Source organism: Podarcis muralis, chromosome 3 (genome assembly GCF_964188315.1).
Source record: "Podarcis muralis chromosome 3, rPodMur119.hap1.1, whole genome shotgun sequence".
In the NCBI taxonomy this organism is placed as follows: Eukaryota; Metazoa; Chordata; class Lepidosauria; order Squamata; family Lacertidae; genus Podarcis; species Podarcis muralis.
The window spans coordinates 6,326,330-6,397,768 of NC_135657.1; the positions used below are offsets into that span (position 1 = coordinate 6,326,330).

General features: G+C 47.1%; 2 protein-coding genes across 3 annotated transcripts in view; both read right to left on the minus strand.

Annotated features, from left to right (window-relative positions):
- Window positions 1-622: 622 nt before the first annotated feature.
- On the minus strand, window positions 623-33,295 carry CTSB (cathepsin B). 2 transcript variants are annotated; one of them, XM_028725180.2, is made up of 10 exons: window positions 33,137-33,294; window positions 16,725-16,866; window positions 13,975-14,060; window positions 11,440-11,554; window positions 9,496-9,614; window positions 7,650-7,735; window positions 6,195-6,341; window positions 4,896-5,012; window positions 2,789-2,917; window positions 623-1,861 (listed from the first exon to the last, which is right to left on the minus strand). In XM_028725180.2, exons 2-10 carry the CDS (start codon window positions 16,848-16,850, stop codon window positions 1,764-1,766), a joined length of 1,023 nt encoding a protein of 340 aa, XP_028581013.2. In that variant the 5' UTR covers window positions 16,851-16,866; window positions 33,137-33,294; the 3' UTR covers window positions 623-1,763. The 2 variants fall into 2 exon arrangements, with proteins under 2 accessions (XP_028581013.2, XP_077781544.1); XM_077925418.1 differs by lacking the exon at window positions 623-1,861 and adding an exon at window positions 2,550-2,571 and having other exon boundaries at window positions 2,686-2,917; window positions 33,137-33,295.
- A 32,306-nt stretch (window positions 33,296-65,601) lies between these two features.
- LOC144327190 (uncharacterized) overlaps window positions 65,602-71,439 on the minus strand; it is an 11,209-nt gene continuing 5,371 nt past the window's right edge. Inside the window, exon 3 of the mRNA XM_077925419.1 lies at window positions 65,602-65,881. Coding sequence (XP_077781545.1) covers window positions 65,757-65,881 — 125 coding nt within the window. The 3' untranslated portion in view covers window positions 65,602-65,756. The remainder of the gene's footprint in view (window positions 65,882-71,439) is intronic.

The window sequence follows — 71,439 nt, forward strand, 5'->3', positions numbered from 1 at the left end:
TTATCTACTTGCACCCAAAGGTGCTTTCGAACTGCTAGGTTGGCAGGCGCTGGGACCGAGCAATGGGAGCGCACCCCGCCGCGGGGATTCGAACCGCCGACCATGCGATCGGCAAGTCCTAGGCGCTGAGGTTTTACCCACAGCGCCACACCGCATCCCCAAAAGCTGGCCTAGTTCATACCAAATAGACTCCACCCTTCCAAGTGCAATGTGGTTCAAAAGCCTGGACATGTATGCAGCCTCCCCCTCCCAAAATAGCAGCTCTAATATTCAGGCGCAACCCTGAAGCACGTTCTTACCCTCAAAGAATTCTGGGCACTGTAGTTCGGCTCCTACAGAGCTACAGTCCCCAGCTACCTGCAATGAACTACAACGCCCAGAATTCCTTGAGGGAATGAATGTGCTTTAAAAGTACAGCATTTTGTATATGGAGCTCTATAGTAAGGTTGGGGTTTATCATCACGCCAGTTTCTCCACCAGCAGCAGCTAAGCAGGCAGGCATGCACACAAGACCATGAAGCCTAAAACGTTTACCCCAGTACTGCTGCAGGATACATACCGCTTCCCAGGAAAACACAAAACCATTTCTGGCCACCAGGGGGAAGAAGAAGAACTTACTATATAGCCAGGTAATGAGGCCTTTATTGTAGAGAGAAGAGACAAATTGACAGATCCTGTGATTGCAACAGCAGCCAATTGTATTACATGGTTCTTGTCAAATGCAAAAAAAAAGGGGGTGAGGTGGTATTTCGAGTTGGAAGCTAGTGAAATTAGGAAGATGTGTGTATCGGTCTTATTCCCAACTGCTGGCTGCATGCTTTAAGTTCATTTTCGTAAAAACACAACTTGGTAATTTGAAATAGCAAAAATAGGTTTGTTCTTTACGTAACTACCAGCTGCTCACGCACAAGCCCAGCTCTCCTAACAGAATAGGTGATTTTAAAAAAAATTGAGTGTCATCACTTAACATCTTAATTTAAAAACAAAACAAAGGCAGAGTCAGTCCCTCCTGCCGCTGTTAAATGCAATTATAATTGCAAGCTGGCTTTCAGGCACCAGCGAACATGATGGCGTGGCAATCCGATAAGGCCAGATTAAAATAAATCAAACAACATTTCATATGGAGATTGCAACAGAGGAGGAGGAGCGCTTGGCTGTCTGTCACATTTTGGGGGCTGGGTCGGTTCAGAAATAAGGCCATGGGGCCTCTGAAACCTCCTCACTGTTCCTCCTACCCAATTTAGGGGCATGTTGAGATGGAGGAAGCTGGGGAAATATACCCCTTTAACCTCTTGGCACTGGGACACTGCAGCCAAGGCTGTTGGATCAACTGTATTGGCTCTGCAGCAACTCAAGAGAAATTCCGGAGGATTGTTGCAATTAAGGCTTGGAAGAAGAAGTTTCAGATTATCATCACTGAGGTGGTGAAAGAATGAATGGGGGTTGCATTCACTTCCACCTGTGCTGGAAGACTCCGCAAATTCAGCTCTGCAAATTGTCTGTCGCTGGCAGCCCGGGAAGGCTTTGTGTCGAACCCAAGCTACGTGCCTCTCGGCTCCAAGGCAGACTTTGCCAGAGGGAGCAGCGCAACACAATTAAAAACCAAAAATTATCCGAAAGCTTTAATAATAAAAATAAAAAAAGCCAAAGTCTAAAATGTCTTGCATGAAACTTTCGCAACCCCGTCCGCTTATTTTCTCCACAGGTACGATCAACTGATTATTTGCAGAAGGGCTAACTGGCTGGATTCAAGAAAAGCGGTTTTACAGCTGCTTCCAGTACTGGCTAGTCCGAGGGATGCCAGCGACGATCTCAGATTCGATTCCACAGTGGTCCTCCCCGCGGAGAATTCTGAAGAAGCCTAGGAGGAACGCAGAGGAATGCCTTAGTGAAGTGTCTCCAAGCCTGAGAGTTCTCAGCTAGGCAACGAGAAGCAACCTTTTAAACCCTGGAGCGTTTTTGTGCAAGCGAGATGGGACACAGAAGCTGCCTTTTAACAATTCCTGACTGCTATGATTTGCATAAGTCAGGCATGTCCAAAGTCTGTTTCGGGGGCCTAAACCGGCCCGCTGGTCGGTTTAATCTGGCCCCTGTGGCAGTTTATTTCTCTCATATATATCTATGTTTTTTAACATGACATTTTCAACAATTATTAAACATACTTTTATATCTTATACAATGTTTTTTTGACTTCCATCAATCACATCTGAAAATTTTCCAATCTTTTCACTTAATTCACATTTCTGACTTTCACTGTTACATTTAAATATCATAACTAATGTCTATCTTCTTTGCGATATTTCTCCTTACAAAACTTCTTGTAGTCCTACTAGCGTAAATTGTTGATTACAGTCGCTCTTCAGTGGCAGTTTATTTCTATTTCCTGGCGTAAAATCCTAAAAAAAAAAACCCCCAACAACTTCAATCTTAAAAAAAGGTCAACAACTTCGGTCGGCCCTCATGGCCCTTCATTTCATCAAATCTGGCCCTCTTTGAAAAAAGTTTGGACACCCCTGGCATAAGACAAGGAATAGCTCATTGATTGGGTCTTGTTCCAGATACTCTCATTGACTTATGCAAATCACTACAGGTATTAGGTATTGTTTTTAATAATAAAAAAACACAAGCTACTCTTTGAAATCAAGCTGAGTGTCAGATGTTTTCACGACAGCCTTGGCACCGAACAGTATACAAAGAAATGAAAGACGCTTTTTCTCCTGCAAAGACACAGCCCAGCCACTCAGCAAGTTATCACCTGAACAAGCCAGGGCCCCGTAAGGCCACCTACCATTTTCACCCCAGTCGGTGTTCCAGGAGTTTGCAGCCAGCCAGTAGGGAGTGCCGTTGTCAACGCCCCAGCCGAGGATTCGGATCGCGTGGCCGCCAACTTGCTCTCCAGAGACATGCTGATATACGCCTGCAATAATGGAAGAAAGTGACTGCGTGATGGCCTGGGATTCGGACTCGGATGCTGAACCTGAGGGATCCCAGCCTGCACAGTATTCCCAGCCTCCAGAGCCAGCTGAGCCGGGGATGGGGCATGAGCCTGAAGGGTCCTCTCACCTGTGCTGGATCCTCAGGTGCAGGCACCAGCCGAGTCTGCTCTGGCTCCTGAGGTGATGGAGGACCCATTGCCTGCAGGTGCTCCACTCTCAGCCCCGTCAGAGGAAGCTGAGGCTGCCTCTGGGTCCGGTAACCCTCCAGCCTCTCCTGAGCTGCAGAGGCTCAGGGCAGAGAGGCGGAGGAAACTAAGTTCCTGCAGGAGGAGTGCTCGCCTCCAGGCCAGGAGAGGCAAGTCACCTGAGGATCGGGGCCGCCCTATGCCTCGGGGCAGATAAAAGCCGGCCAGCCGCAGTCCCAAGTTGCGGGAGCAACATTGTTGGTTGCTAGTTCCTGCCTGAACCCTGTCCTGCTTTCCTGCCTGAGCTCCTGACCGGCCCTGGCTCCCTGCTTGCAAGCCTGTTCCTGACTTCACCCAACTCCCTGCCCTGCACCCAGCTTCAGCTTCTACAGACTGCCTCCATGTTGCACCTTTGTCCACGGACCGGACATGGACCTTGCCTCTCGGGTAACCCACGGGACCAGCATAGACTGTAACTACCGTATTTTTCGCTCTATATGACGCACTTTTTCCCCTTCAAAAATGAAGGGGAAATGTGTGTGCGTCCTATGGAGCAAAGACGCCATAGCCCTGCGACCCTCTCCCAGCTGGAGAGGTGACGCGCGCCTATGGCAGGAGCCTCCATAGGCGCGCGTCACCTCTCCAGCCGGGAGAGCGCGCGCGGGGCTAAAGAAGCCATAGCCCCGCGACCCTCTCCCAGCTGGAGAAGTGACGCGTGACTATGGCAGCAGCCTCTCTGCTGCGCCTTTCCGCTGCTCCCTGACCTGCTCTTTGGGGCTGGTGGTGGGCTTCCCCCCGCCAGCCCCAAAGAGTAGGTCGAAAGGAACCTGAAGCCTGGAGAGCGAGAGGGGTCGGTGCGCACCGACCCCTCTCGCTCTCCAGGCTTCCAAGGTAGCCGCCTGAAGCCGTCTGAACACACCTTAAACGCACCTTGTTTTAGAGCGGGAAAACATGAGGGGGAAAATTCTCCCACTCTCTGCGCAGCGCCTCCTGCCGCTTCACTGGACGGGCGCTGGGCAGAGCGCGGAAGAATTTTTTCCCCTTGTTCTCCCCCCTCTAAAACAAGGTGCGTCCTATTGTCCGGTGCGTCCTATGGTGCGAAAAATACAGTACATCTAAAAACCAAAATGAGCAAGGGGCGTGGGATGGAGCAGCTCCACAGATGTTGATGTTGGCATCAGTCCGTCTCAAAAGACAATGGGGTGTGCTTTCGAACATGGGTGAAGTCAAACTGCTGGGTTAGGAGCACCCTGGGGTGCAAGCCTGGGCAGTGTGTATGGAGGTCCTGGGCTAGCCAGACAACAAGACCCACCCGCTCGGCCTCGCTGATGTGGTACACAGGAAAGCAAAGAAATACATCTGGCACCAGTTTGGTTCATAGCTGTCAACTTTCAGGTTTGAAAATAAGGGATCAGCAGCCTCACCTGTCCCGGGGACAGTCTATGGGATATCTAACAATCCGGGATAGCAGCGTGAATCAGCGGGAAATGGCGCGGGAATAAGGGAATTTCCCGCAAAAAAAGGGAAGGTTGGTTCCAGGAGTTTCCAGAAGGAGGTGTGCAAGGCACCATCCAACCAACTTAAGGACGCCACTCCATATTTGTGGAGAGTTTACTCCTTCACCTTTTCTTCTAGGGAAGAGGTGTGGCCCGAACAGACTCCCAGGGGCCAGGCAGTGAGGTCCGAAGGGCCACATCTAGTGACTACCCCTGCTGTAGGAGTTAAAGAGCCAGGCAATTTATTCAGAAATAATTTAAAAAAAAAACAGTCTTACCCGACTTGTACATGAGGAAGTCTGCGTAAACAACGAATGCTCCTTCCACCGGCCCGTTCTTGTAAATTTCAGCCTTTATCATATCCTCGTTGGGGGGCACGCCGTAGGAAGTTATACCTGTGGAGAGAAGAGGAGGCAACCTCCAAATCAGCAAGAATTCAAAGCATTTTTAAAAAATCAAAATCAGATTTGTAGAGTTCCCACCTTCCCTTTGCTTGACTCGAGGTGCCCAGCTAGGATTCGAGTCACAGTAGCTGTGGTTTCCTGAGGAGGCATCCTCAGGCCTTGTTTAAATCACAGGGACTAGAAACACACTTTGAAGAACAGGACACAACGCCAAGCCTATAACCTCCCCTGCTTGTCACTCCTAACCAGCATAGCCAATGATGCCAGGGATGGTGAAGTCACACCCCTGGTCTATGAACCGCCTTTAGGAATAGCTGCTCTCCATTGCAGACGCGGGTGGCGCTGTGGTCTAAACCACAGAGCCTAGGGCTTGCCGATCGGAAGGTCGGCGGTTCGAATCCCCGCGACGGGGTGAGCTCCCGTAGCTCAGTCCCTGCTCCTGCCAACCTAGCAGTTCGAAAGCATGTCAAAGTGCAAGTAGATAAAGAGCCTAGGGGGAAAGTAAACGGCGTTTCCGTGCGCTGCTCTGGTTCGCCAGAAGCGGCTTAGTCATGCTGGCCACATGACCCGGAAGCTGTACGCCGGCTCCCTCGGCCAATAAAATGAGATGAGCGCCGCAACCCCAGAGACGTCCGCGACTGGACCCAACGGTCAGGGATCCCTTTACCTTTACGGCCCAAAGGGGACATATCTTAAGCACTAGATTAAATGTCAAGTCCTAGGACCGCAGGCTCTGTCATAATTAAAAACCTGTCCACATTAAACAGACTGCTTTTCTAGGGCTGCTATTTCAAACAGGCTGCCCTGAGTGTCTGTACTGGATTGTAAAACAAGACACAAAGTTAAATTGCAGCCCTTTAAAGCTTGCAGCCCTGAGCATGCAATGCAAACAGCCTTTTAAAGATTCCATCAGGCTGCGCACCAAAGAGAAGCAAGGCTGCTTTGCTGCCTCTGCTGAAACACAAGCACTTTTAATTTGCTCTTCCTTTAATTTGTTCTATTCCACCAACAAGAACTCTTGTTAACCACAAACGAGTGGTGCCTGACCTTCGTGTTCCTTTCTCTACCCTCCACATCCCTTTTTCCTTCTGTGCCGTGTCTTTTATATTTCAAACCTAGGGACAAAGAACTGCATCGTTATTGCTGGCCTTTGCCAAGAAGCAATGCTGTTACCGTAGTGCTTGTCTTCTTTGTAGGATGGAGAATAGCCATCTTCGCATTTTTTCGTGCACTCTGGGGTTTCGCCCCCTTCCCCGGTGCAGGGGGGTCGAGTTCCGTTGGTGTGGTGCTCACAAGGAGGGATAGAGTATGGCCTGCAGCCTGTTGGGACAGGAGCAAAAATACAAAATTCAAATTCCATCCAGGGGGTCATAGAGCCAGAGACCCTGTGGCTGGGACACCAACATGCCCTCCAGTCAAAAATAAAATATGTACATCTGCATAATTTTGTTCCTGCTCCACAATTCAGGCCCCAATTTGACTTTTTGACTATTTGCTTTAAGGCATGCCTTCCTGATTTGATTTTTTTTAAAGTAGCCAATTGCAAATTAAAAGAGAAATGAAACCATGGCCATTTCCACCCCATACATTTAAATCACTCTTATACCAGCGGAACAGTTTTCACACAAGGCTGTGAAAACTCTTATACCAGCGGAACAGTTTTCACAAAGCCACGGATGTCTCCAAAATCCATCCAGAACAGGAATGTTTTAGCAGCCGGGCAGAAAGCCACAAGAGGGCAGATGCTCTGTTTTATAATCTGCTTCTAGTTTATTGCTGACTTTTATCTTCTGAAAGTTTCTTAAAGGCTTCTTTCTACCGATGACACAATATAATCCCATTCTCTTTGTCAACAGCTTTGAGTTGCAGCTGTTTTTTATTACAAGCAAGCCATGTTTAACTTTTCAGAAATAAATAAGTCAATAAGCATAATCTTCCAAAAACATCCTTCACAATCTCTTCCACGAAGAAGTGTGTGTGCACACGAAAAGCTCATACCTATAACAAACTTAGTTGGTCTCCAAGATGCTTACTGGAAGGAATTTTTTTAATTTTGTTCCACATACAAAGCTCTCAAACATCCCCCCAACGCAGGGAATCCTAAGCCAACCATCTACAGTGGTGCCCCGCAAGACGAATGCCTCGCTAGACGAAAAACTCGCTAGACGAAAGCGTTTTCAGTTTTTTGAGTCGTTCCGCAAGACGAATTTCCCTATGGGCTTGCTTCGCAAGACGAAACGTCTTGCGAGTTCTTGCGAGTTTGTTTCCTTTTTCTTAAAGCCGCTAAGCCACTAAGCCATTAATAGCCACTAAGCCGCTAATAGCCGTGCGTCGCAAGACGAAAAAACCGCAAGACGAAGAGACTCGCGGAACGGATTAATTTCGTCTTGCGAGGCACCACTCTACTGCAAATTGAACTTCTGGTGCACTGTAAACTCCCTGGCAGCACTAAACCCAGTTTACTGCTTCCAGTGGATGGAGGCAGCGTGCCTCTGATTCACAAGTGGGCATGTGTGTGTGTGCCTACATAGGTGTGTGTGTCCTACATAGGTGTAGGACAAAGATAAAATCACTAGGTAGGGTGGAGGGCTGATGCAGTTTCTGTTTTGCTACGGGAGACAAACTCACCCACGTGGGAGTCGTAAAGGCCGCCAGACACCAGGCCCTTCTCCGTCCAATATTTCCAGGCGGCTGAAGGATACCCTCCGTTACACCTGCAAGGAAGCAACGATTTATGCAATGCCATCGCGAAGATCCGTGGGGGAAATAAAGGGAGGGGTGGTTTTAACTGGAGGCCTGCAAGAAGATTTGCAGAGCAAACCAACGTCGGTGGGCCAACATCCTTTCAAAGGACTGCAAGACCAGGTTGGTGGATAACAGAGTCTTTTGCAGCAGCCATTGACTGCACGTCAGTTCCCATTGCATGTTAGCATTTCACTCCTCCGTCGCTGATGTGTGACTGTTCCATCACATGTCTGTGATTACTTTCTAGGCTTGGAAGGCCTGAGAACGGAAGCTAGCCTTATCTCTTCCGCTCTGTTATGTTTTTGTACTTTTTTACTTTCTGTTCTCTCTCAGAGCTGAAGAGAGAGGACGCCATGATCACTTTGTCCTGTATATACTGCTTAATAAAAACCAGCGGCTCTCAACCTGTGGGTCCCCAGATGTTGTTGGACTACAACTCCCATTATCCCTGAGCTCTGGCCTTGCTAGCTAGGGGTGATGGGAGTTGTAGTCCAACAACATCTGGGGACCCACAGGCAGAGAAAGGCTGGCTTAGAACATGGGTAGGGAAACGAAGGCCCCGGGGCCGGATCCGGCCCAATGGCCTTCTAAATCCGGCCCACGGACAGTCTGGGAATCAGCATGTTTTTACATGAGTAGAATGTGTCCTTTTATTTAAAACGCATCTCTGGGTTATTTGTGGGGCATAGGAATTCGTTCGTATTTTTTCCTCAAAATATAGTCCGGCCTCCCACAAGGTCTGAGGGACAGTGAACTGGCCCGCGGCTAAAAAAGTTGGCCGACCCCTAGCTTAGAATGAGCACACCAATGTCCACTTCGTTTCTGCTAATCTCTGCTGAGTGTGTGAGCACATAGGCATCTGCTATGTGTCGCTGGTGCGCCCCGGGACTAATGATTTGCGGACGTCCCAGAGCTGTGCAACACCAGGAAGACGCCCAGAGAGGTTTGTCTCATCCTGGGTGCTGCGTGGGCCCCCAGAGGCATATTCTGACATCCCATGCCAAGAGACACTTAAAGTTAATTATCCATTACCCCATACTTAAATTATTTGACGCACAGTGGATCAGAGGTAAGTAAAGGGACCCCTGACCATTAGTTCCAGTCATGGCCGACTCTGGGGTTGCAGCGCTCATTTCACTTTATTGGCCCAGGGAGCTGGCGTACAGCTTCCGGGTCATGTGGCCAGCATGACTAAGCCGCTTCTGGCGAACCAGAGCAGCTCATGGAAACAACGTTTACCTTCCCACTGGAGTGGTACCTATTTATCTACTTGCACTTTGACGTGCTTTTGAACTGCTAGGTTGGCAGGAGCAGGGACCGAGCAATGAGCTCTCACCTCGTCGCGGGGATTCGAACCACCGACCTTCCGATCGGCAAGTCCTAGGCTCTGGTTTAACCCACAGCGTCCCTTGTGGATCAGAGGTACTATGAGCTAATGCTGGGCACGTCTACAGCCGTACATTGGAAGTTGAATGGAATCCGTTCCAGTAGTCCGTTCGACTTCGAAACCAAAGTGCAGCTTCTGATTGGCTGAAGGAAGCTCCTGCAGCCAATCGGAAGCTGCGGAGGACGTTCAGCTTCCAGTTCGCAAACTTGAACACTCACTTCTGGGTTTGCAGCGTTCGGGAGCCAAAACGTTCCGAGAACGAAGCTATTCTGGAAAGTCGGGATACAGAGGGAGCTGGGGTGTCGCTGTTCTGAAAGGTGAAGACATGGGAAAAGAACTTACCCCATTCCACATTCAAAGCCGCAGCAAGAGAGCAGGTCTTCTGCAGAGATCTCTACATTCACTTTGGTGTTGGTATGGATGCAAACCCGGTCAGAAATGGCCTCTACGGCACCAAAAGCCTTCAGAGAATGCAATCGAGAGAGAGAGTAAGGAGCGGCTCAGCCAACTCTTGAAGAATAACCCCTTAGGCCTCACCCGCAAAGACAAACTATAATTAAACGAGTGCAATTGCATCTGTCCTCCATAACCATTAGCTTGCCTTTCCCCCTCCCTTTCCCACTGGAAATTCCTCGGGGCAGAGACTTGATTTAAATTTGAATATGTACATACTTTGGTTCTCAAATGCCGGAAACCCGGAAGTAAGTGTTCCGTTTTTTTTAACGTTTTTCGTCAGCCGAACGTCCAATGAGGCTATTGGCTATTGTTTCTGGGGCACCTGCACCAATCAGAAGCCGCGCCTTGGTTTTCGAACATTTCAGAAGTCAGACAGACTTCTGGAACGGATTAAGTTTGGCGCTTTTGTTTTTGCTATTTATTTTGCGTTTTGGGGGGCTTTTTCGGTTAATTTGTTTTTGTGACTGTGTGGAACCCAGTTCAGCTACTGATTGATTGATTGATTGATTGTGTGACTGCGGAAATGGATAAAAGCACCCCATCCAAACAATGACTATCATCAGTGCAGGTAAGGGAAAAAAATATTTTTGGTTTTTATCATCCACAGTACTGTCTCATTTATTTTATGGTACAGTACATTTGATTATTGCTTTCATTTTATGAATCAATGGCCTCATTAGCTAGTAAAATCCATAATTGCTGTTTTAGGGATTTGTTTTTAAAAGTCTGGAATGGATTAATCCATTTTGCATTACAGTACTTCCTATGGGAAAGCACGCCTTGGCTTTGGAATGGAATTCTGGAATGGATTAAGTTTGAGAACAAGGTACCACTGTATATGCTGCTTCCATAGGTTGGATACGTTCCCAGCATAACTGAGCACTTTTTAAAAAGCACCACTGATTCTTATTGGGAGACAATAAGATGGTGCTTACCCTTCTCCGATTCAGATTTGTGGAACTTTATAAAAAGAACTTTGCCTGGGCTGTATACACACTGAGTAATTGTATTAAAAAATATAAATGGTACAACAGCAGTGATCATATTGCGCCACACACAAGACCAGCCCTCTACCATGCTTCCTCACCCATTCATGCGCAAACCTTTGTCTCAAATATATCCATTCATTGCTATGAAATTTGCTTTTACAAAGCATTTTAACAGAACGTAAAAGCAGTTTTCAGAAACTGGTACAGTGGTACCTTGGGTTACATATGCTTCAGGTTACATACGCTTCAGGTTACAGACTCCACTAACCCTGAAATAGTGTTTCAGGTTAAGAACTTTGCTTCAGGATGAGAACAGAAATCGTGCAGTGTAGGCGCAGTAGCAGCGGGAGGCCCCATTAGCTAAAGTGGTGCTTCAGGTTAAGAACAGTTTCAGGTTAAGAACGGACCTCCGGAATGAATTAAGTACTTAATCCGAGGTACCACTGTACAGTCATACCTCGGGATATATATGCTTCAGGATAAGTATTTTCGGATTGTGCCCCGCAGCAACCCGGAAGTAATGGAGTGTGTTCCGGGTATCGCCGCTTGCGCATGCGCAGGTGGTCAAAATGACGTCACGCGCATGCGCGGAAGCGGTGAAACGCAACCCACGAACACGCGTCTTACGTTCTATTCAGGATGCGAACGGGGCTCCGGAACGGATCCCGTTTGCATCCCGAGGTACCACTGTATTCAGAAGTGTTGCTGCCTTCAAAATTGGAGGTAAAACATGGCCCTAAAAAGGAAGGAAGGAAGAACGAAAGAAAGAAAGACAATAGCAGATGTGGAGCCCCTTAATTCATACCCTGGCAAAGGAGAGGCTTTAAAACTCTTGTCTTACCCAGCAGGAACCACAAGAGCCCTGGTCTCTGATCTCACCGATGGTCGGACACTTTGGCCACTGCTCCCGCGAGTCGAAGCTTTCAGGCAGGACCAAGTCATTGGAAAATCCAATCCTATGTGCATTTCAAAATTGGGAGTGCGGAAAGAGTAGCGACAGATTAACGTCCTGGGCATTCCTTGTTAAGTTGTGGGTGAACATATCAGACGACACAGCGATTCTTCAAACAGCTCTTGTTTATTCACAGGCCAGAACAGAACTGAACTGAAGGGTTCAGTCAGCCTGCTTATATAGAGCTCCACTACAACGCAACAGTAACAACTTTCTAAAACTATCCAATCACTGAACGTCACTTTCAATCCTTCATTTGCATAACTATCTACAGTATCCCCCTGCTGACCCAGGGTGAGAACTTCAGTACATAAAACCTTCTTTTTCCAGATCAAGACATGAAACAGGATGGTGCCCCACACCAAGTCCAACCAAGAATTTAAACAATGCCCTCTTGAAAAGGGAATAGGGGGCAATTGGAATATGCAGGAGCAATGGGCGAACTGGAATGAACCATGGAAGCAGGGGAAAGGGAAGCTGGACGATTAATGTATTGGTTTTGTACTTGAGGGAAGAAATTGTAAATGCGGAAAGTGTAAATAAAAGGGGGGGGGGGAGAATACGATAAACAATGCCCTTTTGGATATGGAATCTGCTTTTAGAACAGGGATGCTAGTACTCATGAATAAAAATCGTGTGTGTGTGTGTGTGTGAGAGAGAGAGAGAGAGAGAGAGAGAGAGAGCGAGAGCTCCAGATTTCATTCAAGAACTCATTTTAAACTCTCATCCCATTAACATTAAGCAGGCCCATTCTCTGTATTGCTTTCAGCACCTGCTAAAACCCTTCTTCATTTCAGCAAGCTTACGCCAGCTTGCGATTTTATCATGCATTCTGAAACACCAGAGATTTATAGAAGATTGGAAGATGTATGTGAATTATTTGAAGAGCAACTGTAATCGACAAATTACGCTAGTAGGACTACAAGAAGTTTTGTAAGGAGAAATATACGAAGTGTTGCAAAGTAGAAAAAGATAGAGATATTGGTTATGCGTTTGAAATGTAACAGGGAAGATAAGAAATGCATACTAAGAGACGAGATTGGAAAATTTTCAGGCAGGATTGATGGAAGTCAAAAAAATCGAATAAGATGTAAAAGTATTTTTAATTACTGTTAAAAAACTAATAAAAATTATATATATATATATATATAAAGAAACACCTAATTTTTATTATAGGCAGTTTGTTTGTTTTTTAATTGAAGGTAATGGTAGGTTGTTATTATTTATTAAATTCATATACCCATCCTTCATCACAAGATCACATCATGGTTCACAGAATAAAATTAGTTTTAATTAGCTAGTTGATGCAGGGCCCTTTCTCTGTGTGGGACAAATTAAGATTTACCTGTTATAGAGGACTTTGTATTTCTCTCTCTCTCTCTCTCTCTCTCTCTCTCTCTTCATTTAGGTTAGTTTGTGTGTTTTTATTGTTTCTTTAAAACTTTTCAGAATAACATTGCAATTTTCCAATGTTATTTATATTTCAATAAAAATGTGAACTTGCATGCTTGCCATCTCAAACAATTATTTTAAGATTTATTTGCACACTACGTAGATGTTTTCTATCAAGTAAGAGTGGTATTAAAATTACGTTACTAAAAAGTAAAAAACAAAACAAAGCACCCATACTGGTAATAAGACTGTTTCCCAGAACTCACTAAGTTAAAAACATGAAGTTGCTGAGATAAACTGCTGTTTCATAGGCCAGCAAACAGTTTTCCATTAGATTATCAGCTGCCACCGATATAAATGTGTCTTGAAAGTCTCACCCACGCCAAGTACCCAGTAATCCAAAAAGCCCAGAAAACTCACAGCCTGTGCCCCACCCGAAAGGTTAGGAATATAGGAAACCACCATAGATCTGTTGGAGAAATATTGGGATTCAATACCCAATATTCTGTGGGTTCAGCCTGGACAGCAAATAAGATCCAGACTCCAATTGTCAGTCAAACATGTTTATTTAGGTGTTGCAGCGCCAGCGAGATTCAGAAAATGGCAAAGCTCTGTCAGTGGTTCCAGGGTATTGAACCTCAATATTTTCCCAACACACCAAGACAAACCATTGGTCCATCTACCCAGCAGCTCTGCAGGGTACTGAGAAAAAGCACCAACTATGGGATGGCAGGGGTTGAACCTGAAATCTTTTGCATGCAAAGCGTGGCCAACTCCCTCCGGCAGCGATTTAAGAAGATGATGAGAGGGGTCAGGAATAGCAAGGAACCCCAAAGGGATATTACTGCAATTATTAAATCAATTTCACATTTTGACAATATGGAATCCATATTTTGCTCCACTTAATATCTGAAGCATCGTCCTTATTAAAAAGCAGGCTAGACCTGTGTCTGGAAACTGAATGGAGAGGTCCAGAGTTACAGGAAATTTGTGCAGCCTTGAGTATCTAGAGGTAAGGAACAGAAAACTCACCTTTCTGGTAGTTTGGGGCCATGCAGGAATGTGCCACACAGCCTTTTCACATAGCTCAGGTCCGCATTGTGGAAGTTGTGCCCAGCCTTTAAAGAAAAGACAGAAGTATGATTGTACAGTGGTACCTTGGTTCTCGTACGGCTTGGTTGTCGAGCAACTTGGAACACGAATGAAGCAAACCCAGATGTAAGTGTTCTGGTTTGCTAACTTTTTTCGGAAGCTGAACATGCTCTGATTTGAGTGTTACGGTTCGAATTTGAGTGCTACGCTGAGGTCTATCTTTTTTTGCTATTTATTTTTGGTTTTTGTGGCTTTTCTTGTTTTTGTGACTGTGTGGAACCCAGTTCAGCTACTGATTTATTGACTGTGTGACTGCAGAAATGGATAAAAGCTGCAAAGCCACTTTAGACAAAGCAGGTAAGAAAGAAAAAAAAATACATTTTCATTTTTATCATCTACAATTGATAATTGATAAATTATTGATTTTACAGTACAGTACATTGTTTATTGCTTTCATTTTGTGGGTCAGTGGTCTCGTTAGATGTACAATTCATGTCAAATTCTTGTTTTAGGGGTTGTTTTTAAAAGTCTGGAACGAATTAATCCAGTTTGCATCACTTTCTGTAGGAAAGCGCACCTTGGTTTTGGAACGGACTTCTGGAACGGATTAAGTTTGAGAACCAAGCTAGCACTATACACTCTCCCAACAGTTATTGTGCAGAAGTATCCTGCAAAATGGCCTTGTGATGAGGACCTGATCACTCCCCTCTCCACCCCTATGTTGAATTCACAGCTGAGAACTTGGCAGAAGGGCAGGTGACCTGAACTGGGAACCTCAGGACAAACTGTAGGATAACCAGCCTCATAACCAAAATGCTCAACTCTTCATTAAAGCTTGGAAGGGGTTAATGCCATAGAGTAAGCTGTCCTGCCAGGCTTAGCTAAGTCAGACGTCCTCCACCTTGGAGAAAAGCAAGCCTACCATTCTATTACTTGATCTACAGCATGTTTAGAGGTAAAACAAAACAAAACAAAACAAAACAAAGTTCAGGAATGGGACATCTGCCTTGCTGTCATCCCAGTGGGCAGATGATGATAATAAATAATAATAATAATAATAATAATAATAATAATAATAATAATAATAATAATTTATTTGTACCTCTCCCATCTGGCTGGGTTTCCCCAGCCACGCTGGGCGGCTTCCAAAAAAGATTAAAAATACATTAAAATGTCACACATTAAAAACTTCCCTGAACAGGGCTGCCTTCAGATGTCAAGTCAGATAGCTGCTTACCGTATTTTTTGCTCAATAACAAGCACCTGACCATAACACGCACATAGTTTTTAGAGGAGGAAAACAAGGAAAAAATATTCTAAACGAAACAGTGGATGTATGATTTTTGTGGTTCATGCTGTGGCCACAGACATGTGATCTGATGGTGAGTTTGGGGTGACCCAGTGCAAAAATCCTGAGGATCCATGTGGATCCGTGGCTTTGTAACTACGTTTTAAGTGGGGAGGGAAGGAAAAGCACTCAAGGGAGAAGGAGCACGCATGGGGTGGGTGGAGAAGGAGCTTTTCTGCGAGCTGAGCGGGGACGAGGGAGGGAAAGAGCACTGTTGCTTTAAAGGTATACTTAAGGTATTTGCCCTGTGCCTGGGTTTTTTTTCCATTTAACAGTTTGCCGCCTTTTCCTTCTGCTCCTTTGTTTTGAGGCAGAATAGATTTGAGCAAGTGAGAAGGACTTGGATTGCAGGGGATTCGCCATTAGCTGTGTAAAAGCGCTCCTCCTTGCAGCCTTCTACTTTGTTTGTACAGGTGGCTACTGGTATCAGGTTCAGTTTGAGTGATAAGCAGCCACCAGCAGCAATAGAATGGAGCACAAAAAAGCGGTAGGGGCACTAGGACCCAGACAATGCTCAAATCTATCCTGCCTGAAAACAGCTGAGAAGCGGGGTATAGCCTTTTCTTTTACTTCCTGGTTTTCACTGCGCTCCTGGCTCAGAGCTCCAGGTTGGGGTTTTTTTGTTTTTGTTTTTGCTGCTGGTTGCTTAAATTTTATCCTTCCTGATCCAAGCCCTCCTGTCTCTCTGCATCCTCATTGCTCCGTTTAGAGAGCGTGTGGACCTTTGCTGAGGCTGCAGCAGCTGTTGCTGGCTACTTTAAAAGCGCCTGCTGGCTTTGAACCGCCTGCCTTCTCCCGGCTTGCTATGGCTCCCGTCTGTCCCTCCTCCCGTGTAAGCGGCTGCTGCCCGCTTTGCTGCCATGGCTCTCCTTCCCTCCCTCCTCCCCGGCTCCTCCGTAGGTAGCTTTAAAGCAGCCCCTCCTCCTGGCTGTAAAGCAAGCAAAGCTAGAGCCGTGCAAAGCCCTGCAAGCGGCTCCCGCTTTGCTTGACTGACGGCAGCCACGGCTCCGATCCAGTGCATTCGCTCCGTAACACGCACAGGCATTTTCCCTTACTTTCTAGGAGCAAAAAAGTGTGTGTTATGGAGCGAAAATTACAGTATCTCTTTGACATCTGATGGGAGGGTGTTCCACAGGGCGGGTGCCACTACCGAGAAGGCCCTCTGCCTGGTTCCCTGCAGCTTTGCTTCTCGCAGTGAGGGAACCGCCAGAAGGCCCTCGGCACTGGACCTCAGCATCGGGGCAGAACGATGGGGGTGGGGACACTCCTTCAGGTATAACACCTCCTTCTCCTGCCAGTGTCATCTGGCATCCCAACTGGCCAGCCAAAAGTTGGTACTTACCTGCCAGGTAGTGTTCAACTTATTGATGTAGTTGACCATGTCGTGAGAGAGAGGGGGGAAGATGGGGACATTGCGAGCGCCCGTAAGGACCACCAGGAGACATAGAGATACTATGGACCGCCACATTTTGGAAACCGGTACCCTAAGAAAGGTGGGAGAAAAGAATGGAAGCAAATTTAAGTTGCATGACTGTGATAAGCTGTCAAATACGAACGAACAAGCTGTACATCACTCTTTTAAAAAGAGCATATCAATCTTATAAGTTATTATGGGCATCCATCTTTTTGGCTAATGCTATCTTGCCTGGGGGTGGTTTTGCATACTGCAGCCAACCGTCTTGGGCTATTGACTAGCCAGAGATCTCAGCACATTGAATATAAAAATGCATCGTGCAATCTGGACCAATTAGAGAGAGATAAGATTTTCGTTTTGCTTGAGGAAGAGGCACACAGGAGACAAGAGTTTTAAAATGGTGTGTCTAGGAAGTCAGTAAAACCAGATGAGCAGGTAGGGGTGCAAGTGATGTCATATTAAGAAACCCCCTCTGGCCTTCAGAAGGTGTGCAAGGCAAAGTATATGACGCGTGTGTTGCTTTTCTTAACCACAAACTAGGGTGAGCTAGAAGAGTAAAAAAAACAACAACTCATGGATAGTCAAAGTAATCAGCAATACAGTCGCATCTTGGTTGTCAAATGGAATCCGTTCTGGAAGTCCGTTCCGACTTCCGAAAACGTTCGACAACCAAGGCGCGGCTTCAGATTGGCTGCAAGAGCTTCCTGCACACAATCAGAAACCGTGTCGGACGTTCGGCTTCCAAAGAACGTTTGCAAACCGGAACACACACTTCCGGGTATATGCAGTTTGGGAGCCAAAGGCGTTTGGGATCCGAGGTACGACTGTACAAGCACAGAGCAAAACAAGGGCTGCCAATGGGTCACCCAGCAGCATCACTGAGCCTGCGCAACACCTTCTATGGTGCCCGCAGGTGGTCTCAGTAAATATCCCCGCAAGTGACTTTTCTACTTTAACTTGTCACAGCTCTTTCCTTAACTCAAGGTTTTCATCTGAACTAGCCAGATGTTTAACTGATAATCAATCACAGTTAAAAAATAAGATCACATCTGAAAAATAAGATGCAAAGCATCTTATTGCCAGCAACAGAAGAATGGCAAATAAAACTTATGGACTATGCAGAAATGGCAAAACTCAAGAGAAGTTCTCAATGAGAAGTTTTAAAAAGAGTGGGGGAAATTTATTGTGTATGTGCAGAAATACTGTAAAGAAGTTGGCAGGTTTAGATTAAGCACCTGTAAGTAAAAAATAATAATTAGAGAATGTAAAGGTTAACAAGTGGATAAAAATGATAACAAATTGCAGAGAATGGTGTAAGATGTAAAGAACCAGTAGAAGGGGGTGGAAGGAAGTTTTGAGGTTTAAAGAACCCCAAAAGGAGGTTTGTAAAATAGTAGGATTTTTTATTAGAAATTGAAATGTTAGATAGTGGTTTGGCTTTTTGTATCCTTATTTTATTATTATTATTTGGGGGGAAATTATTTACAGAGAAAAATAAGACCAGAGCTATCTTGCCCCCCAAATGGTAACTAGACATTTTGTTTTGGTAACCTGTAAACCTTGGTTTGGGACGCGGGTAGCGCTGTGGGTTAAACCACAGAGCCTAGGACTTGCTGATCAGAAGGTCGGCGGTTCGAATCCCCATGACGGGGTGAACTCCCGTTGCTCGGTCCCTGCTCCTGCCAACCTAGCAGTTCGAAAGCACATCAAAGTGCAAGTAGATAATTGGTACCACTCCAGCGGGAAGGTAAACGGCGTTTCTGTGCACTGCTCTGGTTCGCCAGAAGCGGCTTAGTCATGCTGGCCACGTGAACTGGAAGCTGTACGCCGGCTCCCTCGACCAATAAAGCAAGATGAGCAATGCAACCCCAGAGTCGGCCACGACGGGACCTAATGGTCAGGGGTCCCTTTACCTTTACCTAAACCTTGGTTAAGGAGCCACATGGCACCTAGCTTATATGCCTGAGTTTCTAACACTGGTTGGGAAGGACTACAGTGGTACCTCAGGTTACATACGCTTCAGGTTACATATGCTTCAGGTTACAGACTCCGCGAACCCAGAAATCGTGCTTCATGTTAAGAACTTTGCTTCAGGATGAGAACAGAAATCGTGTTCTGGCGGTGCGGTGGCAGCAGGAGGCCCCATTAGCTAAAGTGGTGCTTCAGATTAAGAACAGTTTCAGGTTAAGTACAGACCTCCGGAACGAATTAAGTACTTAACCTGAGGTACCACTGTATTTACCGTATTTTTTGCTCTATAAGACTCACTTTTTCCCTCCTAAAAAGTAAGGGGAAATGTGTGTGCGTCTTATGGAGCGAATGCAGGCTGCGCAGCTATCACTGAAGCCAGAACAGCAAGAGGGATTGCTGCTTTCACTGCGCAGCGATCCCTCTTGCTGTTCTGACTTCTGAGATTCAGAATATATTTTTTTGTTTTCCTCCTCCAAAAACTAGGTGCACCTTGTGGTCTGGTGCGTCTTATAGAGCGAAAGATACGGTAGTTTAGCGAGCCTCCACTAGGAAGCAATATGGCCCAAACAGATTTCAAGCCTCGGTGATAACTAGACTAACATCACCCCCGAAATGGTATTTGGTTTTGACCAGTCAGCTGTCTTCCAGATCAGGTTGGGATTCTATCAGGTGCACTAGTGGTCAGTTGACACAGACAGGATTAGCAGCGATTTTGTTTGTCTGGTGTAAGGGAAAGGAGGCGATGGTGCTTGCAAACCTCTCTTGGGGCAGACAGACTCTTATCTAAAGACAGGCAAGCACATTTTGCAACTCAGAGATCAACTGAAGCGTCTTGGGTTTTGCATTATCTGAGAACCCAAGTCACATGCAGGAAAACAGGCCGTCACTTTTTGCTGAATTGCACCGAGAGCAAGCCAGACAAGACACCAGCCTGGTTATGTTTTAAAAGTTTCAACACTAAATGGAACACGTAAAGCTCATTCCCCCTGCCTCTAACTTCCCCACTGCTTTTAAGGAAGTGGGACTCACGAGCGAAATATTAAAATTAAAAGCGGGAGGGTTCTGGGAAGTTCAGAGGGGAAGTTCCACTGCAATCCCCTAAACTGTTCTGCTTACTACTGAATTTTACAAAAATAAGAAAACAATGAAATTATCAGGGGGTGAAGGAAAAAAGAAAGAAAGCTGAAAACAACTATTTCCAAAAATAAGCAAAATCAGCAATAAACTGAAAAGCAGAGTAGAACACACGCCAACATTATACATGTTTTAATATGGGGTTGCCTAAACAAAATATGCTTTTGTCAATAGGCAGGGAATTCCAAAGTGTTACTGGTGTTGCCACACTAAGATTTGTGGGACGGGACCCAGGTGTCCTGCTAGCTCCCTGGCCATGGCAGGGAAAACCCAAATTATGCACACATTCAGTCTGCGTAGTTTACAGACCAAAATCAACTTTCCTTTTTTTTTTTAAAAAAAAATAATTTTTATTGATTTTCCAACATAAATTAAAAATACAATACAATACACAATACATAGACAAACAAAACATATAGACACGTATAATTTCAAAACCTCTTTTTCATAAATCTTACTTCCCCGACTTCCCCATGCCTCCCCTTTCTGCATCCCTGTTTTAAGATTTCTTCAGCAACCTCTCACTTCAATTAACTGATTACTCATTTTCTTTTTTCCCTTCTTTTCTTACTTAGTCATTTACAGCTGTAATTCTGTTTTTTTCATTACCCTTGGCATTTTAGCACTCATTAATTTTATAACAGTTCTTAAGGTATACTTTAAATTTCTTCCAATCTTCTTCCACCGTCTCTTTTCCTTGGTCACGGATTCTGCCAGTCATCTCCGCCAGTCCCATGTAGTCGATCACCTTTGTCTGCCATTCTTCCAGCGTGGGTAGTTCTTGTGTCTTCCAATACTTTGCTAAAAGAACCCTTGCTGCTGTAGTAGCATACATAAAAAACGCCCTATCCTTCCTTGACACCAATTGGCCGACCATGCCCAGGAGAAAAGCCTCTGGTTTCTTATGAAAGGTACATTTAAGGACCTTCTTAATTTCATTATAGATCATTTCCCAGAAGGCCTTACTCTGGTTTCTCTTCAGATTGTATAAATCTTTCGCCTTTTACAAAATCAACTTTCCTTGCCACTCGGTTTGTATTATAGCTCAGTTGGTTAGAGCGTGGTGTCGATAATGCCAAGGTTGCAGGTTCGATATTCCTGCGTTTGACCCTCCTCCTTTTTAAGCTCCTGTCTGCTCCCAATGAAATCCTCAAGAGTTCTGCCGAACTCAGAAACTTCCCACAAGACAGTTACTCTGTGGGGAGACTGGGAGTTTTATCACAGTACCAGCTGCTTCACTCAAGATGCTTTGAGCGTTAGGTTGCGCCCTTGTCAATTTCCCCATTTCACATGTTGATGAGACGCAGTACAGAAGCTTCTTTAAAAACAGCTCCACGAACAGATGAGCAAGGAGAAACTCTCTGGTTACAAGGCTGAGAATACCCAGGCTGTACAACCTGCAACTTTCGTTTCTTCCTTGCAGAGGAGAGTTCTTCCTCTTCCGTCAGCCGATGACTCACTCGACTTTGCTATCATGCTCCAAGACACAGCAGCCAAGAGCCCATAAACACTCTCAGGCAGAAATATTCACTGCTTGAAATATGGCGTCCCTCAGACCTGTAGCTCTCTAGATGTTGTTTGACTCCAAAATTCGTCAGATGATGACCTGTGCCACAAACTAGATTTAATGAACACTCATATCAGAGTGTTTTGTAAATTGATAAGGTAAAGGTAAAGGTACCCCTGCCCATACGGGCCAGTCTTGACAGACTCTAGGGTTGTGCGCCCATCTCACTCAAGAGGCCGGGAGCCAGCACTGTCCGCAGACACTTCCGGGTCACGTGGCCAGCGTGACAAGCTGCATCTGGTGAGCCAGCGCAGCACACGGAACGCCGTTTACCTTCCCGCTAGTAAGCGGTCCCTATTTATCTACTTGCACCTGGGAGTGCTTTCGAACTGCTAGGTTGGCAGGCGCTGGGACTGAGCAACGGGAGCGCACCCCGCCGCGGGGATTCGAACTGCCGACCTTTCGATCGGCAAGCCCTAGGCGCTGAGGCTTTTACCCACAGCGCCACCCGTGTCCCTGATAGCCATAGCCTTTTATATACTAACCTTTTTTGCTCTTCCATATCTGTTTAATGCTCCTAACCCTTCTTTTAGATTTTTACACAGTGGTACCTCGGGTTAAGAACTTAATTCGTTCTGGAGGTCCGTTCTTAACCTGAAACTGTTCTTAACTTGAGGTACCACTTTAGCTAATGGGGCCTCCCGCTGCCGCCACCGCACGATTTCTGTTCTCATCCTGAAGCAAAGTTCTTAAGCCAAGGTACTATTTTCTGGGTTAGTGGAGTCTGTAACCTGAAGCATCTGTAACCCGAGGTACCACTGTAGTCTTTTATATTGAAATAAATAAGTTAAGGTCTTATGTATATAATAAAGGTTCATAAATGTACCAAACAAACACCTGAATAGATGTATAGGCCACATATCTGAAGCTGCACAGGAGAGCAGCTATGGAGCCATTTTGGCTCCCAGGCTCGCCAGGTGTTTTCTCTGCAAGGTCAAATGGAGGAGCCTCCCCATTGCCTTTTCCTTCACAAATCCTGTCTTAAAGGTATATCTGTGTATGAATAGGGTGTGAGCCTGTGACCTGGCTCAGGAACTAAGTACCGTATTTTTTTGCTCTATAAGACTCACTTTTTCCCTCCTAAAAAGTAGGGGGAAATGTGTGTGCGTCTTATGGAGCGAATGCAGGCTGCGCAGCTATCCCAGAAGCCAGAACAGCAAGAGGGATTGCTGCTTTCACTGCGCTGCGATCCCTCTTGCTGTTCTGGCTTCTGAGATTCAGAATATTTTTTTTCTTGTTTTCCTCCTCCCAAAACTAGGTGCGCCTTATGGTCTGGTGCGTCTTATAGAGCGAAAAATACGGTACTTATCATTACAAAAGACTGGCCAGGCTCCCCAGGGTATCAATCCAGTAAGCATTAACAGGTAACTTGCCAGTCAGGAGGTAAACAACCCACTCAGATTTCTGCTTTAGCCCACCCTTTCTGTGATGTAGGTATGATGTATCTGGGGGTGGTCTTGGACTCCAGGACGGACAATTAAAAATGTCTATATAAGGGCGGACACACCTGGGTTCTGGGTCCTCCTCCTTTCCTGCGTGTGAGGGGAGCACCCTGTTGCAACAGTTCAATAAAGATCAAGCTTATCAGCTGCTTTGCTTCTCAATATTCTCTGGTTGGCCTCTGTTTTTTTCCTCCGACTGATGGAGAACCTACAAAGGACTCTATGAGGGCTCTTGTGTTCCCCATAAGGGAATAAGGGCAGATTTTCATTTATTACAATATATACCTTCTGCTTTAATAATTTTAGCTTTCCAAAACATTTTACACATTTTAAATGAATGCACCCCACCCTACTTATGTGGGCCAAGACTGTAGTAAGTATTTGATTAACTGGGTTGGGCTTGCTTCCCTTCCTGAAATCCACTGCCAGTCAGTGTAGACAGTATTGTCTCGGCCCTCCAGATGTTTTGGGACTACAATTCCCATCATCCCTGACCACTGGTCCTGTCAGCGAGGGATGATGGGAGTTGTAGTCCCAAAACATCTGGAGGGCCGAGTTTGGGGATGCCTGAGCTAGGTGCACAAATGGCTTGGTACATACACAGCACTTTCTGGGGAGGAAAGTCATAATGTTAAGCGTGAGGTTTAAGATAATCCTCACCCAAACCTGCCACTGCATCTCCAAGACTTTTAAGGCAGGCTTAAAGTCGGGGTTCCTGAGACACATGTACTTGAAGTGGGACTTTTATGGATGCAGAAGCGGTTGAGAAATCCCTGAGAAATGACACCAAAACAGAAAGCACCACCTGCCAGTGCCCTTTTATTCTTTTTAAAATGCAATCGGCGTGAATGTCCATTTTAAAAAGTTGCACATAGGTGGTAGTTCAAAGGGGGAACCAGAGGAGAGTTAACAAAACCCTCAAGATGAGGTGTGCAAGCCTCAAACAAAGGATCCAAGAATTAAGAAGATGAGCTAAGGACTGCTTCTTCCAACCTCCTCCCAGGTTAAAACAAGCCACAACCAACTCGTGACTTTGCCAGAGACAATAGGAACAAGCAGACTTTGGACTGTATTTACGATCAGAGTTGATCTTCAACCCGTTTACGCAGGCCTCTTCTCCTCCCCTCCCTGCCCCAGTAAAAACGAACATAAATCCTTCTAAACACACAAAACACACACACAAAAGGCCCCAGCTCTTTTAAAAGCAAGCAGAGCTGGAAAGACAGCCCGAAATCTGGGTCACACAGCCCAGATTTTTGGTTCTGAAGGGATTTTTCACGGTGAGTGTCTCCCCCCCCCTCTCCCAGATACATGCAAGAAGAGCCTGTTTCTGTTGTCTGTAAGACAGGCGTGTTTTCAAGCTTTCCACATCACAGAAAGGGATTTTTAAGCTGCGATTCCTGCAATAGACTAGATAGTGCTTTGGGGTCGTCTACAAATCTGCTGGGAAGCCTCTGCTTCATCTGACATAAACCCCACAAGGATTCTGGACCATGTTTTCTGTTCCCCAGCCCTCTCCAACCTAGTGTTTAGGACTCTGGTTCCCATCACCCTGACCACTCTGCATGCTGGCCGGGCCGGCTGATGAAAGCTGGGGAGCCCAGTGAAAAAAATAAATTAAGGTCTATAATATACATTCATGGACTTGCCAGGCAAACACGTACATAAATGTATGGGCCACACGTCCGAGGCAGCACAGGAGGGCAGCCCTGGAGCCATTTTGGCTCCCAAACTGACCAAATGTTTTCTCTGCAAGGTCAAAGGAAAACAGAAAAGCCTCCCCCTTGTCTTTTCATTCACAAAACCTGTCTTAAGGGTATATCTGTGTATGAATAGGGTGAGCCTGTGACCTGACTCAGGAACTAAGTATTTATTACTACAAAAGACTGGCCAGGCTCCCCAAGGTATCCAATCAAGTAAGCATTAACAGGTAACCTGCCAGACAGGAGGTAAACAACGCACTCAGATTTCTGTTGTAAACCACCTCTTCTGTGATGTAGGTATGATGTTTCTGGGGGTGCTCTTGAACTCCAGGACGGGCAATTTAAAATGTCTATATAAGGGCAGGTACACCTTGATCGCCGAAGAATTGATGCTTTTGAATTATGGTGCTGGAGAAGACTCTTGAGAGTCCCATGGACTGCAAGAAGATCAAACGCATCCATTCTTAAGGAAATCAGCCCTGAGTGCTCACTGGAAGGACAGATCGTGAAGCTGAGGCTCCAGTACTTTGGCCACCTCATGAGAAGAGAAGACTCCCTGGAGAAGACCCTGATGCTGGGAAAGATGGAGGGCACAAGGAGAAGGGGGCGACAGAGGACGAGATGGTTGGATAGTGTTTTCGAGGTTACCAGCATGAGTTTGACCAAACTGCGGGAGGTAGTGGAGGACAGAGGTGCCTGGCGTGCTCTGGTCCATGGGGTCACGAAGAGTCGGACACGACTAAACGACTAAACAACAACAACACCTTGGTTCTGGGTCCTCCTCCTTCCCTGCGTGTGAAGGGGGCACCCTGTTGCAACAGTTCAATAAAGATCAGGCTTACGAGCTGCCTTGCTTCTCAATATTCTCTGGTTGACCTCTTATTTTCTCCGACCGATGGAGAACCTACAAAGGACTCTATAAGGGCTCTTGTGTCCCCCATAAGGAAATAAGGGGCGATTTTCGTTTATTACACCAGCAACACCTGGAGGCAGCACCAGAGTGTTCTGCAAGAATTACAGAGTTGCAAGCGACCCCCACGGGTCATCTGGGTCCAACCCCTTGCAATCTCACAGCTCAGTGTCTAGGCCAGGGGTAGGCAACCTAAGGCCCAGGGGCCAAATGCGGCCCAATCGCCTTTTAAACCCAGCCCATGGACGGTCCGGGAATCAGTGTGTTTTTACATGAGTAGAATGTGTCCTTTTATTTAAAATGCATCTCTGGGTTATTTGTGGGGCATAGGAATTTGTTCATTTTCTCCCCAAAATATAGTCCGTTCCACCACATGGTCTGAGGGACGGTGGAGCAGCCCACGGCTGAAAAGGTTTGCTGACCCCTGATCTAGGCCTACAGAGCATGGGTGGAGAAACACAGGCCCGGGGGCCACATGCAGCACACCAGGTCCCTCTATTTGGCCCTTAAAACCCCATGCCTGTTTTCTAGCGTCCTTGAGTGAGGCTGCCTAACTGGGAAGTGCCACTGTAAGTCCAACGGAGCCTTTGCTTGCCGTGATGGAGGCGAAATGTAGTGGAAAAGCCACTTCTGCCCTGCAGAGGAGGTGGGATTGTGGGCGTCACGGCCCAGCCCCCGCACGATCGGGAGAATCCCCGGCTGCGTCACCCCCTGACCAGCCAATCGGCTGGCTTTGGGGGCATGGCCTGCCCAATTTAAACGCAGGATCTCCCTCTTTTCCCGCATACCAGCTGTTCCTGTTTCCCACCCTCCTGCCCTATAAGGTTTTCGTCCTTTGACCTTGGTAGGCCGCAGTTGAGGGGCCTGGTAGGAGTTTTTCCACTTGGCAAATTAGCACCAGCCACTTGGTTTTCACCTACCTCACAACTTTCTTGGTATTGGCGGATAGGCATTGGTATCACCTTGCCAACAAAGGCCCGTATACTTAAAGCTATGATTTTCCCAGTAGTGATGTATGGAAGTGAGAGCTGGACCATAAAGAAGGCTGATCGCCGAAGAATTGATGCTTTTGAATTATGGTGCTGGAGGAGACTCTTGAGAGTCCCATGGACTGCAAGAAGATCAAACCTCTCCATTCTGAAGGAAATCAGCCCTGGGTGCTCACTGGAAGGACAGATCCTGAAGCTGAGACACGACTAAACAACAACAACAACAATGGTCAAAGGCCTGGAAACAATGCCTTATGAGGAATGGCTAAGGGAGCTGGGCATGTTTAGCCTGGAGAAGAGGAGGTTAAGGAGTGATATGATAGCCATGTTCAAATATATAAAAGGATGTCATATAGAGGAGGGAGAAAGGTTGTTTTCTGCTGCTCCAGAGAAGCGGACACGGAGCAATGGATCCAAACTACAAGAAAGAAGATTCCACCTAAACATTAGGAAGATCTTCCTCACAGTAAGAGCTGTTCGACAGTGGAATTTGCTGCCAAGGAGTGTGGTGGAGTCTCCTTCTTTGGAGGTCTTTAAGCAGAGGCTTGACAACCATATGTCAGGAGTGCTCTGATGGTGTTTCCTGCTTGGCAGGGGGTTGGACTCGATGGCCCTTGTGGTCTCTTCCAACTACGATTCTATGATTCTATGAATTGTTCTGTAGATGGAAGAAGGGACGAAGCGCCATCACCTGCCCCGCATATTGAAGGGTAGTCCAGTAAAGGATTCCGGGGGGCATGGCCCTGTCCGAAGCCTAGGGAGGTGAGGGCCTAAGGCACGCCCCTGAGTGGTGACCCCGGGGGAGTTCCTAGTTGATGTGCATCAGCAGGACTCCCCCTACTGGTGGTTAACCCTTCCTGGACTTCAAGCAAACAGGCTGAAGCTGGATAGTCGGTTAGGACCAATGCCTAAGCCAATACCGCTCATCACCTGTAACCAATAAAGTTGTGGCCTTATTTAGCCCATTAACATTAATAATTGTGCCATGTGTCTTTAGTTCCACTGGGGTGGGGGTGGGAACTCGCCACGCAATTAGCCCAACTGCAAATCCCATTCGCTGCTCAGCCAACCGACGCCTACTGTGCCCCTTCCCCACCAAGAAATGTCACGGCTGCTCCAGGAAACCAAAATGTCAGCTAAAACCACAGGAGCCAGCCAAAAAAAAGACCTCGTCCGGTGTCTGAGCTGGTGAAGCTGCGGAGAGTGGAACAGAGATGTGAGGGTTGAGTGGGTGGAAACCTCTGGGCCTCAGGCTAGGAGAACTTCCACAGATCAGCAAGAGGTTTTTTTTCCACCCCCAGGCCCTGGGCTGCATTTCACCCCATTTCTCCTTCCTCCCGCTAAAGCAGTTGCCAGGCTATCAGTGGAACTCCATACCTGCTCAGCCAGTAGAGCCTGATCCTCTTATTAAAAGGGTTGCGGATTCGAGTCCCACGTTTGGCAAAAGATTCCAGCATTGCAGGGGGCTGGACTAGATGACCGCCGTGGTCCCTTCCCACTCTAAAATTCTATGATCTGCAACCAACCTGCCAAAGGGCTCCAATTTAAAGGAGACACACCCATGAAGGAGCATAGGAAGATGCCATCTTCCATGTCAGAGAACACTGGCCCATCTACCTTAGTATTGCCTTCACTGACTGGAAGCAGCTCTCCAGGCATTGAACCCGAGACCTTCTGCATGCAAGTGTTGTGTCACTGAGCCCTTCGCAGTGTCTCCCTATCACTGGGTAAAGTTTCTGTTTAACAACAACAACAACAACAACAACAACAACAACTTATTTACACCCTGCCCATCTGGCTGGGTTTCCCAGCCACTCTGGGCCGCTCCCAATAGAATATTAATAATGTGATAAAACAGCAAACATTAAAAACTTCCCGAAACAGGACTGCCTTCAGATTTCTTCTAAAAGTTGTGAAGTTATTTACCTCCTTGATATCTGATGGGAGGGCATTCCACAGGGTGGGAGCCACTACAGGGAAGGCCCTCTGTCTGGTTCCCTGCAACCTCGCTTCTCGCAGGGAGGGAACCACCAGAAGGCCCTTGGCGCTGGACCTCAGCATCCAGGCAGAATGATGGGGGTGGAGACGCTCCTTCAGAGATACTGGGCCGAGGCCATTTAGGGCTTTAAAAGTTAGCACCAACACTTTGAATTGTGCTCGGAAGCGTACTGGGAGCCAATATAGGTCTTTCAGGACCGGTGTTATGTGGTCTCGGCAGCCACTCCCAGTCACCAGTCTAGCTGCCGCATTCTGGATTAGTTGTAGTTTCCGGGTCACCTTGAAAGGTAGCCCCACATAGAGCGCATTGCAGTAGTCTAGGCGGGAGATAACCAGAGCATGCACCACTCTGGCAAGCCAGTCTGCGGGCAGGGAGGGTCTCATCCTGCGTACCAGATGGAGCTGGTAGACAGCTGCCCTGGACACAGAATTGACCTGCGCCTCCATGGACAGCTGTTCAGGGGTGGCATGCAAAACTCTTGAGGTTTATACCTACAGACACTAGTTAAATACAGATCACGTCCGCCCTTTTGTTTTTCTTCCACCATGGACACCTCCTGCCAGACTCCTCCCAATCTTTTTTTTTTTTTTTTTTCAAATAACAGCACACCCCCTACCAATACGCTAGCTAGACACAAGCTCACAGTTCCTGGAAATTACATCAGTTAGTTTGCTTGGCTTGGGACCAGATCGGTTGCCTTTTCAAATTTCTTTGCCGCTAAGGAAAGACAGACCACAGAAACTTCTACACAGGAAGAGAGGAAGTTTCTAGATATAACGTGAGGCTACTAAGTCCACCTAGCTCAGAATTAAGTCACACCTGTGGGTCCCAAACATTTTCAGGAGATTGCCATCTTGGTTCCACACTCATTTCTAGTGCCCCCCCCTCACCTTACCCTATAAACAGAATACAGTTGTGCCTCAGGTTACATACACTTCAGGTTACATACACTTCAGGGTACAGACTCCGCTAACCCAGAAATAGTGCTTCAGGTTAAGAACTTTGCTTCAGGATAAGAACAGCGCAGCAGCAGGAGGAGGCCCCATTAGCTAAATTGGTGCTTCAGGTTAAGAACAGTTGCAGGTTAAGAACGAACCTCCGGAACGAATTAAGTACTTAACCCGAGGTACCACTGTACAGTCATACCTCGGGTTGAGCATTTTCAGGTTACGCTCCGCGGCGACCCGGAAGTAACGGAACGCGTTACTTCCAGGTTTTGCTGCTCGCGCAGACGCTCAAAAAGACATCACACGCATGCGTGGATGCGGCGAATCGTGACCCGCGCAGACGCGGGTTGTGTTCGCTTCAGGATGCGAACAGGGCTCCGGAACAGATCCCGCTCGCATCCACAGGTACCACTGTAGTGGTCTGCACAACCCGCTAAGGAAGAAAGGACAACAAAATTCAAAGCAGTAGCAATTAACTGCTCACTTCCTCAAAATCCACTTAGAACTATTAATTAACTAGAGTTGGAAGGGATCCCCAGGGGTCATCTAGCCCAACTCCCTTCCAACGCCACAATTCTATGATTCTATTACAGTGGTACCTCGGGTTACATACGCTTCAGGTTACAGACTCCACTAACCCAGAAATAGTACCTTGGGTTAAGAACTTTGCTTCAGGATGAGAACAGAAATTGTGTGGTGGTGGTGCAGCGGGAGGCCCCATTAGCTAAAGTGGTACCTCAGGTTAAGAACAGTTTCAGGTTAAGAATGGACCTCTGGAACGAATTAAGTTCTTAACCAGAGGTACCACTGTACAGGCATAGGCAAACTGGTCCTGTTAGCTAGGGATAATGGGAGTTGTACTCCCAAAATACCTGGAGGGCTGAGTTTGCCTTGAGAGGGACACTGTCCCTCTGTTGCTGCAGCCTAGAACTGCATAACTTTTTTTGCTGCTGCTTCCCATGAAGCTTGCCGTCTACTAAGACCTCTAGATCAGTGGTTCCCAATCTTTTTTTGGCCATGCCCCACCTAAGTATCTCTAAAATGCTGATTCCCTCTCCTTCCCCCATGACATATAATTATTATTACAGTGGTACCTCTGGTTGCAGACTATCTCTTCCGGGTGCCATTTGCACCCCAAAAAGTCCATAACCAGAGCGGCGCTTCTGAGCATGTGCGAAGCACAATAGAGCACTTCTGCACATGTGTGAACCATGCAGAATGCTTCTGAGCATGCAGCAAAACCCAGAAGTAAAGACTTCCAGGTTTGCCACGTTCTTAACCCAAAAAAAACAATGCAACATGAAGCGTTCGCAGGAGGAGGTATGACTGTATTCAAAAAGCGAACTCCTATTCATGTGGAGGAAGTCTAAAAGGCCATTATCTTTGTCCAAACAAGCTTTCAAATTGCCCCCCCCCCCAGATCCTTTTCACACTACTTAAAAAACCTTTTCACGCTACTTAAAAAACTTAAAAATAAAATCAGAACTACAAGGGCAATTGGATCATCTGACTAAAGCTGCAAGCTTAAATAAGCTTATCAACACTCAAACGCTACTGAGGCTTCCTTATAAGCCTTGTTTTGGAGCAGGCCTTGAGTTTCAAAATCAGATATATAAGAAGCCCCACCCTTGGAGAAGATCTTCCTCCTCCTGCTTGCCATCTCTCATCTCTTGCACACAAAAAACAGAGCCGTCCAGGACAACACCAAAGGTTCAATTCCCGTCTTCCCGCCAGCCCAAACATGCATTATGAGACTAGATTAGCAATTTTTTTTCAGCCATGGTGTGTGTGTGTGTGTGTGTGTAAAATACAGGCAGTGCCACTGGTCAACTCCCCTAAGGTCAGGCCACAAAGCCTGTTATGGGTCCCAGAATGTGCAATATGTTCAGAGTAATGGGAACTGGGGTTAAGCAGGCGGAGAGGAGATATTGCATCTTCAACTTCCTTCAGCCAGCATGCTCAGTGGTCAGGGATGGTGGCAGCTTTAGTTCAGCAAAATCTGGCAGGCCACAGTTTGTCCCAACTCTGGTTTAGAGAAGGAGGATTACATTATTACCAGCTTCAGTATTATGAACATACCTTTAGCAAAACAATTATTGAGCAGCGAAAGGGTTGGTGTGGCCCCACTTTTCAAGACGGCCCCCCCCAAATATATTTGATTTATACCCCACCTATTCTCCAAGGATTTCCAGTTGGGTTATATAGTTCTCCCCCTCCCCACTTTATACTTACAACAGCCCTGTGAAGTCTTATTTATTATTATTATTAATTAAATTTGCATACAGTGGTACCTCGGGTTAAGAACTTAATTCGTTCTGGAGGTCTGTTCTTAACCTGAAACTGTTCTTAACCTGAAGCACCACTTTAGCTAATGGGGCCTCCCGTTGCTGCACAATTTCTGTTCTTATCCTGAAGCGAAGTTCTTAACCCGAGGTACTATTTCTGGGTTAGCGGAGTCTGTAACCTGAAGTGTATCTAACCTGAAGCGTCTGTCACCCGAGGTACCACTGTACTGCCCTATATATGCAGGTCTCAAGAAAGAAAAGTAGGTTAGATTGGCTAGCCCAAAGCCACACCCAGTAGCCTTCATGGCTGAGCAGGCGATTTGAACTCCGCCCTTGCGGGTCCTAGCCAGACACTCTAACCCAGGGGTCCGCAAGGTTTACCTCGCCAGGGCCAGTTCACTCCAGCGGAGATCCCTCCATGGGCCAGATCATGCGCGCATGTGAGCACACACACCTGCGATTTCTGGCGTCTGTCTGCGCAGACAAGATTTCCGATGTCTGCGTCTGCACAGAAGCAATTTTTGGCATCTGAGCATGTGCAGACGCGATTTCCGGCACCGCAAAAGCGGTCCCCAGCACCAGTTTAGTGCAGCGAGCGGGGACTCACCGAGCGGGTGGCTCGGGGCCGGTTAAACGACCCCTGTTGCCCACTTGTGGCCTATGGGCCTTAGGTTCTCTACCCCTGCTCTAACCACTACACCCCTACTGCCTTTGCAATATATTTGCACATATATCCGGGAAACCTGATGGAGCATAGCAACTGGAGGTGGGAGGAAAACAAAACCTGTTTGTATAACAGAGTGGGAAGCTTTTGCATATGAGTGAGCCCAGGACACGAGAGCGTGTACAGAGGGCGCTCCAGAAAGACACCCAGCCACTTGCCACCCCCAGATACCGTGAAGTCAACTTCTCCTCCGATCCCACTCCACCCCCGGCAAAAAAAACCCCAACCGCTTCATCGGTTTCCTTTAGGGAAGGAAGGAAGCAAATCAGATTCGCCAAACTCTTTTGCAAACCTGCTGTAACTGTTGCAAAACAAACCAGAGGCCGGATTTACAGAGTCTGAAGGTTAGGCTTTGGTTACTCTTAAAAGACAACAAACCAACAAAGCGGGTTTTTGAGTCCTGGGCGCGCCCGGGGCCACGGTCCACGCACACTCTTTACCGGCGAGTAAGCGGGGAACATGGGGCCGACCCCCGCGGCACTTGCTGAAAATTTGGGAAATGGATTTTTTGGCAAAAGGAGAGGGAAGGGTCCCACGCCTTGCGCAATATTGCAAACCTCTCCACCCTGGCCACTTCCTCCCGCACCCTAATAGACACTCTCAGCAGCCAGGGCGGCCAGGATCGGGGCCACGCCCTGCCCTAAGGAAGGAGCAAAGCGTTGTTCTCACCTGAGATAGGAAGTGGATCTGAGCCAAGCCGAGAAAGCCGGAGAGTTCAGGTCGCCCCCTATTTAAGCGCAGCTGCCGGTTGGGTCGTCTCGGTTGCGCAGGCTCCTCCTGCTGACTCAGCCCACGTGGGCGCTGCGCCTCTCCGGCAGCTGACCCGGCAGCACGTGATTCCCCACCCCTCCCTCCTTCCTTCCCCACCCACCCACCCCATAGATAAATCATGTGATCGTTGCTTGGCTTGCAAAGATGGGTGGCGCGCCCATCTCTCCAGCGCGCGCAAAGGGGCGCTTTCGTATTCTCCCGTTTGTTTTACTCTCAAGTAAACGCTGCTGGTGTCGGTGGGGCATGATTTGGGCGAAGGCGAGGTTGGCCAAGGATTGCACGCACAGAGGCACCCCGCCGGGCCCGATCCTGCACATCCCTCCTTTCCCCACCCTTCCTTTCCATGATTATAAAAATAATTCTATGGTATGAAGATAAGGGGACGAGGAAGATTTTTCTCTTTCTCTCGAGACAGTCGTGAAGTTGAATGGTGGGAGATTCGTGATGGATTAAAAATAGCCGGCGTAGCTCAAGTCCGTAGAGCATGAGACTCAGTCTTAAACTAAGGTTGTGGGTTCAAGTCCCACACAGGGCAAAAAAAAACCCCTGCATTGTGGGGAGTTGGACTCGATGACCCTCATAGTCCCTTCCAATTCCACAGTTCTATGATTCGGTGAAAGGGCTTCTTCATGCAGGGTGTTAGTTAACCTGTGGAACTCTCCCCCACAGGAAACAGTGACGGCCGCCAATTTGGATGGCTTTAAAAGACCATTAGACAAATCCATGGAGGAGAGGATTTATGATGTCACTAGCAGCCATGCTTCTGACATACCAGTTGCTGGAAACCAAAGGAGGGGAGAGGGACTCTTGCGGCCGGATCCTGCTTGTGGGGTTTCCACAGGCAGTGAATCCACAAGGGAATCTGGGCAGGCGCTTGGCCTAATCCAGGAGGCTCATCGGATGATCTTGCATTCATCACAGGAGGCTGCCACTCTGGGCATGCTTAAAGGTAAAGGGACCCCTGACCATTAGGTCCAGTCGTGGCCGCCTCTGGGGTTGCAGCGCTCATCTCGCTTTATTGGCCAAGGGAGCCGGCGTACAGCTTCCAGGTCATGTGGCCAGCATGACTAAGCCGCTTCTGGCAAACCAGAGCAGCGCATGGAAATGCCATTTACCTTCCCGCCGGAGTGGTACCTATTTATCTATTTGCACTTTGACGTGCTTTTGAACTGCTAGGTTGGCAGGAGCAGGGACCGAACAACGGGAGCTCACCCCGTCGCGGGGATTCGAACCGCCAACCTTCTGATCGGCAAGTCCTAGTCTCAGTGGTTTAGACCACAGTGCCACCCGCATCCCCTGGGCATGCTTACTTGAGAGTAAACCCAGCTGTGTCCACAAGGAGAGTCCTGCAGGATCAGGCCAAAGGCCCATTTAGTCTAGTGCCTCCCTTGGCACAGCGGCCAAATAGAAGCCCAAAATCAGAACCTGAGCGGAACAACCACTCGCTTGTGATTCCCAGGACGGTGCAATTCTGCTTCCAACACGAGGGAGCGTGTTGGGCATCCTGGCTATGGCCTAACCTCCCTCACAGGGTTATTGTGGGGATTAAATTAGGGGCAGGGAGAGAGATCTGTGTGGATATGAATACAGTAAAGAGTAGCCATGGACAGTCTTACTCGCCCTGAATTTGCCTAGCCCTGTATCCTGTTCTTAAAGGTAAAGGTAAAGGTACCCCTGCCCGTACGGGCCAGTCTTGACAGACTCTAGGGTTGTGCGCTCATCTCACTCTAGAGGCCGGGAGCCAGCGCTGTCCAGAGACACTTCCGGGTCACGTGGCCAGCGTGACGAAGCTACTTTGGCGAGCCAGAGCCGCACACGGAAACGCCGTTTACCTTCCCGCTAGTAAGCAGTCCCTATTTATCTACTTGCACCCAGGGGTGCTTTCGAACTGCTAGGTTGGCAGGCGCTGGGACCGAACGACGGGAGCGCACCCCGCCGCGGGGATTCGAACCGCCGACCATGTGATCGGCAAGTCCTAGGTGCTGAGGTTTTACCCACAGCGCCACCCGCGTCCCTTCTATCCTGTTCTTACAGTGGCCATAAACCCCCCTTGGGCTGCGAGAGAGTGGCTGATGAAACGTCACCCTGTGAGTTTCGTGACCAAGTGGAGATTAGAACTCAAGCCTCCCCGGTCCTATCTGCTACACCCCTGGTCTTCAGCTGGTGGGTCAGGAGACTGGGCCACAGCCTGATCCTAGGTTAAAACAGGAACAGTACCACCAAGCAAATACATGACAAAAACATTTTTACAAATGGGTTCCAAAAATGCAGGTGTGTGGGTAAAAGTTGGGTCCTGAGTCTGGAAAAGCTTGGAGATTAATGATCAAACCCCTCAGGCGCCCAAACTCAAATCTTATCCCTGATAAGATTGTGTGGCGTTGTGAATGCCTTTCCCCAATCCAATTACCGTACCTGGTATATTTTAGGGTCTTAGTTTAATCTGCTTTCTCCATGCCTTTGAAGGGCTTTTTCGATATGGAATTGCTCTCTTTTGTTCAGTTGCTGTCTCTTGAGCTCTTTTGACTGATTCAATCATAGATTAGAACATCCTATGCCCTTCTAAAATGTGGGTTGTGTTTTTTTTTGTGGGGGGGGTTATTGGGCTGTTAAAGGGACGCGGGTGGCGCTGTGGGTAAAAGCCTCAGCGCCTAGGGCTTGCCGATCGAAAGGTCAGCGGTTCGAATCCCCGCGGCGGGGTGCGCTCCTGTTGCTCGGTCCCAGCGCCTGCCAACCTAGCAGTTCGAAAGCACCCCCGGGTGCAAGTAGATAAATAGGGACCGCTTACTAGTGAGAAGGTAAACGGCGTTTCTGTGTGCGGCTCTGGCTCGCCAGAGCAGCGATGTCACGCTGGCCACGTGACCTGGAAGTGTCTCCAGACAGCGCTGGCCAGTGGCGTAGCGTGGGGGGTGCAGGGGGGGCCGGCCGCACCGGGCGCAACATCTGGGGTTAGGGCAAATCCACAGGTTAGGGGGCGCAAATCCACGGGTTAGGGGGCGCAGATTACTTGCCTTGCCCCAGGTGCTGACTACCCACGCTACGCCACTGGCGCTGGCCCCCGGCCTCTTGAGTGAGATGGGTGCACAACCCTAGAGTCTGTCAAGACTGGCCTGTACGGGCAGGGGTACCTTTACCTTTTATTGGGCTGTTGTTTTTATTTTCATTATATATTTTGTTTTTTTATATAATTTTGATTTTGTTCTGTGAACCGCCCTGAGACCTCCAGGTATCAATAAATAAAATGATCATAATCATAGAATTGTTTGTTGTGGGGGAGAAAGGGAAAGGAGAATGTTAGCCACTTTGAGACTCCTTAGGGTAGTGATAAAGCGGGATATCAAATCCAAACTCTTCTTCGTCTTCTTCTTCATCCAGCCCAACCCCCTGCAATTCCGGAATCTTTTGCACAAGGTGGGATTCGAACCCATGATACCAAGATTAAGAGTCTCATGCTCTACCGACTGGACGTTTTTCGTATCTTAGATTTATTTCAAATCTCCTGCTATATCTTATCTCTGCCTTGCTTCAGCATTCACGTGCAAGTCACCTTGAAGGCAAATCGATGCAAAGCACTTGGCAAGGTGGAGGTGTGTTTGTTAGAAGTATATAAGATACAGTGGTACCTCGGGTTACATATGCTTCAGGTTACAGACTCTGCTAACCCAGAAATAGTATCGCGGGTTAAGAACTTTGCTTCAGGATGAGAACAGAAATTGTGCTGCGGCAGCGGGAGCCCCATTAGCTAAAGTGGTGCTTCAGGTTAAGAACGGTTTCAGGTTAAGAAGGGACCTACAGAACAAATTAAGTTCTTAACCCGAGGTACCACTGTACAAGTTTGCAGCCTTGGATTTCCTGGATCTCTTAGGTTACACTCCTAAACGACTAAACAACAACAATCCCCCATTGTCTAACATCAGGTTGTCTACCAACTGTTCATGTGCAACTCCATCTGCAGAAGTCCACAGATTAAGCTGCTTGCAAAATGCAAACATGAGATACCTGTTTGGCTGCTGGGTTAAAGGCACAGCTAGGGAGTCCAGTTGAAAAACAGTCTTACAACTAGGGTTTTTTTTTAATAAAAAAAAGAACAGATAAAAGGGATGTTTGTGGTGTGTCAAAGTGCTAACAAGAAACCATATGACCTTTTGCAATTTGAATGCTGAACCATTTTCTACTGAGTCACTGAGCAGTGTCAGCAGAGGAAATATGTGTGCTTGTGTATTTATATATCTGTGATCTGCTAAATAGAACATATCCAACGTGCTGGGGCCCTGGGATTGTGCATATCCTTGACCTCTGTTTAGCTGGAGCCCAATCCCACCCAGTAAAGTTTGGCTCTTCTAGGAACTAGCTGGTGGGAATCAAACTTTGCTGAGGTCATAATTTCTTTACCCATGCTCTGGAAGTCGTGCAGGCACTCATCTGGGTCAACGGGAAGTACGTCTTTGCAGGAACGTTCTCCAGCCCTTCAGGAAATGAAAGCTAATAATGCAGTCCTGGGTTTGCCTGATCAGCAAAGAAAATGGCTTGCTTAGAAACGGATCAGCGTCTGCTTCTGAATATCAGATTGCTCTTAAAAGGCACAGGAGCAGGATAGGCTCGTAAAAGGTGGCAATACGATGTGTGACAGTGTGGGTTTATTTTGGAAGAGAGATCCAAACCGAAAGCACTACACGCAGCATGCCTAGTTAAGCTTCCACAGGAGGCAACGGTGGGCCAAGAATTCCAAGGTATCTCGAAAATAAAAGGAATATTCATAAGTGCACAAGGAAAACACGCATACGTAAGTATATAAACCACAAATAGTACAGGAGATCATTCCTGAAGCCATCTTGACTCTCCTAAAGACTTTAAATGCAGAAGGAAATATCTTGGAGAAATCTTTCCCAATAGTTCTCTCCCTTACAAATCCTGTCTTAAGGGCATATTTTGTGTATGAATAGGGTTAGCCCTGTGTGACCTGAATTCAAGAACTAAAGTATTTACCTTCTCAAAAGAATGGCCAGGCTGCCCAGGTAATGCAATCAGTAAAACATGATCTTGACAGACAGGAGAGAAGTCATACTCTCAAATTTCTGTGGTAGACCACCTCTTTCTATGATGTATGGATGATGCTTTTAGGTTAGCACCTTAGAGACCAACTAAGTTTGTTCTTGGTATGAGTTTTCGTGTGCATGCACACTTCTTCAGATACACTGAAACAGAAGTCACCGGACCCTTATATATAGTGAGAGGGTGGGGTGGGTTTTTTCTCAGGAGGGTAGTGGGAGATGGGTGATTGACTCCATGTTGTTGTTGTTTAGTCATTTAGTCGTGTCCAACTCTTTGTGACCCCATGGACCAGAGCGCGCCAGGCACTTCTGTCTTCCACTGCCTCCCGCAGTTTGGTCAAACTCATGCTGGTAGCTTCGAGAACACTGTCCAACCATCTCATCCTCTGTCGTCCCCTTCTCCTTGTGCCCTCCATCTTTCCCAACATCAGGGTCTTTTCCAGGGAGTCTTCTCTTCTCATGAGGTGGCCAAAGTATTGGAGCCTCAGCTTCACAATCTGTCCTTCCACTGAGTACTCAGGGCTGATTTCCTTCAGAATGGAGAGGTTTGATCTTGCAGTCCATGGGACTCTCAAGAGTCTCCTCCAGCACCAGAATTCAAAAGCATCCATTCTTCTGTGATCAGCCTTCTTTATGGTCCAGCTCTCACTTCCATACATCTGCATACTATCCCTTGCTTTTTCCTGTAGGACTAATTGCAGTCGTTAACAGTCGTCAACAGGTGTTTACCATACCCATTGAGTCAATCACCCATTCCCACCACCCTTCTGAGTAATACCCCTCCCCACCCTCCCACTATATATAAGGGTCTGGTGACTTCTGTTTCAGTGTATCTGAAGAAGTGTGCATGCACACGAAACCTCATACCAAGAACAAACATAGTTGGTCTCTAAGGTGCTACTGGACAATTTATTTTTTTATACATTTCGACTGTGTCAGACCAACAAGGCTAACTACCTGCTTTTAGGGTGGTCTTTGGCTAAGGGCTCTGGCAATTTCAAAAGCCTTTAAAGGTTCTTGTGCACTTTTGTTCTGGGTCTCTTTTGCCTCCTTGCAAGGAAGGGAGGGAACTCTGTTGCAACAGAAATAAAAAGATCTGCCTTGTTTTCACTGCATCCTGCCTCCATCCATTCTTCTCTGACTGATCATGGACATAGGGGACCCCGAGTCCCTTGGAGAGTTGGGCTTCAAAAGCAAACCCCCATTATTATTTTTCTATTACAGCTTCCAAAAAAGGATTAGGCAAATTCATGGCTACTAACCATCATGGCTATGCTCTGCATCCACAGTGGTGGATTCTGAATCCCAGTTGCTGCAAACCACAGGAGAGGAGAGGGCTCCAGTCCTGTGTTCGAATCCTGATTGCTGGTCGCCCATTGGGGCATCTTGTTGGCCACTGTGAGAATAGGAGGCTGGACTAGATGGGCCATTGGGCCTGATCCACCAGGCTCTTCTTAAGTCCTTAAGCAATTGTGAAGACGGCTATCTTTTGTGTTCAAACATTTTGAGCATGTTAGATTTCTGAGTCTGCCTCTCCCAAGTAAAATTTCAGAAAAATGATCTAGAAAATAGGTAAAGGTAAAGGTACCCCTGCCCGTACGGGCCAGTCTTGACAGACTCTGGGGTTGTGCGCCCATCTCACTCAAGAGGCCAGGGGCCAGCGCTGTCCGGAGACACTTCCGGGTCACGTGGCCAGCGTGACAAAGCTGCATCTGGCGAGCCAGTGCAGCACACGGAACGCCGTTTACCTTCCCGCTGGTAAGCGGTCCCTATTTATCTACTTGCACCCAAAGGTGCTTTCGAACTGCTAGGTTGGCAGGCGCTGGGACCGAGCAGCGGGAGCGCACCCCGCCGCGGGGATTCAAGCCGCCGACCTTTCGATCGGCAAGCCCTAGGCGCTGAGGCTTTTACCCACAGCGCCACCCGCGTCCCTAGATCTAGAAAATAAGTATTATTAATTTATTTATTGACCTGCCCTTCGTCACAAGGTCCCAGATTGAGTCACAGCGGTGCAAAAACACAAGATTAAAATCAGTTTAAACAACAGACAATCAAAAGGACAAGGTGGTTCTTAAAGACCCTTGTCTCTGGTGTCAAAGGTCAGGGTAAAGAGGTGTGTTGTCAGCATATGATGCAAGCCGTAAATGAAGATCCCAGACCATGTGTGTGTGTAGCTTAGGAACTGTCACAGAGAATGTCTTTCCCCAGACTGACATATCTCTCCCCCTTCTGAATGCCTGACATAGTGGAACTGAAAATAATGCTTCAGAGCACGTGCAGAGTGCTTTCCCCCCATCACATGGCACCAGTTTTGCAGAGAGGATCAGTTCTGAGCAAAGATACCTTTGAGCATCCACAAAGTGCAATCTTTTCTTTGGTAGCATGAAAAGAAGGGAAATAGCCAAAACAGGACCCTCGAGGATTTTTTAGTCAGACCAGTAATATTGTAGGCAATTGGCATAAACAAAATGGATCATCATAAACACTCCTCTGTTCTCCAAACCCCAGCGGAGATTGAGGCTGGATTAGTGTGATTAAAATGAGAAGGTATAGACCACATTATGGTTGGTGCCTGAATAGGATTTACACCTGTCTACTCAGAAGTAAGAGGGACGCGGGTGGTGCTGTGGTCTAAACCACAGAGCCTAGGACTTGCTGATCAGAAGGTCAGCGGTTCGAATCCCTGTGATGGGGTGAGCTCCCGTTGCTCTGTCCCTGCTCCTGCCAACCTAGCAGTTCGAAAGCACATCAAAGTGCAAGTAGATAAATAGGTACCGCTCTGGCGGGAAGGTAAATGGCATTTCCGTGCACTGCTCTGGTTTGCCAGAAGCGGCTTAGTCATGCTGGCCACATGACCCAGAAGCTATACGCCGGCTCCCTTGGCCAATAAAGCGAGATGAGTGCCGCAACCTCAGAGTTGTCCGCGACTGGACGTAACGGTCAGGGGTTCCTTTATCTTTATCTTTCTCATAGAGGAGCTGCTCCACTGCTCACCCTCGCTCGCAACTTCACCGTCAGTATTTAACCTGAGATGTTTGAAAGAAAAGCAGGAACAACCCTAAAAGTGCTGTTAATGTAGACATATTTATTGGAACACTTGTTAAAAAATAATTTGAAGACAATAGCATTCATTTCCCTTGCAGTTTAAATTTAAGAGTTTACGCCCTGGCTACGCTCAGACTCTTTGAAAGCAATATGTGAGTCAGATGTCTTTGAAGTGCAACGAAGTGAGTAACATGTTGATTGTAGCTTTTGTCAGCTCAAAATGACGGAGAGGAAAGAAAGCCTAATGTGAAAATACGCCTTCAAGAGCCAACTTGATATTCAATCTGTATTGGATTGTCTTCACTCATTTTCCATTTTTGAATGGCCTCTGTTAAACTGCAAGGAGGGGCTGGATTGCTGAAGCCACAGCTCACATTGCTAGGTTTCTGTGACATCACAGCAGCTCATCCAATAGCTAGGGAAGGCACAAAGGTAGCTTTCAGGCTGTGCTTTTATGTTCAGGGTTTTGGAGAAAAGTTTTGGCATGTTTGCAAAAGTTAGATGATGGGGTGAAGATTCAAGACAGAGAAAAGGAACAGAAGAGAAGACAGTAAGCATGTCAGCTCATAAGAGGAAAAATGGAAATTCATATCAGGACAAAGCCTTCATGAAGCCAAGCAAACTGTCACAAGTCAGTGTGCAGGCTTCTCCAGAACTTTGCATTAGGATTTCCAATGAACTCAGCAATTACAGGGTGATATGGATTTGGGGGGAAATGATGTAGAACCAATGCAGAAATGGAAGAATTTCTTCACAGAATGTGTAGTTAATGGGATTTTCCGCTGCAACATTAACAGCAGCAGCAACACCAACAGTTTGCTAATCTCACCTTCTATATGATTGTCGCAAGGCAATACGCAATAAAAATGGTTGAAAACACAAAAATAATTTAAAAGCAATATTTTTAAATATTCTTTTATGTTTCTCCCTATCATTCAGTTGTCAGCATGTTGAGTAGGAAGGTGTTGATGTAATGATACTGTTGTATAATGTTTTAGATGCTGAACTTGTCTTTGCAATGCAATAATAAAATAATAAAAATTACTCGAACTTTCAGTAGCCCTGGTTCCCAACTTTTAAGTTAAAAGCCGTCATACACCCAGTAGATCTCTGCGGTCTGCAAGAGAGTTTGTCCTGCAAGTTCAAAGGAACCGCTCAGAGATCAAGTCTTTCTCCAAAGACCTGAACCAAAAGATAAATGACGACATATAGAACAACAACCCTGAGACGTAGGATAGCCAGAGACTGGCCCGAGGTCACCAAGTGAGCTCCATTCAATGGCTAAGGGAGCTGGGCATGTTTAGCCTGGAGAAGAGGAGGTTAAGGGGTGATATGATAGCCATGTTCAAATATATAAAAGGATGTCATATAGAGGAGGGGGAAAGGTTGTTTTCTGCTGCTCCAGAGAAGCGGACACGGAGCAATGGATCCAAACTACAAGAAAGAAGATTCCACCTAAACATTAGGAAGAACTTCCTGACAGTAAGAGCTCTTCAACAGTGGAATTTGCTGCAAAGGAGTGTGGTGGAGTCTCCTTCTTTGGAGGTCTTTGAGCAGAGGCTTGACAACCATATGTCAGGAGTGCTCTGATGGTGTTTCCTGCTTGGCAGGGGGTTGGACTCGATGGCCCTTGTGGTCTATTCCAACTCTATGATTCTATGATTCATTGTAGTGTCCGGGGAAACCCAGCCAGATGGGTGGGGTATAAATAATATATTATTATTATTATTATTATTATTATTATTATTATTATTATTGTTGTTGTTGTTGTTGTTGTTGTTGTTGTTGTTGTTGTGTGGGGATTTGAACCTGTGTCTCTCCCAGGTCCTAGTCCAGGACTCTAACCTCTACACCACACTGGTCCACGTTTCCATCTTGTCTCTCCGTGTTCATCTGTCTATAGTTGCTAAACTGGTAAAGAGGGATACCAACCAGAGAAGCCTCCATCCTCTACGTCTACTGAAATGGAAAAGAGAGAATTCTAATGCTCAACTGCCCTGGGCTATGGCAATACTCTTGGGCATGCAATGGGGCAATACTTGGCTACTTATTAACTATCAATGCCAAACAGTCCTGGGGAGTTTTATTGTCAACTAGCACCAAGCACGCCCATCCAGAAACTTTATTTTTATCCCTTTTCCAGATAAACCAGCGGGGGGGGGGGGCAGTATTCAGGCAGAAGCACTGAAGGTCAGTATTTTGCAAAGAGAGATTCCAGGGCCCTGTGGGATATTTCTGTTTGGGGAATAAAAGTGGCAGTCCAGTGCTCTGTTACCCCAGGGCAACAAAGCTGCTAAAAGCAACCCCCAGCGGTTAGGAAATGTCCTGGGGAAATGTGCTGAGAAGTGTAAAATCAACAGGTGATTAATGACAAGATTATGAGGAAGCAAAGGAAGATGAATTGCCATATAGCCTTGTGGTTCCCTCACTGCAAGAAGTGAGGTTACAGGGAACTCAGTACAGTGGTACCTCAGATTAAGAACTTGGTAATTCGTTCCGGAGGTCCGTTCTTAACCTGAAACTGTTCTGAACTTAACCTGAGGTACCACTTTAGCTAATGGGGCCTCCCGCTGCCGCCGCACCACCGCCGCACGATTTCTGTTCTCATCCTGAAGCAAAGTTCTTAACCCGAGGTACTATTTCTGGGTTAGTAGAGTCTGTAACCTGAAGCATCTGTAACCCGAGGTACCACTGTAGTGGTGCCCGCCTTGTGGAACGCCCTCCCACCAGATGTCTTTTTTTAAAAAAAATATTTTAGTCACATAATATACATTCTTTACAACAAACAACTCCAAAATAAGCAGACAACTCCAAAATAAAAGCATATGTAACAAAATCATAAGTCTCATGTTTTCATTTACACTGATCTCCTCTCCGATACTTTTACTTAATATTTCTTGTTAATAGAGGGCCTTCTTGGTGGTGGCTCCCGCCCTGTGGAATGCCCTCCCACCAGATGTCAAGGAGATAAAGAACTGTACAACTTTTAGAAGAAATTTAAAGGCAGCCCTATATCGGAAAGTTTTTAATGTTTGTTGTGTTTTTATATGTGTTGGAAGCCTCCCAAAGTGGAGGGTATTATTATTATTATTATTATTATTATTATTATTATTACTATTACTACTACTACTACTACTACTCAAAAAAGACTTAGGTACATAAGAAGATTTTGCAGGATCAGGACCCTGGCACCTGCAATCCAGCATCCTGTTCTCACAGTGGCCAACCCGAACCCAAACCAGAAACCGGAAATCAGGATTCGAACACAAGAGCAACTCTCTCCTCCTGTGGTTTCCAGCAACTGGTATTCAGAATCAAATGTCATTTTCAAGCTGATCATCGTCATGACCGCATCCTGCACCTGTGAGTTCCACAGAAGAGCTTCCGTCTGTCTGTCCTGAATCGCTCACCGTTTAGCTTCAGTAGATGGCCCTGAGTCATGGCTAGATTGTAGCCTAACAATATTTTAGCATAAGATAAAAAAAAAATAGCTCTGTGACGCTCGGTAGAATTTGCCTCCGAAGCCTTCTTTCTCTTTCCCCCCCCTATTTTGCTTGCACATTCCTTAAAACTGCAAAGTCACTGCTAACAGCTAAGAATTCTTCTTCTGCCACAACCATGATTAAAAGCTGCACACATGACTCCCACTTGTGACTGAGATGACGGTCAGGAAATGTCACTAAAGTGTACATTTAACCAAAGGACACGCAAGCTAAGAATCAAAACTGCAAAGCAACCAGTGTAGGACATTTAAAAAACACATATCTTTATTTTTTTTATATTTATTTTTATTGCTTGTCCTCCTAAGATAGAAAGCAGACCCTCCCAGTGTCCTTATTCTCCAGGGACAGTCTTGGATTTCCAGAAGCCAAGCTGGTTTCTGATTTGATCGCAGAATGTCCCGTTTTTTCCTTAGGACGCCCCTATTTTCAGCTGAGGGTATGGAGTTATGTGACCCTCGAGCCAAGGAGATAAGTAACTATACAACTTTTAGAAGACATCTGAAGGCAGCCCTGTTTAAAAGGTAAAGAGACCCCTGACCGTTAGGTCCAGTCGCGGACAACTCTGGGGTTGCGGCGCTCACCTCGCTTTACTGGCCAAGGGAGCCAGCATTTGTCCACAGACAGCTTCCGGGTCATGTGGCCAGCATGATTAAGCCGCTTCTGGCAAACCAGAGCAGCACACAGAAATGCTGTTTACCTTCCTGCCAGAGCGGTACCTATTTATCTACTTGCACTTTGTGCTTTCGAACTGCTAGGCTGGCAGGAGCAGGGACAAAGCAACGGGAGCTCACCCCGTCGCGGGGATTCGAACTGCCGACCTTCTGATCGGCAAGCCCTAGGCTCACTGGTTTAATCCACAGCACCACCCGCACCCTGCTTAGGGAAGGTATTTTTTTTATATTCCATGTTCTGTTATGATTTTATATTTGTTTGAAGCTGCCCAGAGGCAAACCAGTCAGATGAGTGGGGTATAGATAATAAATTTATTTTATTACAGTATTATTTATTTATTTAATAGGACGTCCCTATTTTCATCAGAGAAATGTTGGAGGGTATGTTAAAGGCTTTAGAAGTTGCCCAACTCCTTAGCCAAAGGCCACCACAAATCATCATACAGAGGTCACAGAAAGGGGTTGGTCTGCAACAGAAATTTGAGGATACGACTTGTCTCCTGTTTACACTCACTGATTGCCTTTTCTTGGCAGTTCTGAGACATTCTTTTGAAATGGCGAATACCTTGACTCCAGAATCCATTGCCACAGACCTCTTTCATCCCTGCAACTATTTCTGCTCTTTTGGCGAGTCTGCTGGGATAGTTATCAATACTTGTTAAACCAGTTTCACAGAGGGGAGAATTTCCTGCTCTGTGATAGAGGCATCACCAGTTTGCTTTCTGCACTATTTCAGCTCAGGTTTTACTGATAGCAGTGATAAGTCAGCAAGAAATTGGTGAATTCATCGAGAAAACGGGGTTAAGTCAAAGCATTCCCTGAAATAGGTGCATCTGGCAAATAGAAGGGGAAGGAATGGAGGCAGTGAGAGATTTTACTTTCTTGGGTTCCATGATCACTGCAGATGGTGACAGCAGTCACGGAATTAAAAGACGCCTGTTTCTTGGGAGAAGGGCAATGACAGGCCTAGACAGCACCTTAAAAAGCAGAGACATCACCTTGCCAACAAAGGTCCGTATAGTTAAAGCCATAGTTTTCCCAGTAGTGATGTATGGAAGGGAGAGGTGGACCATAAAGAAGGCTGATCGCCGAAGAATTCATGCTTTTGAACTATGGCGATGGAGGAGACTCTTGAGAGTCCCATGGACTGCAAGAAGAACAAACCTCTCCATTCTGAAGGAAATCAGCCCTGAGTGCTCACTGGAAGGACAGATCCTGAAGCTGAGGCTCCAATACTTTGGCCACCTCAGGAGAAGAGAAGACTCCCTGGAAGAGACCCTGATGCTGGGAAAGATGGAGGGCACAAGGAGAAGGGGACGACAGAGGATGAGATGGTTGGACAGTGTTCTTGAAGCTACTAACATGAGTTTGACCAAACAGCGGGAGGCAGTGGAAGACAGGAGTGCCTGGCGTGCTCTGGTCCATGGGGTCACATGTACTCGGAGTTACATGGATGTGTAAATGCATGTATTCCCTTGCATTTAATATCATTCATTTCAATAACCAAGCTTCTACTAAGGACTTATACACCCTTACCTTTTGCCCTGCTCTTTCGTCCCCACGAAAACCCGCTCTATAAAGCTAAATTGGAGAAAATGGCAATCTGCAGAAAGCCTGTATAGACATTTGCTCCCGTTGAGTTTCACATGTACTAGCAGTACATGTGAAAAGAATCTAAGGGTCTCAGTGGACCACAAGCTTAACATGAGTCAACAGTGTGATGCAGCAGCAAAAAGAGCTAACGCTATTCTAGGCTTCATCAACAGAAGTCTAGTGTCCAGATCAAGGGAAGTAATAGGACCACTCTATTCTGCCTTGGTCAGACCACACTTGGAATACTGTGTCCAGTTCTGGGCACCACAATTTAAGAAGGATGTTGACAAGCTGGAACGTGTGCAGAGGAGGGCAACCAAGATGATCAAGGGTCTGGAAACCAAGCCTTATGAGGAATGGTCGAAGGAGCTGGATATGTTTAGCCTGGAAAAGAGAAGACTCAGAGGAGATATGATAGCCATCTTCAAATATCTTAAGCGCTGTCACATGGAAGAGGGAGCAATCTTGTTTTCTCCTGCTCTGGACGGTAGGACTCGAACCCATAGCTTCAAGTGACAAGGAAGGAGATTCCGACTAAACATCAGGAAGAACTTTCTGAGGGTAAGAGCTGTTGAACAGTGGAATGGGCTTCCTCGGGAGGTTGTGCACTCTCCTTCCTTGGAGGTTTTTAGGCAGAGATTGGATGGCCATCTGCCAGGGTCCTGTATCGCAGCGGGTTAGACTAGATGACTCTTGGGGTCCCAACTCTACGATTCTGTGATTCTAGAGCAGGTTTTTGAGGGGAAAGCTCCGGAGCAAAACGTTTGGACATGGAGATTAAATCATGGGCCGTGTCTAGAAAGAGCGGAGGAACGTTGAATAAGCCCTAAGTTTTGTTTACTGATTCTGAGTCCTAAGAAGCATTTGTAGCCTTGACATTTTAAACTCGCATGGCTTCCTACCTTTCTGCAAAGAGGGCAATTTTTCAATCTTCCTGGAGAGGAACTCTGTGTGCCTTCAGAGCTTGCACACACACATATGGAAGTGGGATTTGAGTTGAAAAATATAATCAGGCACTGAGGAAGTCACTGTTTTCTCTTGAATTAATTTGCAGCGCCATCTAGTGGCCAACATTGGAATTCGATAACTGTGATTCCATTTTCTCTCCATCCGACAAGAATTCCATTCCATTTTTCTCTCCATCCGACAAGAATGTGTGTGTTCGATATGACAAGTAGAGTGGCATGTCCTGCCTCTCGGTCTGCCAGAAGAGATCCATGACTTGGTTACGGTTCTGCAGAGAGACTTAGGAATCCCAAAGTGTGCAGAATACAATTGTCCACAGTAGGGCTTTATTAAAAAGGTAAAGGGACCCCTGACCATTAGGTCCAGTCGTGGCCGACTCTGGGGTTGCGGCGCTCATCTCGCTTTACTGTCCGAGGGAGCCGGCGTACAGCTTCCAAGTCGTGTGGCCAGCATGACTAAGCCGCTTCTGGTGAACCAGAGCAGCACACGGAAACGCCGTTTATCTTCCCGCCGGAGCAGTACCTATTTATCTACTTGCACTTTGACGTGCTTTCAAACTGCTAAGTTGGCAGGAGCAGGGACCGAGCAACGGGAGCTCACCCCATTGCGGGGATTCGAACCGCCGACCTTCTGATCGGCAATTCCTAGGCTCTGTGGTTTAACCCACAGCGCCACCCACGTCCCTTTATTAGGCAAACCCAAATGTCCTAAAAATACCGAGCGACCTTTTAATTGTAAGGAGCACAAGGTGGCATACACAGTTCTCCCACTGCTCATTTTATCCCTGCAACGACTCACACAATTTTATTTTATTTTACTTATTAGAGTTATATATTGCCCTTCATAATAAGATCTCAGGTCACGGAGTGAAATATAGGATAAAAACATTTAAAAAGTAAAACAAAGCAGCAGAACACTAACCACCACCCCTCGCACAGACACTTTTAAAAGGCTGTAGTTCTCGAAGCTACCAGCATGAGTCTGACCAAACTGCGGGAGGCAGTGGAAGACAGGAGTGCCTGGCATGCTCTGGTCCATGGGGTCACGGAGAGTCGGACATGACTAAATGACTAAACAACAAAAGAATATTAATCAGCCAAAGATGAATGCCATAAAAGGTAAAGGTAAAGGTACCCCTGCCTGTACGGGCCAGTCTTGACAGACTCTGGGGTTGTGCGCCCATCTCACTTGAGAGGCCGGGGGCCAGCACTGTCCAAAGACACTTCCGGGTCACGTGGCCAGCGTGACAAAGCTGCATCTGGCGAGCCAGCGCAGCACATGGAACACCGTTTACCTTCCCGCTAGTAAGCGGTCCCTATTTATCTACTTGCACCCAGGGGTGCTTTCGAACTGCTAGGTTGGCAGGCGCTGGGACCGAGCAGCGGGAGCGCACCCCACCGCGGGGATTCGAACCGCCGACCTTTCGATCGGCAAGTCCTAGGCGCTGAGGCTTTTACCCACAGCGCCACCCGCGTCCCTTACATGAATGCCATATAGATAGTTAAAAGCCAAAGGCCTGATGAAAATGAATGTTCTCACCTGGCACCTAAATAAATGTAATGATGGCGCCGTCTAGGGGGCCACCACTGAAAAGACCCATATAACCAGCCCAATACTATCATGAGCAGAAACAATCCTGAATGCAGAACAAAAGGACATTTGGAGGGACCCGCGGAACATCCCATAACTTCTGTTCGAAATCCTCTGGATTCAGTCCCCTTTTCTTGCCCCAGGTACCTGCAGACAAATACAACCAGCTCAGCATAATCTGGTCAGAAAAAATACCAGGACAAGCTGAGAAATAATTTAAAAAGGACCTCCGTGAAGCCCCGAGACGAACAAACAGACATTAACCCCCTCTAACCTCTCCCAAAGAGTATTGTTTGTCTCCTCCTGTTACTTATCACCCCTCTATATTTTTATGCGCTGTTTGCGGGGCTATTCCCAGCTTCCAAATCCTTTGACCTCATCTGTTTGGCTTTCCAGGGCTGTGTCAGTGGCCAATGGCCAACAGGATGTAGCCAGAGGAATCCCTGGAAATCTGTCCTCAGACTGCCTGTCTCAGGGAGCTCATTCATCCCCGGAGGAAATGTGTCGAGAAAGAGGGAGCCATTGGGAGCCCCACGTGCACGAACAGAAGGGTGCCCGTTTAAGGAGGAAAACAGGAAAGTGGAAGGAGATAAGGAAACAAGGGCCTGGAAGGGAAGGTTGACAAACGAAGGGGACAACCCAAAATTGCTGCTTTTTGCAGAACACGGCGCAATGAGCCGAGATCATGATGGATGTTTGAGCCATCTTTTCCCAAAGTAATGGGATCCCAGGCTTCTCAAACGACTAGGACAATTTCACAAGTGCTCTGTTCTGCAGGCTAATATCGTTAATTCGCATCGAAGGCGCGGGAACTGAGGCTGAGAAATCAGGAAGTCATAGAATTGCAAAGTTGGAAGGGACCCTGAAGGTCACTGGTACTTAATTTATTGCAGAACTAGACACAACAGCAGCCCCTAGGTTGTAAGCTGCCTTGAGCATTTCAGAAAGAGAGAATATGTATGTTTTACATATTTTTTTTTAAATAGATACATTTTATTTGTATTTTTTTTGCTTTTAAATTGTTTTAAACTTTATAACACTCTTATCACTCTTATCAAACAGTCCCCCCCCCCTGTTTTTAACTTTATAATACTCTTATCAAACAGTCCCCCCCCCTGTTTTTAACATTGCAAAACATTTTGGTGTCTTTTTTGTGATTGAGTGGCTAATAATAATAATAATAAATTTATTATTTATACCCCACCCATCTGGCTGGGTTTCCCCAGCCACTCTGGGTGGCTCCTAACAGAATATTAAAACAGGATAAAACATCAAACATGAAAAACTTCCCTAAACAGGGTTGCTGTCAGATGTCAGATACACTTCAATTTACATACGCTTCAGGTTACAGACTCCGCTAACCCAGAAATATTACCTTGGGTTAAGAACTTTGCTTCAGGATGAGAACAGAAATCATGCAGTGGCGGCGCAGCGGCAGCAGGAGGCCCCATTAACTAAATTGGTGCTTCAGGTTAAGAACAGTTTCAGGTTAAGAACAGAACAAATTAAGTTCTTAACCCGAATTAAGTTCCAGAATGAATTAAGTTCTTAACCCGAGGTACCACTGTAGTTGTTTATTTCCTTGACATCTGGTGGGAGGGCGTTCCACAGGGCGGGCACCACTACCGAGAAGGCCCTCTGCCTGGTTCCCTGTAACCTCGCTTCTCGCAATGAGGGAACCGCCAGAAGGCCCTCGGCACTGGACCTCAGTTAAGCATTTAAGTCAATTAATAAAGAGCACAATAGATTTAATTGACTCGAAGGCTGCATGCTAAATGGAAGAAAATACAGTATCTTTAAGTCACTAGCGCCCCAACTTTTCCCCATTTCCTTTTTTGAATGAGAGGCTCTGAACGGGCTCCTGCAGCATCAGCGGTGGTCCTGATGGCTGGTCCCTGTGGCCTAGCTCTGGGGGCCTCTCCCTGCCCCCCCCCCCCCGGACATCCTAGCCATGCCAAAAAGAGACCGTGGGAGTTTGCTTGCTGTTTCCCCCTCCTTATCTCTGCTTAAGTGCAACTTTTCGCCAATCCTGCTCGACTCAGTGGCCGAGGTGCGACCTACGGGGTCAAACCCGTCTCCAGAGATTCGGCCCTATCTCCCTGGCCCTCCAGGATGCTGGCAGCAATCCCAGTTTTCTGACGACAGAGAGCTCTCCCCCCCTCTCCTAGTCTTTCTCCACTCCCAGTCTCGTCCTCGGTGTCTGGCGCAGGTTCAGGAGAAGGCTCCGCTCTTAGCTGACTGAAATAGTAAACCTGATAGCTAAAGTGCCCCAAACAGAAAGCGCAGATAACTTTCCATTCAGAATCACCTCCTCTGCCTCCGTCCTTCCCATCCCCACCTCCTGGGGACCACGCAGGGCCATCCATCAAATTCACAATCCCTCGGAACCAGGAATGGTGATCGTGGTGGGGCCTGAATACACACAGGAAGGGGGGGTCAAGAAGCTCCCCTATTAGGAAAGGTTACAGCATTTGGGAGTGTCTACTTTTAGAGAAGGGACAGGGTGGCGCTGTGGGTTAAACCACAGAGCCTAGGACTTGCCGATCAGAAGGTCGGCGGTTCGAATCCCCACGACGGGGTGAGCTCCCGTTGCTCGATCTGTGCTCCTGCCAACTTAGCAGTTCGAAAGCACATCAAAGTGCAAGTAGATAAATAGGTACCGCTCCGGCGGGAAGGTAAACGGCTTTTCCGTGCACTGCTCTGGTTCGCCAGAAGCAGCTTAGTCGTGCTGGCCACATGACCCGGAAGCTGTACGCCGGCTCCCTTGGCCAATAAAACGAGATGAGCGCAGCAACCCCAGAGTCAGTCATGACTGGACCTAATGGTCAGGGGTCCCTTTACCATTACCTTACTTTTTAGAGAGGGGTGTATAGGGTATTGCGGGAGGGGTAGTAGCTTTCATGGGGGAGATGTCATGTTCCCTCTGGGGCCCGAGAGTTGGAGTCCGGGGCGCTGCGTTGGGCTCTTATGCTGTGGGCAGCTCTGCGCCGTGAGTTGGGCGAGCGAGCCAGTGAGGCGCTGAGGCTGCCGGCCGGCTCCGCCCTTGTGCGCACCTGGGACTAGCCTTGGGCCACGAGGCACCCAGCTTCGCTCAGTCATCAACGCCTTGGGCTGGTTTGTTGCGCTGGGCTCCTTATGTTTCCTGTATTCTTTTCCTGAGTAGACATCTTCTTCTTCCTCTTCTTCTTCTTCTTTGGCGATCACTCGTAGCCGAGTAAGATGGTCTTCCATAAACATGGTTTTAACAATGAGTCCATAAGTGACTGTGGATCCACACGTCCTTCCACGGATCTTTGCACCCCGGCGCCGCATATGCTTAAGACTGCCCTGGGTGGTTTGTCCGCCTTTGATCCCCATCCAGCACTCAGATCTCACCTCCGACTCCTAGAAGCTGTCAGCATGCGACAGTGACTACACCCTGGGAAACGGCTTCAGCTGACCAGCTAAACCAGGTGAGGGTAGCCAATGGGTCTCAAAGCCTCAGTGAGTTAGGGACTTCCCATGCATGTGAAGATGGGCTCTAGTGGATTGAGCAGATGGGACCAAGGGTGGGTCCAACAGTCAAGAAGAAGGTTTCTGCACAGGCTGCAGAGGGAAGTGAGGTCCAGATGGACTTGTCCACCTGAGAAGGTAGCCCATCTAGGAGAAGGAAAGCTCTGACCCCTAAAACTTCACTGCCTTGTGGGATATCTTCAGGAGGAGAAAAGGCTCAGGAGCAAACTGTACACAAATCCCGAGTGGAGTCCCTAAGATGGTTGGATGGCGCCTTGTATGTCTCCTTGTATTGCTATTGTGTTTTATGATTTTCCTGATATTGTAAGTGGTCTGTGACCATAATAATAAATTCATTCATTCATTCTTTTAAGAGGGATATAAGGGAACTTACCAGAAATCTAATATTGAGAAGCTTAAAGAAACCCTCAACCAGCTATCTGCTGTGTGTTTAAAAGGGGAATGTAAAACTCTTAAGTTATAGAACTTGCTAGCGCAAATTAAAAGGTAAAGGGACCCCGACCATTGGGTCCAGTCGTGGCCGCCTCTGGGGTTGCGGTGCTCATCTCACTTTATTGGCCGAGGGAGCCGGCGTACAGCTTCTGGGTCATGTGGCCAGCATGACTAATCCGCTTCTGGCAAACCAGAGCAGCACACGGAAATGCTGTTTACCTTCCCACCGGAGCGGTACCTATTTATCTACTTGCACTTTGATGTGCTTTCGAACTGCTAGGTTGGCAGGAGCTGGGACCAAACAACAGGAGCTCACCCCTTCGCGGGGATTCGAACCGCTGACCTTCTGATCCGCAAGCCCTAGGCTCTGTGGTTTAACCCCCAGCGCCACCCGCGTCCCATAAGGGAGAACTTACCAGGAATCTAATATTGAGAAGCTTAAACAAACCGGCAACCAGATATCTGCTGTGTGTTTAAAAGGGGAATGTAAAACTCTTAAGTTATAGAACTTGCTAGCGTGAGTTAGGAAGGATATTAATAAACAATATATCCTCTCCTGCCTACCTGAACCTTCCCACAAGAGGATGGTGCTGTTGTGCTTCCATCTTGCTTGCTGATTTCCCATTAATACATCTGGCTAGCCACTGTGAGAATAGGATTCTGGGCTAGATGGACCATTGACCTGATCGATCAGCTCTTCTTACTTTCCTAAACCATTCCTCACCTCTGGCCTGCTTTTCAGCTTCTGGATGGAAGCGAATGGCCTTTCCTCAGCGACAGAACGCCGGGTCTGATGGACAGTTTATGAGTCAAAATGGCAAGTCTAACATTCCCACGTGGACAAACTTCTTGCAAGCGGAAAGCAAAAGAGAAACAGGGTGGGTGGCTGCCTGTCTTCCTATTCTTGTTTTTAGCAATTCCGCCCAGTTTTGCAATTTCATAAAATTGCCATCATTAAAACTGTGCAGGCCTTGGGACACAATATAATGTTGGAAGATTGGGAAAGGTTGTGGAAGAAAGGGGTTAAGACCATGGCATGTACGGTACTAAAAGAAAACATTATGAAAATGATGGTACTTAACCCTGGTAAAATTAGCAAAGATTTACCATGATAATTCATGCTGGAAGTGTAAACAAAAGGAAGGCACCTTTTACCATATGTGGTGGACGTGTCCTAAGGTTAAGGACTTCTGGGAAAAGATTTATAATGAGTTAAAAAAAATGTTGAAATATACATTTGTAAAGAAACCAGAAGCCTTTTTACTTAGAATAATAGGATTGGAATTGCCCCCAAAAGATGCTAGGTTATTTTTGTATGCCACTACAGCGGCAAGACTGCTATTAGCAAAAAAATGGAAATCTCAAGAAATACCAATGGTAGAAGAATGGCAGATGAAGATGTTGGAGTTTCTGGAGTTGGCTGACCTGACTGGAAGAATCCGCGAACAGAAAGAGGAGGAATACCAAGAAGACTGGATGAAATTTAAAGACTATTTAGCTAAATATTGTAATATAAGATAATTAAGAAGGTTCTTGAAAGTACTAAACAGGCCTAGGATAACAATAAGTATGTGGTATAGTAATATGGATTTAAGACAAATAAGAAAAGAATTGAATATAGTTAATTGAAGGAACTAATTATCTAGAAAGATGTTTGGGAGAACTGCTACAAGGTGATATAACGAAATTCAGTTAGGGGGGATTTGAGGAAGTCACTTAACAATGGAATTTAAAATGAACATAAGAAGGAATATGTGTTTCTATTTTTTATTATTATTTTTTAGTATTGTAATGTGTTTTGTTCTCTGTGTTTTATATGTTATATTTGTTATAAATATGGGAAACTAATATTTATTTATTTTTTTGGGGAAAAAGACCTGTGCAGGCCTCATTGAATTCTAGCAAAGCATTTTCCTTTGGCGAGGGTGAGGAATGATGTACCGTATTTCTCGCTCTATAGGACGCACTTTTCCCCCTCCAAAAATTAAGGGGAAATGTGTGTGCGTCCTATGGAGCGAATGCAGGCTCCTTGGCTTCAGCGATAGCAACGCAAAGCCTCCGAAGCGCAGAGGGAGTGCTCCCTCCGTGCTCCGGAGGCTATGCGTTGCTTTTGCTGAAGCCTGGAGAGCAAGAGGGGTCGGTGCGCACCAACCCCTCTCGCTCTCCAGGTTTCAGGGATAGTCGCCTGAAGCCTTTGGAGCGCAGCGGGAACTCGCGCTGCGCTCCAAAGTCTTCGGGTTCCTTTTGCTGACGCCAGGAGAGCAAGACTCTCTTGGCTTCAGCAGAGAGGGAGAGCTACGCAGCGTCCCTTCAGTGAAGCGGGAGGAGAAATGGAAGGGGCTCCGTTTCTCCTGCCGCTTCGCTGAAGGGGCGCTGATGAGAGAGGGGGAGTTTCCCCCCCTTGATTTCCCCCTGTAAAACAAGGTGTGTCCTATGGTCGGGTGCGTCCTATAGAGCGAAAAATACAGTATATCATGCATTAAACATCCTTCAGAGGGAGCCTGAACGGCTTCGCTTGGCCATGTGGGATAAATTTGCAAGGAAACGACAGCAAAATAAATAACCTCTCCCTCTGGAAAGCAGGGTGATGTCCGGGCTTGGGGAGGTAGGGAGAGAGGTCCCGCGTGCCGGAATGTTAATAGATTTATCTCCCCGTGAGGAGGACAGTTACAAATAGGCCTCCCTTTTGAGCCAACACTTCTTGGAGGTGGCAGGAGAGAGCTTGAAGAAGATGCATGTACTCCTAACCTTCATTGCACGAGAAGCACTTCTTTCAAATGTTACGTTGGCCGCCAAAGCAGACGCAGAGATACCACTTTTTCTGTAAGAGTGTGGGAGTTTGAAACACTCCTTTGGGGTTTCCCCCTCCCTTCTCCTTTTTTGGAAGGCAAAAATGGGCTATTCTTAGCAGCTGACACGGGGTTGCCGTCCGACAGGGAAAAGATGGCAGGGTGAGGCCCTCGGCTGTGAGATTAATGGAGGGGTTGATTAATGCCTCTCTGCTTGAGTATCTCAGCCGCATCCTTACAGAGCCTGGTCAAAGACCTACGCAGCCCCTTCTCCTCTTCTAAAAAGGTCTTATCTGGCTGTGGCTGAGGAGCCTCAGAAACAGTTCATTTGTATTGTGTCAGGGAGAGAGTGATTCGCCCTCCGGGAGAAGATGAGGACCTGCCCTCATGGAGGCAGCGATGCTTGAAATCTCATTCTTTCTCATGTTGACATCTGCTGGGGATTTATCCTGCTCTGTGGCTGTGTGCGGCCCATACATACGCTGTGGGTAAAACCTCAGTGCCTAGGACTTGCCGATCGCATGGTCGGCGGTTCGAATCCCCGCGGCGGGATGCGCTCCTGTCGTTCGGTCCCAGCGGCTGCCAACCTAGCAGTTCGAAAGCACCCCCGGGTGCAAGTAGATAAATAGGGACCGCTTACCAGCGGGAAGGTAAACGGCGTTCCGTGTGCTGCGCTGGCTCGCCAGATGCAGCTTGTCACGCTGGCCATGTGACCCGGAAGTGTCTGCGGACAGCGCTGGCTCCCGGCCTCTTGAGTGAGATGAGCGCACAACCCTAGAGTCTGGCAAGACTGGCGCGTACGGGCAGGGGTACCTTTACCTTTACCTTTTACCTCCCTCCTGTGTATGGTGAGTGGAGACCTTGCTGTCACAGTTTCTTGAATAAAGATCAGGCTTACTAGCCTCTTTGCTTCTCAATATACTCTGGTTGGCCTTTGTTATTTATCCTACCAATAGGGAACCCACTTAAGGAGTTTATACGGGCTCTAGAATACCCCATAAGGGAAAAGGAGCAGGTTTTTCCCCTTATAACAATACCATTCACGTGGGATTATGGAAAAGGGACGGGAAAGCAGGGCTTTCTGCCATGTTTAAAATCCTCCTGTAATAAATGGAAATCTGCCCTTATTCCCTTATGGGGGACACAAGAGACCTTATAGAGTCCTTTGTAGGTTCTCCATCGGTCGGAGAAAATAACAGAGGCCAACCAGAGAATACAGTGGTACCTCAGGTTACATACGCTTCAGGTTACATACGCTTCAGGTTAAAGACTCCGCTAACCCAGAAATAGTGCTTCAGGTTAAGAACTTTGCTTCAGGATGAGAACAGAAATCGGGCTCCGGCGGCGCGGCAGCAGCAGGAGGCCCCATTAGCTAAAGTGGTGCTTCAGGTTAAGAACAGTTTCAGGTTAAGTACGGACCTCCGGAACGAATTAAGTACTTAACCTGAGGTACCACTGTATTGAGAAGCAGAGCAGCTCGTAAGCCTGATCTTTATTGAACTGTTGCAACAGGGCGCTCCCCTCTCACGCAGGAAAGGAGGAGGACTCAGAACAAAGGTGTGCCCGCCCTTATATAGACATTTTTAATTGCCTGCCCTGGAGTCCAAGACCACCCCCAGAAACATCATACATACATCACATAAGGGGTGTAGCTCAAGACAACCCCCCGGACACATCATACCTACATCTCAGAAAGGGATGGTCTACAACAGAAATCTGAGTGCGTTGTTCACCTCCTGTCTGGCAGGTTACCTGTTAATGCTTACTTGACTGGATACCCTGAGGAGCCTGGCCAGGCTTTTGTAATGATAAATACCGTATTTTTTGCTCTATAAGACGCACCAGACCACAAGACACACCTAGTTTTTGGAGAAGGAAAACAAGAAAAAAAATATTCTGAATCTCAGAAGCCAGAACAGCAAGAGGGATCGCTGCGCAGTGAAAGCAGCAATCCCTCTTGCTGTTGTGGCTTATGTGATAGCTGCGCAGCCTGCATTCGCTCCATAAGACGCACACACATTTCCCCCTACTTTTTAGGAGGGAAAAAGTGAGTCTTATAGAGCAAAAAAATACGGTACTTAGTTCCTGAGCCAGGTCACAGGCTCACCCTATTCATACACAGATATACCCTTAAGACAGGATTTGTGAAGGAAAAGACAATGGGGAGGCTTTTCCATTTTCCTTTGACTTTGCAGAGAAAACCTTTGGCCAGTTTGGGAGCCAAAATGGCTTCATGGCTGTTTTCCCGTGCTGCTTCAGACATGTGGTTTATATATTTATGTACCTGTTTGCTTGGTACATTTATGAACATTTATTATATATAAGGTAAAGGTAAAGGTACCCCTGCCCGTACGGGCCAGTCTTGCCAGACTCTAGGGTTGTGCGCCCATCTCACTCAAGAGGCCGGGGGCCAACGCTGTCCGGAGACACTTCCGGGTCACGTGGCCAGCGTGACATTGCTGCTCTGGCGAGCCAGAGCCGCACACGGAAACGCCGTTTACCTTCCCGCTAGTAAGCGGTCCCTATTTATCTACTTGCACCCGGGGGTGCTTTCGAACTGCTAGGTTGGCAGGCGCTGGGACCGAACAAGGGGAGCGCACCCCGCTGCGGGGATTCGAACCGCCAACCTTTCGATCGGCAAGCCCTAGGCGCTGAGGCTTTTACCCACAGCACCACCCGCGTCCCCCTTTATTATATTATTTATTATATATATAAGGCCTTAATTTATTTCACTCTTCTGCAGGAAAAAAGCGCTCAATTCCACATGGACGTCTAAAGGTATTGGGAAGGCCATTGGCATTTCAGGAAGCGCTCCTGTTAACTTGCCATGTGCTCCCGCCATCTCTTGCCATGTGCCAGGGTGCCTATATCATGCGCTCATTGAGTAAAGCACATGTCTGTGTATGTCAAAGTCCGAGGAGTCAATCTTAGGTGCAGGACATGGCAAAGGAACGGGGCGTACGTCCAGGCCACCAATCCCCCTTCAAACAGCCCATGGGGTGGGAAAATGTTGTCTCAAATGATCTCATTTCCCACACGCGAGAGTCCCTGATAAGGACAGGCAGATCTGGACAATGAGAAGGAGTCCAGACAACTTTCCTATCAGCCCCGAGAGATGGAGATCAGCAGCAGCAAGGAAGGGGCCAGATTTCAAAAATGAGTAAGAAAAAGAGAAGGATGCTGTATCCTCAAAGCAGGCTGTTAAAACATCTAACACCCCAGAGAGCATGTGTGTCATTGACAGCCATTGTCTCAGGGCACAATCCGCCAGGCACTTCTCGTGTGCAGGCCATCGAGACGTTTTGTCAATGTGCTCTGCAACTTGGGCAGGCATGCCTTCAAAACAATTAAAAGGCACGTTTCTGAGCACAATTCAAAGTGTTGGTGCTGACCTTGAAAGCCCTAAAAGGCCTTGGCCCAGTATCCCTGAAGGAGCGTCTCCACCCCCATCGTTCTGCCTGGACACTGAGGTCCAGTGCTGAGGGCCTTCTGGCGGTTCCCTCTCTGCGAGAAGCCAAGTTACAGGGAACCAGGCAGAGGGCCTTCTCGGTGGTGGCACCTGCCCTGTGGAACGCCCTCCCAGCAGATGTCAAAGAGATAAACAACTACCAGACTTTTAGAAGACATCTGAAGGCAGCCCTGTTTAGGGAAGTTTTTAATGTTTGATGTTTTATTCTGTTTTGGGAGCCACCCAACAGATGGGTGTGATATTAATAATAACAACAACAACAACAATAATAATTTATTGAGCTGAATTTCTCCCATCCCCAGAAAGGGGCTTCTCTCCAAGCCACAGTCTGATAACCTTGTGAACATAAGAGGAGGTTAATGGGTTGTCTAGTCTAACATCCTGTTCTTACTGTGGCCGTTTTGGATTACAACCACATCAAACCCGGAAGTGCGTGTCCCTTTTTTTTGGATTACAGCCCATTTTGGGGGGGATTACAACCAATATTCTTTTTTTTGGGGGGGGGAGGCCCAATTGGCGAAAGCGCACCTTGGGTTACAACCTGTTTTGGTTTACAAACCGAACCTCCGGAACGGATTATGGTTGTATTATGTACTAAGCTTGGATCCTAGAACAATAGGCAAGTAGGATCCTAGAATGCAACAACTGATTGGCCTGCAGGAGAAGACCAATCAGGCTCCAGGAGGGAAGCAGAATCAGCCAATCAGACGGGACTCGTTGTGTAAATAATGTATATAAAAGCCTGAGGTTTGGGGGAAATTAAATCACTGTTTTACAAGCTGCAATAAAGAGCATGAAATCACTACAGGACTCTGAGTATATTTCACTCGCGACGAAGGTGGGATCCAAACCCATGCGTGCATAGCACAATGGATTAGCAATAGGACTCTGAGTAATTTTCAGGTTGTAAACCAAGGTACCACTGTATCTCGGTGGGAAACCGGCAAGCAGGATTCGAACACAAGAGCCCTCTCTCCCCTTCTGGGCTTTGCAGCAACTGGCATTCGGGCGCATTACTGCCTCTGTCTGTGGAGGCAGAGCATAGCAGCCGTTGATTGCCTTGCCTTCCATGAATCTGCCCAGTCCTCTCTCAAAACCATCCAGGCTGCCTATTACGGAGGAGAGCTTATCTATGCGCTGTGTGGGCAGCAGCAGGAGTGTTATGTACTGAGCTGAAAAGGATCCAGAATGCAGCAGTCTGATTGGTCCTAGAAAAATAGGATTCAGAATGCAGCAGTCTGATTGGTCCTAGAACAATAGGATCCAGAATGCAGCAGTCTGATTGGTCCTAGAACAATAGGATCCAGAATGCAGCAGTCTGATTGGTCAGCAGGAGCCACCCAATCCAACTCCAGGTGGAAGTGAATCCGCAACCTGATTGGCCTACAGGAGAATCCCGGAATTAGCCAATCACGTGGGGCCCCTTGTGTAAATAATGTATACAAAGCAGACATTCCGGGGGAACTTCCATTCCTCACTACCAAGAGCTGAATAAAGAGCATGAAATCCACATTCAACTCCGAGTATATTTCAAGCAGGAAGCATGGGAAGGGTGGCAATTCAAGACAGCTTTGGGATTCATCTTTGAAAACCAAGGCCACGCTCCGTGCTGCGTTTCGCGGCTGAATTTCCTTGGTTTGTTTTGCAGTTGCCGCTTAATTTGCCCGGAAAATTTGCCCTGTTTCTGTTTCATGCCAGAAACGAGCCTCAGATTTTCCTCCGTTAGCCATGCTGCATGTTCACAGATCCCTGGCTTTCTTGATCTCTCTCTCTCTCTCCCTCCCTCCCTCTTCTCCATTCTCTGTGTTGAGTATATTTCACTCTGGCTGACTTTCCACACCCCTGCTCCCATCCTCCATCGCATGGCCAATCTGAAGATGTCAGGCTGCCATGATAAGGCCTCGGAGGGTCTGCGTGAGAGTAACGCTTGCATGTGCTTCGTGGCGCCAGGCTGCGTCTCGCCCCTCCCTCCCCAGTCTCGTGCAGCAACTTTTCATCCGCCAAAACCACACATGACGTCATCCATCTCTCTCTCTCTCTCTCCACCTCAAAAGTCGGCATGCGCTCAGAGGTGCAAACCCTGCAGGAAAATTAGAACAGCAAAGTGGGAAGAAGCAAGCCAGAGGTTTGGTTACTTTGGCAAAGATGCCTGGTCCTGCAGAACATCACCGGTCCAGACTTCACAAAGGTGGAATAGCTTCACAAACTGCTAGCTTTGCAACCCCAGCAGTTTCTACAGGTTTGAGGGAACCTTATCTCTCTGGCTGATGGCCTTGGGGAGATGAGAGTGTGTGTCATAATGGCGGCTGGCTCCATCGCTCGGTTCTCTCGCCTTCCCTCCATTTCCCCGCTGATCTCCTGAGGGGAAACTGTTGGCCAATGCAAAGAGAAGGCCATGGCGTCATCTGTGCGAGGGAAACGCTGGGCCTCTTGGATGAGGTTTTGAGCTGAACGTTAGCCAAGACAACCATGGGGCGATTTCAAGGCCGGCTTGTCGGGAAAGCTGGCTGTGTGAGTGTATCAAACAGGTAGCTTGTCAAAGTGGTATACGTGGTCCTCGTCACCCTCTGTAGTATATTCACAACAACCTTGTGAGTTAGGCTGGCCTGAGAGTTTGCGACTGGCCCAAAGGCACCCAGTGAGCTTCATGGTGGAGAGGGGAATCGAACCGCTGTCTCCCAGGTCCTAGTCTGAGACTCTAACCGCTACACCACAAGCTTGGCTGGGAGATCGCCTGCCAGGTTGGTGTAGACCGTACTGAGCTAGGTGGACCTATGGTCTTATATAGCATATAATTGTTGGAAGGGACCCAGGGGTCATCTAGTCCAACCCGCTACAAAGCAGAAATCTATTATTTGCTCAAACCCCCACAGGGAAGTTTTTAATGTTTGATGTTTTATCGTGTTCTTAATTTGATTGTGTTTTTAATAGTCTGTTGGGAGCCGCCCACAGTGGCTGGGAAAACCCAGCCAGATGGGCAGGGTATTAATAATAATAATAATAATAATAATAATAATAATAATAATAATTAATGTCATGCACACGGCCATCTGAAGGGTTGAACTCTGACCTCCTGCTCCATTCCCCATCCCAAAATATCTCCTCCCTACCAGCGCCAAGCCCCAGATCTTTTATGCAAAAGAGGATAGTGGTTTGCATGAAATGAGCACCGGCCTGTTTATATGTATAGATGCATGTTTAGGAAGGGCAGCTATAATTCAAACAGAACAATAGAATAATTCAAACAGAACAGCTCGGTCCCTGCTCCTGCCAAGCTAGCAGTTCGAAAGCACATCAAAAGTGCAAGTAGATAAATAGGTACCGCTCCAGCGGGAAGGTAAACGGCGTTTCTGTGTGCTGCTCTGGTTCTCCAGAAGCGGCTTAGTCATGCTGGCCACATGACCCGGAAGCTGTACGCCAGCTCCCTCGGCCACTAAAGCGAGATGAGCACCACAACCCCAGAGTCGGTCACGACTGGACCTAATGGTCAGGGGTCCCTTTACCTTTACCTTTACCACTTTAGATAATGGGGCCTCCCGCTGCCACTGCGCCGCCACCGCACGATTTCTGTTCTCATCCTGAAGCAAAGTTCTTAACCCGAGATACTATTTCTGGGTTAGTGGATCTGTAACCTGAAGCCTCTGTAACCCGAGGTACCACTGTAGAGGACTGGCCTCTGCAGAAACCTAGTCCCTTGGAATCAGCTGAGTAAAGTAAACTGGTTGCACACTGCCATCTGCTGGCACAAAACTGTATCATATTTGATGTATATCCGGGATGCAGAATCAGCTGCTCTCCAGATCTCCCACCACGCATAAGAAGAGCCTACTGGATCAGGCCAATGACCCATCTTAGTCCAGCATCCTGTTCTCACCGTGGCCAGCCAGTTGCTTGTGGGTAGCATGCATGCAGGATTCGAACACAAGACCACTTTCCCTTCCTGTGGTTTCCAGCAACAGGTATTCAGATGCAATTAGTGACCATTGGGCCAGCTTGTTGGGGCTTCTGATAATTTGGAGTACAACATAATCGGGAGGGTCACAGGTTCACAATCCCTGATCTTTAAAGCGGGGAGGGAGAACAGTTTTGGGACAGAGATCTCCATCAGTCCTGGCCAGGCAGAAAAGTTGAGTTCTGCTAATGCGATTGGATGGGAGCTGTAGGCCCCCAAACCCAGAGGGCACCAGGACCTCAAATACTGGTTTGCCAGATGCAATGGGGAGAGAGGTACGGAAGATGTAGTGATGTATGGAAGTGAGAGCCGGACCATAAAGAAGGCTGATCGCTGAAGAATTGATGCTTTTGAATTATGGTGCTGGAGGAGACTCTTGAGAGTCCCATGGACTGCAAGAAGATCAAACCTATACATTCTGAAGGAAAACAGCCCTGAGTGCTCCCTGGAAGGACAGATCCTGAAGCTGAGGCTCCAATACTTTGGCCACCTCACGAGAAGAGAAGACTCCCTGGAAAAGACCCTGATATTGGGAAAGAAGGAAGGCACAAGGAGAAGGGGATGACAGAGGACAAGATGGCTGGACAGTGTTCTCGAAGCTACCAGCATGAGTTTGACCAAACTGCGGGAGGCAGTGGAAGACAGGAGTGCCTGGTGTGCTCTGGTCCACGGGGTCACGAAGAGTCGGACACGACTAAACGACTAAACAACAACATGCGGAGAGACTTCTTGTTGGCATCTGTCTCAAGAGGCGATGGAGTGTACCTCCAGGGGTGAAGCCAAATCTCTGTGTTAGCAGCGTCAAAGTGACCTCTGTGGGATGCAAGCCTGGGCAGTGTGTCTGGATGCCCCTGGGCTGCCCAGACGACAAGACCCCCCCCCCCCGCCTCACTGATGTGGTCCAAAGGAAAACAGAGCAAGACATTTGGCACCAGCTTGGTTGCAGGAGTTGCAGGAAGGAGGCATACAAGGCACCATCCAACTGTCTTAGGGACTCCACTCTGGATCTGTGTAGGGTTTATTCCTTAGCCTAGCCTGAAGATAGCCCTTGAAAGCCCTAAACTGCCTCGGCCCAGTAGACCTGAAGGAGCATCTCCACCCCATCGTTCTGCCCGGATGCTGAGGTCCAGTGCTGAGAACCTTCTGGCGGTTCCCTCACTGTGAGAAGCAAAGCTGCAGGTAACCAGGCAGAGGGCCTTCTCGGTGGTGGCACCCTCCCATCAGATGTCGAAGAGATAAACAACTACCTGACATTTAAAAGACATCTGAAGGCCCTGTTCAAGGAAGTTTTTAATGTGTGACCTTTTAATGTATCTTTAATCTTTGTTGGAAGCTGCCCAGAGTGGCTGGGGAAACCCAGGCAGATGAGCAGGGTACAAATAAATTATTATTATTATTATTATTATTATTATTATTATTATTATTATTATTATTATCTGCCCCTTGTTAGAGGGATATACTAAAGACTGCTAAATCATGTTTGTTTTGTTTATTCTCACATATACCTCTCACATTTCCTCCGAGGCGTTCAAGGTAACATACCTGGTTCTTCTCCTCTGCTTTTTGTCTTCACAACAACCCTGTGAGGTAGGTCAGGCTGAGAGAGTGTGATTGTCCCAAGGTCACCCAATGAACTTCCTGGCTGGCTGAGGATTTGAACCCTGCTCTTCCAGCTCCTAGCTTAATGCTCTAACCACTACACCACACTGCCTCTTTCTATGGTGAATATAAACAAAACTTTGCAAGGAAACATATTTGGAATTGGGTAGAATAAAAGACATTGAAGGGCTGGTTTTATTTCATGCACAGTTTATTTAATGACAACAAAACCACTTATTATTATTTCCAGATAAAAGTCCACTTTGGGTGATGTTAAGCATAGTTCTCTTGCTGCTTCTCAGGAGAGCTTCCTCCAATTTCCTGCAGCTTCTGGATCCTTCTGGGCCATCATCTGCAGCAACGCTGGCGCCCATTGGTGCAGGTGCCAATAGGCCTTTCGTTGTGGAAGCAAAGTCTCCGGCAATGTCCATGGTTGTAGTGGCACTGCAGGCTGTCATAGAGGTCCCCTGGCGCTGTTCAGAGAACCACAGGTTGGAGTAAAACTGAGACCCAACAAGGCAGAAACTCAGCAAAAACCCACTTACAGCAAGACTAGCATCACTACATAAGAGTTCAGCCTGACCGCAGTACTGGCAAGAACCAGTGATCTAAACCACTGAGCCTCTTGGGCTTGCCAGTCGGAAGGTCAGCGGTTCAAATCCCCGTGATGGAAGGATTTGCTGTTATAATTAACAACTAGAATACAAAAAAGGGAGGTGTGAGGAGGTCGATGAAATAAGGTCATGACAGTTAAGGATTTGGGAATATTGGATCTGTTTTTAAATTTTTGTTGTTTATTCTTGTTTTTTGATTTTGATGTGTTATGTGTTTTGTTTTTGTTTTTTGTTTTTGTTTTTTATCGATTTGTATTGTTTGACTGCTGTTTGTCTTTTTATTGCTTTCCCCCCTTCTTTGTCTCTCTATTTCTTTGTAATTTTAAAATTCTTAATAAATATCATTAAAAAAAAAAAAAAAAAAAAAAAAAAAAAAAAAAAACAAGGGACTTCCGGCGAGGCAGCATGGCGGCAGCAGCAGAAGAAAAGAGCTCCTGAAGCCAGCCAGAGTAAAAGGCTCTGGTGACCGATTCCCGGACCCCCCAGAACCGCTGCTGCCAGCACTGCCAACGGAGAGGAATTGGGGGTGCCCGGGCATCTATCAAAGGAGCCAAAACACCCCCCCCACGACCTTGATTGAGCCGGAAAGGCACCCGACCCCCCCCCCCCAACAGCCAAGAGGAGCTCCAAAACCCGGAGGACAGTGGAACTAACGCAAAGAGGGAGAAAGAAAGGGAGAGAGGAAGAAGAAGAAAGAAAGAAAAAGGAGCCCCAAATTTACCGTTGCTGCCCCCATCTCTGCCGACGGGAAAGCAGAGGAGAGGTAGGTGAGCACGGTGAAGGCAAAATAGGCTTCGGGGAGGAAGGGAAAAAAAACAAAAACGCACGTGGCTGAGCCCTACCGGGAGCTCCAGCGGCAAGGAGAACACAGAGAAGCTGCATAACAAAGGAGACCACAGAAAAGAAAAAACAACCTTCCCCCCCCCTTTTTTTTTTTTTTAACACCCCCCCTTTTTTTAACCCCTTCCTCCCCCTCCCTCCCTCCCTTTAAAGAAAATATATATATACATCTTTCTTATCCCTCCCCCCCCATATACCTACTTTTACCACTTTTCTTTTTAAAAGAGGGGCCACTGCTGCTGCAGCCACCCTTTATTTGAATCTTTACTTTTATTTCTATCTTTTCTACTCACTATTTAAAGACACACTTTTCCACACACACATCCTCAATTTAAACCTCATTTTATTTCCACCTCAAACCCCCCTCTTAAGATTTAAAATGGCAGTACCCAGAAAACAGCCCTGAACCATCACAGGCCATTTCCTGGGACTGCCACTCCGCCCCAGACTTTCCACTCTCTTTTACCTACCCTCTTTTACCTATACTTTACTCATTAAAAAAAAATAAAAAAAAAATAAAAAGCTCTATTTAAAGACACCCCCCCCTTTTTTTTTTTTTACCTTTAATTCTCATTTTTATCTTTTACCCGTACATTTTTGGTTGCTTTTCTGCAGACGGAGAGTGGTGGCGGTGGTTGGGGGGACATATTATTATTATTTTTTAAAAGACAGAGCAGAGCCATACAATTATTCTTCTTTTCTTTCTCTTTTTAAAGCTCTTGTTCGCCTGCTCCTGAGGGGGGAATCTATCGCCCCCAGCTACGACCACCACTCTCTTTTAAAACAAAAATCTCCTCCATATACCCATTTGGAGAACAAAAAATAACTGCATGGTTTTGTTTGATTTGTTTTTCTTAAGAATAATATTTCCCCCTGGTTATTGTTGTTATTTTTTGCTTGTGGGAAAGTAATTAAAAATGGAGGAAAATTAAACATATACCCTCTAATCTCTTGCATCTCTACCTGCTAACCCCCTTCCCTTTATATGAACTGTCTGTCCATTAGTCTACCCATCTCTGCTTACCTGCCCCCCCCCCCCGCCTCGGCGGCACCGCTGAGGCATCTACAGAAGCCCTAGAGAAGTTCTTAAAACACAGGCTAGAAGTGACACAAATGACCACCTAATCGAAACGCTCTGTAAAAGCCACCAGCCAACAAAGCCTGATCAGCTCAGCAACCCAACAATACCCAGGAATCACCACTGCCACAACTCCTAACCATCACACGCCCAACCCCAAGAGGACGCCAAGCCAACCTCAAACCAAAACCATCAGGGAGACCGAGATGACACCAACCAGGGAGATGGCAAACAATGCTAAGATGGTAGCTCCCCTTCAAGATGATGACCACCCAATAACGAAACGAGATCTGAGGGAAATGGAAGCACGATTAGAAGAAGCACTGAAGGCCACAATGGCTCCCATGCAGGTACTAATCAACAATCTAACCTCCAAAGTGGAAGCTCTAGAGAACAAGAACCAAATGCAAGAAAGAATAATAGAACAATACCGGGAGGAGAACGCACGTGTGAACAAGAAACTGGACGAACTGGTAAACCAAATGGAAGCAGAACACAACGAGATGAAAATTAAGCAAGCCGACCTTGAAGACCGCAATAGACGTTGTAACATCCGCTTCCGCAACTTTCCTGAAAAAACAGAGGAGAAAAGCCCAGCGGACCTAATTATACGCTGGCTGAAAAACACAATCCCAAGCCTGAAACTTGAGGCAGAGGACTTGGAGAGGGCTCACAGAGCCCTAAAACCTATGCCAAAACCCAGCGCCCCCCCAAGAGACATCATTGTATGTTTCACACGCTACCGAAAGAAGGAAGAAATATGGCACCAACTCAGAAACTCAAGCAACCTTCGATATGGAGAAACCCCCATTCTGGCCTTACAGGACCTATCGCAGGATACCCTAAACCGGAGGAAAAGCCTGCGCCCATGCACCCAGCGTCTCCAACAAGCAGGGATCAAATACCGATGGGGCTTCCCCTTCCGCCTCATTGTAACAACGAACACAACACAACACATGGCTACCAACATACCCGAGGCCCTGCAACTACTAAAGAACCTTGAACTCGACCTCCCGCCGGAATGGAAACCGACAAACCCACCAAGCGACAGCCCCAACCACGAGGAAACAACAGCAAACAACTGGACAATGGTACAGAAGAAAAAGATACAACAGAAGCGGCGCAACAACGCAAACCAATACAGGCAAGCATCATGCTCAGAACCGTCCCGCCGGCCATACGACACAAGAAACCAGACCAAGATCAACCAAACCAACTCATCGCAGATGGACAACCCTACAACAACAACAACAACCCCGGCTGAAAGAAGCAACCAGGAAAAAACCACAAACTGAAGGACTGGTGATTCCCCCCCCCTTTTTTTCCCCTCCCCCCCCAAAACATAGATTTAGTTAACACCATCAACACCCCCCCCAGCCCCGCACCCCCACAGAAATCCCCACCCCAACACCAGTCCATACGACCCCAACCACATTCCCCATCACCCACACCTTCAACATCCTCATACTCCATACTAAGGAAAAACAACTCCAACCTTAATAACACAACCCACAATCAGGCTAAAATCTGATACCCAACCAGCACTATGGTGGCACCAGAGCGTACCAGCACCCACATCCCCACCCCAACACACCAACAATGTTGCTCATAATACTGGCAACACTGCTTACAAACCTTATACCTGACAGCGACGTTACAAAGTCACTTCACACTGTCTCGCTGATCACCCCCTATCGCAGACAACAGGGGGGACGGCCTGTCCTTGAACACGGCCTTCCACACCAGCTGAGACCTAGGACCAACTGGCTAAATGCCAGATGGCCCAAAATACCCCAAACAAACACCTATATGACTACATATAGGAAACTCCCTACAACTTACCCCCTACTCTTTAACCCAAATCTCACTCTAATCCTACTAGCCCCCCATCCACCACACCCTAGGTCAGCGCAACCCCACTGGTTCTTTAAACAACACGAAGAGAGAGACACAAGACAACCCGAACGGGTTGGCATGGAATCGCCCCACATAATAGATAAACAAAATGGCTAACCTAAAAGCAATTACATTAAACGTGAGGGGGCTGGGAAACCCCATCAAAAGAAAACGCATCACCTCATACATAAACACCATGAAACCACACATCACCTTCCTACAAGAAATACACAATCCACCCAAAGGCAGCAAACTCCTGAGCGACCCCCGCTTTAGTCAACAGTGGGTCGCACAAGGCTCAGGGAAAGCCCGTGGTGTAGCCATAATACTCAGTAGGGACCTGAACTTCACTGCCACAACAGTCCTCAAGGACAAAAAAGGCAGATTCATTTTCGCTAAAGGGACACTAGATGGCAAAATCAAACTGACAATCGGCTCCATATATGCCCCAAACACGAAACAACTAGAATTCTTCCAGAAAACACTAAACAAATTCCTCTCCTTCTCTGAAGGGGAAGCAATCCTAGGAGGGGACCTCAATCTAAATATGAAAGGTATATCCCTGAAAGATATCCACCCCACAACCCCATGGGCAACCTTCCTCCGAAGGAAACCCCCAACAACCAGGAACTCTTACAAGTTACTAAAAATGCTAAAAAACAGGGGTCTCTATGACATTTGGGGTGAGCAAAACCCGGGAGACATCAGCCATACATTCCAATCGGGACGCCATGATACAGTGTCCAGACTGGACAGCATTCTACTCACACAGGGTCTGATTCCCTCAGTAGAATCAACAAACATAGGTAACATTAAAATCACAGATCACGCCCCAGTAGAAGTCACTGTTAAAATAGGAGAAGGAACACAAACCACCCCATCCTGGTCCTTCAGTCCCATCCTAACTACAAACAAACAAATTAGAGAGAGTCTCACAAAAACCCTCCAAAACTACTTCAAAGAAAACGATGTAAACAATACAACAACCCCCCTCCTATGGGACGCAATGAAAGCGGTCACCAGAGGAGCTTGCATAAAAGAGAAAACATTCCTTAAAAAACAAACCTCCTCAAAAATTAGCAAAATAGAACAAGACATCACAGCCCTCTCATCACGCTACAAACAAACAGGATCTAAAAAACTCCTCAAACTTATAGAACAGAAAAGGAGAGAACTAGACTCCTTAGAAATCAACAAAACAATGATCAACATTCTATACTCTAAACAACGTTTCTATGAATATGGAGGGAAAAACTCCAGAATACTAGCAAATAGATGTAGGAAAAAAGCACTCAAAACAAGAATACACTGCATCACCAAAAAAGACGGCAACATAACATTCTCCCCCAAAGAAATAATTTCAGAATTTGCAGAATTTTACTCCAACCTATACACCTCCCATAACCCACCAGAGAGGGAAATCAAAAAATTTCTAGCAGGACTGACCATGCCTACCCTAACTGATGAGGAGCGGGAATTCATGGACAGCCCTATCACCCCAGAGGAAATAGATGCGGTCCTCAAAAACTTGAAACCACACAAAGCCCCAGGCCCAGACGGCTTCACAGCAGAATTCTATAAGAAATTCAAAGAACCCTTGATG

Excerpts from the sequence above, each read along its gene's own strand:
- CTSB (XM_077925418.1), bottom strand. The coding sequence starts at position 16,850 with ATGTGGCGGTCCATAGTATCTCTATGTCTCCTGGTGGTCCTTACGGGC. Across the intron at positions 6,342-7,649 it reads CCTTTACGACTCCCACGTGG|GCTGCAGGCCATACTCTATC; the intron begins GTGAGTTTGTCT and ends CTGTCCCAACAG. Across the intron at positions 5,013-6,194 it reads CAAAGAAGACAAGCACTACG|GTATAACTTCCTACGGCGTG; the intron begins GTAACAGCATTG and ends TTCTCTCCACAG.